Below are 72,089 nucleotides of genomic sequence, written 5' to 3'. Positions count from 1 at the left end.
AGCTATTTTTGTTCATTGTGTCTCTACTTCAGAAGTTTAGCTTTAGTAGTCCAGATGGTCCAGATGGCATAGATCCAAGTCCTGAACTCAGCGGTTTCGCCAACATGCCTCGATACTATAAGTTAATTGCCTCCCCCCGCTGACCAACATGAATATCGGAGCCTGTCTAACTATGAATGTATTTTGTGAGAGACTGACCGCAATCAACATGGGACACAAGCTGTGGGATTTGAACCAACAACCTCTGGCTTACAAACAAGTCTCTCTCTCTAGGCCACAATGCTTTGACAACACAAATCTGTGAATCCCGGTCAATGTTACATCCAGTCTGTGTAAGCTTTATTTATAGGATTCTTGATGCCATGTCTTGACATTTTATAAGGTATATAGGCACAATTGTTGTGTAGTCACACCATGAACTCACCTTTTGAATTCACAATGAACTTGCATATTACTCACAGTATGAGAATGGTGTGATGTCACATTTATGATCTCAGTGTTTACTGGGTTTTGCACCTTTCTGTTAGGGTTAAGTTTGGTTGGGTTAGGTGATAGTAAATATCATTAAAATAAAAAATATCCTAAATGTATGACATTTATTACATATTTAGTCTTAAGTGACCCTATACACTTTCAAAAATAGATTAATATTATTAAACAGATATATTAAAATTTTTAAATTTCTAGTATGTTCATTCAATATAATGAATTACACATTTAATTAAATGTAATTACAGATTTTTCTGTACATTTTGATAAATTTGTATATATTTAAAAAAAAAACAGAAAAATATGTATGTATAAAAATATTGTGTATAAAAACATAGATTTTCTGTATTTTGTCAATGGCATAATACTTTAAATAACAGTCGAGCTTTTAATTGACACATAATGTCTGTAATTTTACAGTTTTAATTATCATTTTAAATAATGGTAAACCACTGTAAAAATGTAGAGTAATTGGTCGCAATAGGATCTTTTTAAAGAGCACCAATTATCTGATTCACGATTTTACATTTCCTTTGGTGTGTAAGTGTGTGTTAGTACATGTAAGGATATGCAAAAGGTACAAACCCCAAAGTAAACAATGAGTTATCGTCTCCAAAGTAAATCTTTTTTCTTGGACTACAACAAACACATGGATTGTAGGCAACAGTTTACTTTCTGGGATTGGTGATGTAGAAAAGATCGCCATTATTATAATTCCTCCCACTTTGGACTTAGCCTGTAAGTTAACTCCTGTCAGCATTGCATTGTGAGCGAATTACATTTCCGGCTGATGTCTGAGGTATTCCAACTAATCACAAAGTACAGATTAGCTGGCCAATCACAGACACAGCACTTTTCACATCCATGAGTTTTTTACATGAATCAGTGCATTTTAAAAAGAAAAGGAAATCTGGAGTTACAAAAATATACAGTATGTGGAAAATAATGTGGTTTTTAAAAATAAATCATGCAAACACATTGTATTATACCAAATACACAAAATGTTGTTTTTTAGCAATGAAATAGGTGCTCTTTAACAGTGCTACTCACTGAGCACACCCTTGTATGCGTGTAGTACATATGACATATTTACACATTTAAGTTCAAGTTGCAGACAAACAAGACAAATGTAGCCAGGAGTTTTCATGCTCAAAGGTCAGAAATGGTTTATGTGTCAAAGACACACATGCGCTCACGCATTCTGGTTTCCATGTTTTGTGGGGACATTCCATAGACGTAATGCATTTTTATACTGTACAAACTGTATATTCTATTCCCCTTACCTACCCCATTCCCTAACCCCAACCATCACAAAAACCCTTCTACTACTTCACATTTTCAAGAAACATCATTTTGTTTGATTTATAAGCTTGTTTCCTCATGGGGACATCAAAATTGGTCCCCACAATGTGATAATTCCCAGGTAGACACACACACGCGCACACACACACACACACACACACACACACACACACACACACACACACACACACACACACACACATGAAAATGGGTCAAAAGACTGTACAAAGATTTATGAAAGATCTATTGGTTACAAGGTATAAAGTGGGGCGGCACAGTTGCCTCACACCAAGAAGGTCCCTGGTTTGAGCCCGGCTAGGTTAGGTGGCCTTTCTGTGTGAAGTCTGCATGTGGGGTGAGTTTACTCCAGGTATGCGGGTTATCCTCCCACCAGCTTAAAACATGCAAGCAAGTTAGGTGAATTGGAGATACCAAATGGCCCCTCCCCCAATTTGTGTATGGATTAAAGATGCAATTAGTATAATCTCCGCCGCTAGAGGGCACACAATCAAAACAATAACAGATTAATGACGCTCTGAAGCAGCGTGAAATAATGGGATTTGTTGTCTTTAACGCAACCGCTGATGGCCATCAATCAGACAGGAACGGGAAATCATGTTAGCACATGAGGTAAAGTAATCAAGTTTTATAAATGTTGCGTTTGATGACATTGTTTTATTTCATTATGTAAGGTTTCATGTAATGTTCAAAACGCAATTGTTAGTCAAAGATGTTACAGTTTTAGTCCAATACGATGGTGTGTTAACACAGCACAGAATTAAGTGTTCAGATTAACAAATTTGCCATAAACAAGTGAGTGGCCCTTTAGACGCTATTACTTCTGAATTTGTCCACAACACTGTTGTCATGTGGCTTCAATGTCAGTAAAGGCGGTAACAAAGGATAACGTGGATATTAACGTAATTGACAGGCGACTGCACTGCCCCGTGTCACTGTTTAGAATGGCAATTTTCTCATGATTTACAAGTAGTTGAAAACATTAGAGATATTGTTAATAATCAGCTGGACAAAATAACACTGGACTAGTGCTTTTTTGGATATTTACTGCAAATATCTTACAAATTGTACCCTTAACCAGTTCTCACCTTGAATATAGTTATAGATGCTTATATGGTGTGAAGAAAACATACATAAATAAATTAATTAATAAAGACGAGGTATAGAGTACAGTTAATATAGAGTGCATATCTGTATCCTAACCACAGGGTTGCCAAGTCCATTATTTTCCTATGGAATTGAGCTACTGTTGCCATGGATTGTTTTTTTCTGCACGGTTGAATTTTTTTTATCAACTGTCCATTTAAAGGCATGATGATTATATTTTTTGAAAACAAACAACATGGTTACCTTTATACAGTGAAAATGTGTGCATAACAGTGATTGTAATATATGTATTTAGGTATAGAGGTGACATAGTTTAAATTTTGTTGTAGGGGCTTAGGGTCATTGGGCTAGTTCTGGCCTAAAGCCACAGGGCTGGTTTTGTTACACAGACCTGCCAACCGAGGCTATACAGGCAAAGTTTAAATTTCCAGAGTTTCCATAAGAGCTTGTTTTATTATAATATACTTACGTTTTTCCGAAATTTAAAACGGGGCACATTGAAAAAACATCAGGCATCAGTATGTTTATCTGCCTAAAGCAACAATTATATTATGGAAATAGTTTATCACAAATCTAAAAATTACAGTTGGAGTGTATCAGTCCTAAAATGTTTCTGTCCGAACACAAAGTGGATAATGCTGCATACACACTATAGTTTGTAGTAAATATTTATTTCTAGGCCCCATAAACAATGAAGCTTAATTCGGTCACTTTACTTTTCAGTGCTAAATCCTGTGTACAGAACCAAAATGAACAACTTCATAATGATGATGCATTTAAAAGTGCATCAGCAGGTACGTGTCTCTCTTCTGTATGCACTGTGCAAGAAATCAATGGGACAAAGGTACCGGTATTAAGGGCATTTGTTGCCAGATGTTACAAGATAAAAAGCAGCTAATAAGAAGAAATGCAAATTAAAAGGTTTTAAATCCAAATGCATTACATTGAAAATAAGACCAAAATACTGTTATGCTTAACAGCCGACTTTATTAATTTAAAAAATAAATCGCCTTATGAGCTAAGCCTAAAAGTATATTATGGACATGGCAACACAGAAAGAGCCCACTCTGTAAGGCAGCTTAACAGACAAACAACACTATGTAGATGGAAGTTTAGTTCAAATATAACTAATCTTTGTCACGAATATTAAATGAGTCATATTATCTGATTTCATGTTGTCAAAGTTAGAGTACCACGCTGAATTATGTGTTTATTAGACTGTGTTTACAGCATTATACTTAACTGTGCCATCTTGCAGACATTTGCCGCATTTATATCTTTTTTCTCTTTTCTTATTAGGTTTTTTTTTTTTGCATGATTCTCTAGCTTTTGTCATTTCCTCTTGAAATGTAATGGTTGCTCATGATTTAGGATTATTTTACATAGGGTTTTCCTTGCTAACAATATAAAGTTTAGGTGCATCACCTAAGTGTTTTTAGGAAGCACATAAACCTAATAAGTGTAACACATTTGAGAAAATAAATGTAAAAATCAGAAAGTAGCTTAGTCTCAAATGGAAAGGTATCCTGATACCAGTGGATTCAACCTAACAAACTGGATGAGCGATCATGTTGATGTTGGAGATTAAACTTATTTTCTGGTCATGAGTTTAACATTTTATTTATCTGAGTTTAATGGAGTTTCTATGCCCTCTGAAATCTTAAGGGAAACCCTGAATTTAAACCATCATAACCAAATGTTATTGTTGTCTTTAAAGAGGTTAAAGTGGATCAATATATCAATATAATTCTAACTTATTCCCTTTGTAACATGTTTTATTTTTTAGGGGATGACATTATACCACAGTTTAAGGCTCTCCTGACTTTTGATTGTAAGATCAATGAAGAGGAAAAACGTCTGGACACCTTCTTGTGTGGCTGGTTAAGCCATACCTATCCAGTGGCTTGGGCATTTTGCCAGAAGCTGCTCCTCTTTCTCATGGACAAGCTTTAGTTTAAAGGGGGTTCTCTGTGAATAAGGAGATTGAGACTGAAAATATGTAGGAAGAGACAATGGTTGCACATAGACTTGTTGCACATGTGTGTGATTATGTAGATTTGCACGGTGGGGTGATCAAAGTTCCCCTCACAAAATAACTGCTGGTATTGGTGGGTGCAGCCAGGTCGAGGTACCGCATTTCCTTGATCAGCAGCGTGCAAGATAGGAGAGTGAAGCACGGATACAGAAAAGAAAGCTGGCAGAGGAGTATTTGACCGACCTTAAGAAAAAGAAAAACACTGTTCAAGAGATTTCGACCTTTCTCGCCAGAGAGGCCGACACGCTGGCAGAGCAAAATCAAAATAAGTGGTAAAGTTGATCAATCAGTTTGGTAATCTGCATTTTCTGGATCAGATATGGTAAGGTGGTAAAGACAATATTAACTCCTGGTTTGTCTTCAATAAAACAATCATTAGACTGGCTCACAACATAATTTCAGACCCTACACGTGTCCTTAACCATGAGTACTAGCTCCTTCTCTCTAGTCCTAAAGTGCAGGCTTAATCGTTTTAAGAACTCCTTTGTCCCTCTGTCCATTAAAGCCTTAAATTACAAGTTAGTTAGATGTGTACACCTATAAAGCTGTCTTTTAACTTTATAAAGCTATAAACTGTAAATTTTATGCTTTTGTATTATGATTTATGTCATTTTAATTAAGAGCAGTTACTGTATTTATTCAATGTTGTTGTTTATTTGTTACTATAAATTTGAATACTCTGTGATTTTTGTTATTTTATGATTTATGTCATTTAAATAAACAGCAGTTACTGTATATGTCTAATTTCCTTTAGGATAATAAAAGTCTACCTACCTGCCTAACTTAATTTCAGCTGCGTTTGCCAGATCCGCTGCCTTTAGTCGGAGTTCTGAATTGGGCTACTTTAGTTGTTTAGTTGTTGGTATTTGGGCTGTGAATCGTCATTGGGCTGTTTGCACAAATTTTGAATGGCGGATACTAAATTTTATACGCGAATCTGGCAACCCTGCCTTTCAATATTGCTTGGGAGCCTGATCTTTCAAACATGGTAAGGAGCGTCACATTTCCATTTATGCACTGGTATTCAACCAATCACAACGTACTGGATAGCCGGCCAATCGAAGCATGACGCGCTTTCTCAGAACTATGAGCTTTGTACAAACCACCGCGTTTCAGAGCGTATAGTATGTTGAAAAGAATGCATTTTTTGAACCATAAACCACGCAAAGCATTAAACCAAATACACAAAATAATGTGCTTTAAGCAACACAATATTGTCCCCGAGATGGCAGGACATTGACTAAAAGCCATAGGTGGATTTGGTCAACCTGTATTCAAATGCATGTGCTCTCACGAAAGTGAAATTGTTATATTAAATGATAGTCCATCTTATAATGCTGTTGTTTGGTTTTGTGTGTTAAAAGATTAAAATAATGTCAGAGTGCACTTTGGTTAATGTGTAAAGGTGTTTTTGGACACACAATTCACCTCTGTCCCATTCACGCTGGAACCACCCCCTTATTGCACTGCACCCTCCTTACAAATATAAACACTAAAGGCAACACAGAACAGACAGTTTTGAGAAGAGACTTTAGATAGACAGAAAGAAACAAATTGTACTGAGAGATGGAAATCTCTAGCTCATTGCTGTTGGTCATAGTCTTGGCCGTATTGATGTTGGTGATGTGGTGGAGGAGGACGAGTGGACTTTCTTTACCCCCGGGGCCGATGGCACTGCCACTGATTGGTAACATACTTATGATGGACAACAGTGCACCCTTCAAAAGCTTTACAAAGGTAAGAGAGAAGACTATGTCCCAGCAAGCAATTGTATGTTTGATAGAAGTCTAATAGCCATCCAAACACTGGCTAGGCTAAACCAGGCTAAAATAATTAAATATTTGTGCTGTCAGTGAAATTTAAAAGATGGCCTAAAAATCTATGAAACAAATTAACAAAACCAAACATCTTGCAATCAATGCTTACATGATGGAATATCGTACATCTCACTAGTTGGGCTTGTAATTTGAGAGTTGGTGGTTTAAGTGTGTGTAATTTTATTAAACTGAAGAGCAGTTCATTTGTCTGATGTTAAAATATTAACAGTGAATTCAGTCTGATGATGCCATAGAGATATGGTTGTTGTTTGTGAAACATCGTTTTACAGTAGAAACATTTACCCACCTGTTGTGTGTGTTGGTAAATTCTGTTTTTTCAAACAGTGGAGTAAAACTTATGGTCCTGTGATGACGGTGTACCTCGGGCCACAGAGAACCGTGGTTCTGGTCGGTTATGACACTGTGAAAGAGGCTCTAGTGGATCACGCAGACGACTTTGCAGACAGAGCTCCTATTCCTTTTCAGTACAGAGTATTAAAAGGCTATGGTATGAGAGAGGTTCAGGTTTGCCTGACTTCAAATCAACTACTACCAGTTAAAGTTTAGTGTAAATGTTTACCATCATATATGTTTGTAGGTCTGATTATTAGTAATGGTGAACGTTGGCGTCAACTGAGGCGTTTCACTCTCACCACACTAAGAGATTTTGGGATGGGGCGAAAGAGAATGGAACAATGGATTCTACAGGAGAGCAGACACTTGGTGAAGAGCTTTGAAGAAACCAAATGTGAGAACATAACTTTCCATGAGTTAGTTATTAGTTCAATAATTCAGTAATTTGAGTGTGTTGAATTCAAATCTGTTAGAAACAAATAGTATAAGTTGTTTTGGTTTTCTCACAGCTGAACCAGTCGACCCAGCCTTCTTTGTGAGCCGGGCCGTGTCCAATGTGATTTGTTCCCTGGTGTTTGGACAGCGCTTTGAATATAAAGACAAAAACTTTCTGCACTTGCTCCAGATCATATCCAGAATTGTGCGCTTTGTTAGCAGCTCTTGGGGTCAGGTGAGCAGGTGAAACACAGTGGGTTATAGGGCCCTATCTTGCACCCAGCGCAATTGACTTTGTCAGTGACGCATGTATCATTCGTATTTTGCACCGGCGCACAGCGGGTTTTTCCCTACACAGACGCACGTCGGCAAACTAGGGAATGAACTTGCTCTCCCTGGGCGTTCAGCGCAAAAAAAGAGGCGTGTTCCGGCGCAAACCATCCCTGATGCTATTTTGCAGTTTCAAAAAACAATTGCGCCACTGACCAGAAAAAAAAAGTTTAAAGTCAGTGGCGCGTTGCGCGTTGTTCATTATGCTATTTTAAGGGCGCATGCTTGACCATAATGTATAGCGTGCACAACGCGCATACACGTTGCTTATCTAATCTACACAGATGCAACAGTTATTTTTGCAAATAATAAATTGTTACACTAAAAAATATTAATACACGAGATAAGGGGAATCATAGTGGTGAGCATTGTGGTGATAGTTTTTATTTATTGTGTTGCTGCGTTACAAAATTCTCATGCAAATAACGATTAAAATATTTTCATAAGTTTGTTGTGTGGCTGTATTACGTTTATTTTATGTAAATAATAATTAAAATGTTTTCATAAGAAACCTTAATGTATATGAACTTGATTTGTAAGAGTACTTTGGGGTTGGACCTTGCTTACGTTTCTTGGGTCCGATTTCAAAGCCCCCAAGCCCTTTCAGCGGTGAGGGTGGACGCAGCGATGTCCTCGGCTGGCGTCTGTGTAGAGGCAGATCCACCTCCCGTTACACGGCGTGCCCGATTTATGCTGGCAAGCTTGGGATTCCTCCGTCTCCTGACATCAATGTAGCGCTTGGCGCAACAATGGGGATGCCAGCTGATGAGACTGTGGCTATTTCCTCTCACGCCTGTTTAACATACGCTGATTTGGGCGGGTTTCTCCCATCCCCATACAAAACAACTTCTCTGTCTTTGACTGCTCTTACAAGAACGTGGGTCTCCTGGGCTGTAAACCGCTCCTGGCGTAAGCCTGGTAAATCCGTCATAATAATAGCACCCCACCATGGAAATTGCGCCCTTGCGTTTAAAGGGAATGTTGGATAGCGCCCATAGCGCCCATAGACCTTATTGATTTGCGCCCGGCGCAAGAGTTATTTCTCACGCCGGGAAAATAGCAACAGCGCCCAAGATCCGCCCATAAACTCACTTGCACGTTGCGCTTCGCACTTGCATTTCAGATCGTTAAAATAGGGCCCAGAGTGTGTGGTAAGCAAGAAAAGATCAGAAAAGTCCAAATTTACATTTCACTTGATAGCTTGATTCCACTTGGTGTTGGAGCAGCCATTTTTAACCAAACAATAATGTTCTAGGAATGTTCTCTCTAAGTTTTATTTTTGCAACCATAAAATATCATTCCCAGAACATTGCAGTGATTTTTTTTATACTATAAACATAGCTTTAACAGATTGTTCCCTATATTTTTAGAATTTTTTAAAACCATAAATAACATTCCTGGAAAACTGTAGAGTGTTTTTAAAAATGTTAAGTTTCACAATATTTAGCTTTGCAATATTTATCTTCTGCTGGCCAAAATCTGGTGAAAGAGGAGTTTCGGCTAACTTTGGGTTCCCTGGGGTTGTGGGTGTGATAGATTGCACGCATGTGCAACTTTGCACTCCGTCTGAGAATGCTCTGAAATACCTTATTCGTAAGGAAACCCATTTCATCAATATCCTGGTGATTTGCGATGCAACATGTAAGGTTACCCACGTATTCGCAAATTATCCTGCCTGGATCAACTCCTTTATTCTGGCCAACTCTGTCATTCCTGCAGTCTTCCAGGGTGAACCACCCCTGGACGGGTGGGTGTTAGGAGACAATGGCTATCCATTAAAGACATGGCTGATTACACCGTATATCATGCCAACAACAGTGAGTGAGGTGTTTTTTAATCGAAAACACGTAAAAGCACGAACTGTCATTGAGAGAATGTTTGGCATACTGAAAATGTGTTTCAGGTGTTTGGACAAGACAGGGGGAACATTACAATACAGTCCTCAAAAGATTGGAGCATTCTTTGTGGCATGTTGTGTGTTGCATAACATTGCCATACGACATGGATTTCTCTCGGCCTTAAATGAGAATAGATTACAGGACTTTTTAAGGCGTGAAGCTGAAATGCATGTGCCGATGGCAATTAACCCAGTAGATGGCCCTCCTCCTGTGGCCACTTGCTGCTTTTTATTAGCAGCAAGCTTTTGTTTTCCCGTCTTCTAACATCATTGTACCTTTTTCAGCATTGTACAGCCGTTCTTGTGATGCCAGAAGACGAGGACACAATAACTGCTACCTCCTCCCATGCATTCTTTACCACGAAGAAGCCTAGATGGAATTCTGCTTGTCCTGTAGATGGTCTGCTTACGCATTTTAACCTTGCACACAATCAGTTTCCTTGCTATAGAAGCATTCCGATTTTTCGCTTGCAAACCCCGCCATGTAAATAGGGAATTGGCATGGCACCAGTGCAACTGAGCTGAGATTCTCATTGGTTTATTGCACGTTACACCCCAAACACACCCATACTCATTACGGAAATAGGAACAACCCTTTTTTACTCTGTGCCAGGGGTGCACAAACCATTTTCCACATCGTTTAATTAGCAAAAGTGGATTGGGACTTATTTTTATTTATTCATTTAGCTGACTCTTTTATCCAAGGCGCCTTACAATTGCTATATATGTCAGAGGTCGCACAACTTTGGCGCAACTAGGGGTTAAGTGTCTTGCTCAGGGACACAATGGTGTGTCGCAGTGGAGTCGAACCCGGGTCTCTCACACCAAAGGCGTGTGTCTTATCCACTGCACCACACTTTTGGCAAAACTACATAATAATGATTCAGTACTGCCTGTCAGAAGTGTAGGATTGAATTGTTAATATTTAAAAGCTCACAAGATACCATCATCTCAACTTCTACAGATGTACAATGTCTTCCCTCGACTAATGGACCTCTTACCTGGCCGTCATCATGCCATGTTTAAAGAGGTGGAAGAAATCCAAAACTTTGTTCTGGGTAAGATCAGTGAGCATGAACTCAACTTAGACGTCCAAGACCCACAAGACTACATTGACTGCTTTCTTATCAAACTTAAACAGGTAAGGAGGATTATCTCTCTGCTTTATCTACATATTGTTCATTATGTAGGTATACTAATTCTGGTATCCTGTGCCTTTCTGTGTTATGATAGGAGAAGGGCAATCTTGACACAGAATTCCACAAAAATAACTTGTGGACGACTGTTGCTAATCTGTTTCTAGCCGGTACAGAGACCACCAGCACAACGATCAGATACGCACTAATGCTGCTTATCAAGCACCCACACATACAAGGTAAGATATATACACTTATAATGTGAATGCCAAATATGCCTTCTTATGAAAAAAGTTCTTTCTGGTTCTCAAAAACGACTTAGTGTTGGCGACTATCAACGAAATGAGCGAAAGTGACAAATGACCACCGTGTAAGTGTGTCCAGTGACACGAGAAATTTAAGAAAAGTTCAACTTTATGCAAATGATGAGAGATTTTCAGAAGTAACTATCAATTATAGCGAAGCAGTGGAGTTCATGTGATTCTTTTCTCGTCAGTTACTAGAGTGGACTGTACTCATTTGTTTATGACAATCAGATTTAGAAACGCCTCATTGAAAGAGACGGGCAACACAGTGCAAGAAAGTCGCTGTTTTTCTGGGCTTCAAATCCGTGGCGAAAAAAGAAGTTCCTCACAAAAGAGGCTTCTAAAATCTGTTTTTTTACTAGTTTTCTTTTATAAACTTGTGCCATCAAACTGTTGTATAAAAGCAATATTACTCTTGGAGTCATTCAGGACAGTGGCCCTCCAGGACCAGGAATGCCCACCCTTGATCACCCTATCGACTGTAGTAACAAAAAATGACATTTAAAAAAGAAATATAAACTTTTGTGTATGTGCCTAAAGTGTACTCATTATATGTATTTGTAATCTTGACCTTTTGTGGTCCCAAACAGAATATTATTTAGTAAAGTTTTGACGTATTTGATTCAGAGGAAATGCAGATGGAGATTGATCGAGTTATCGGACGGAACAGGACCCCTTCAATGGAGGACAGGAAGTCCCTCCCCTTCACAGATGCTGTGATTCATGAAGTTCAGCGGTATCTGGATATTGTTCCCCTCAGTGTTCCCCATTATGCCACACGTGACATCACATTCAGGGGTTATGTGATTCCAAAGGTAAAAAAATCAACAACTCATACGAATAACTTTTTGGGGTGGTTTCCTGTACAGGGACTAGCTTAAGCCAGGACTAGGCACTAATTAAATTAGGATATTTACGTAATTTTTAAAGGCATAATTTATAAATAAACAATACTGGTGTGCATCTTGAGACACAACACTTGCACTAATATATTTTAAGATATGTCAGAGCAAGTTGCTTTCGATTAAAACAACACTAGCATTTAAATTAGTCTAGGACTTGGCTTAAGCCCTGTCTGGAAAATCACTCCGTAAACTTTAAAATGAATTAATCTTGGGTATTTTAAATGAAATTATTTGTATTGTATTTGGAATCTGTATAATTTTAAAGTACATCACTGTCATTTTTAAAGTATTTGTATTCTTCCAGGACACAGTGATACTTCCCATGTTGCACTCTGTCCTAAGGGATGAGGGACAGTGGGAAACACCTTGGACATTTAACCCTGAGCACTTCCTGGATGCCAATGGCAACTTTAAAAAGAGTCCAGCATTTCTGCCATTTTCTGCAGGTAAATGTTTGAAGGAACAACAGTTTCTCTCTTTCTAGATTTTTAAAAAGGACAAACATTTTCCAACTGGACATTGTTGGACTGAAAGTGCTTCTTTTGCATACATCAGGACAAATATTATCTTTGAGCAGCTTAATCTGTCAATAACATAACTCATATTATTTTTGATCTAATGAAATAAATGGTTACTCTAACAAGTATCTAGCACCAAAAAATCTAACCAATAATGGTAATGATATTAAAGGAATTGTTCAGAGGGAAATGAATTTAAATGATTATTGTATCAGGCTGCAACATAACAAAATTGAAAAAAGTGAGTCGGGTCCAATACTTTCTGAATGCACTGTGCATTAACCCAATGGAGTCATTTGGATTCCTTTTTTGATGATGGATGGGCATCAGCTTATAAATGCCATTGCAAAGCTAAGATAATTTTTAATATAATGTTTGGCCTAAGAAAGGAATATACACCTAGGATGGTTTTAAGTGAAATAATTGCATAAATTATGGTTTACTATTCTGTGAACTATTACATTTAATGATCAGTCATGTGTGTTATATCTACACAGGTAAACGCGCATGTGTGGGAGAGTCTCTGGCTCGTATGGAGCTATTTCTGTTCATTGTGTCTTTGCTTCAGAAGTTCAGCTTTAGTAGTCCAGATGGTCCAGATGGTGTAGATCCCAGTCCTGAAGTCAGTGGCTTTGCCAACATGCCTCGATACTATAAGTTAATTGCCTCCCCCCGCTGACCAACATCGGAAGCTGGGATCGGAACAATAAATGTATTTTGTGGAAAAAGAACCTGGCCACAATCAACATGGGACACAACTTGTTTATATTATATTTTAAAGCTTCAGTGTTTCAGTCAAAATTCACAGCCCATTTTTATCAATGTTTTTTTAATTCCTATTTTAAGCTGATGTAAACAGTCTGGCCAGTCTTATATTCAATCAAAACAATTCCTCTTTCCATGTTTTGTGGCTGCTGTTAATAAATACGTAGAGGCAAATTATTATTTTTATTATGTACTGTTATGTGTTGTACATTACATCAAACGGTCTTAAAGGGTACATATAATGAAAATCTGACTTTTAATTGCTATTATTGGGTCCCCAGTGCTATTATTGGGTTACTACTTCCACCTGCTGCATGACTGCAACACAAGGTAAACAAAGTTTTAGGGTTTTAAAACTATTGTTTAAATAAAAGACACCAGAATACAAGAAAATGGCATCTACTTCAGGAAATGTTTTGGCCCCACCCACTTTTTTTGCTTCCGACGCCCATGGACCACACTAGTAACACACCTGAGTGCTAGTTTTAGAAGCTGGTGGGTTTTCTCCCTTGGATCAGGTCGTTTTGCATATGTGAAGACAAAACAATCATGAACGAGGTGTTTGATTCCAAACAAACTCTGGAGCGGTTTGCTTCTGATAAGAAAGCAGTCTGACCTAATAAACCAGGCTGTATCACAAACATACACCTGTGAAATTATTATATCAGTAATACTGCACTTCCTGTGTCGTGTTGCTTGGCAACTATCATGGTGACTCATTTTTGAACTGCTTTGAACTACATTTCTTGAGTTATTATTTGTCATCAGTAAACTACCAATAACCAATTACTTTTTTGTTCCTGTGTCTAATTGCTTTATTAACCATGAACATATCTAAGCTATTTGGTGATGAATTCTTATGAGCACATAAGCGCCTTTGGAAACCAAAGCGTGCCTTTTCATATGAAATGGTGCATGGAAAGAATGTTATTCTGACAAAGCTTTGATTTCTGCTCAAAACAATGAAATAATAAAACAGCAAAATAAAAACTGCATTCTGAGCAATGAAAAAAAATAGTTTTTGTATAAAGTTTGGTCTGTTTGTGTAATGATGAGGAAACAGGCAGTCAAAGGCAATGCATCCAAACACAGTGTAGTTTTAATAAAAGAAACAAGATAATGAACAGGAACAACAGGAACAATGGACAGAAAGTGAAGGTCAGCATTATTGTCAATTCTGCTATATGTACAGGACATACAGAGGACTGAAATTGCATTTCTCTTGGGCCGGTGGTGTAAGACACAATATAACAAGACAAGTATTGAAAGCTAAAAATAAGATAATAATAATAATAAAAGTAATCAAATAAAAATACAAAAATACGATGTGTGCAATTTTTTACATTAAACACATGGTAGTGTGGACAACGTACATTATTTACAATATAGTGCAAACAGAAGAGAGCAGCAGTTGTATTTACTATTTACATTGTGGTGCAGATAGAAAGAGTGGCTGGTGATTGGTGTGTTTTGTCTAGTGTATCTGGGACAGAGGGTAGAGAGGGAAGAGAGTTCAGACAGGTGGTTGAAGATGTTCTTTAGTCTAGTTGTTCATGCCTGCCCTTATGAAATAATCATGGTTCCCTTTCAATACGGTTCACTTCGCATTGCGTCAGTTAGCTGACGCTATGGGGGGGAAACTCCTGTTTACTCCGTGACTGAAGCCTATTGGTTAACGTCTGTACAAAGTACAGACCAATGACGTTTGAACCCGCGCGCGGGAGGAACGCGTCCTTATATAAGCGCGGTTCAATCGTCAGGAGCTCATTATTTTCTCCTTCAGCGCGAACCTCTCGCTGCTCCGAAGAAAAAGAACAAGCCTTACCTCGCCGTTGACAAAAGCCCTGCAGCGGAGTCCAGGCCTAGCGTCTTCCCCTGCCGTTTTCCGGCTGAGAACCGAAGATAGCAGAGTCCAGGTCTAGCGTCTTCCCCTGCCGCTTTCCGGCCGAGAACCGAAGATAGCCTTCGCTTGCCGTGGTACGAGCCCTGTGCAGCGGACACACGCCTGACGAGGTCTCCCCTGCGGCCGCCCGGTAAGATCAATATCTTTAATATAAAGTTATACGCTAAAAGAGCAGGCGCTGTTGTAATAGCGTCCAGCACAGCGGCTCGGTGAGCCTCTCTGCTATGAATTTCCTCCGAGCGCGTTACCGGTCTGGCACCTCCCACGCCGGGACCGCGCTTATGCTTTGGTTGTCTTATCCATGTTTCGTGCTCCCCCTGCTGTTCCTCTCTCGCCGGGATGAACACACGGCGAGCTATGAGACAAGATGGATGCATAGACAAGCACACACGGACTAACCCCCCCTGTGTTCTGTCACACCGCAACCGTTGATGCTTACAGAGTCCCTTCGCTCCTCTCACATTCAGTGGCGAGATCTCTGGCACATATATTAATCCCCCGAGTGCATCGGGTGATACCGTCACGACGCATGGCTGTTCTGTCTGTGTTGCTGCTCCCCTCTGCCGTTCCTCTCTTGTTGAGATGAACAAGCGGGGAACCGTAGACCTGGATAGATGCATACGACAAGCAAACACGGGCGGTCTGCCCCTGTCTCTGTCATAGCACAGCCACTCGTGCTCCACGCTCGCGGAGTCCCTCGCTCCTTTCCCCACAGTGGTGAGGTCTCTTAACGGCTTAGCTAGCACGCGGTATTACGGCTCGCTGCCTCTAAATGCAGCTGTCCAGTGTTCAACGATTACAGAGCTTCATGCCCCTCCCCTCTGGAGCGGCGCGATCTCATTCGTCTGCTCGATAGGGCCGATTCGCCGCTATTGGAGCACCAAGAACACTCATTATGAGAGAGCTTCATGCCCCTCCCCTCCTGGAGCGGCACGATCTCATTCGTCTGCTCGATAAGGCGGACACGCCTCTATTGGAGCGCTAAAACACTTATTATAGAGCTTTACTGGCCTGAGCCGATCTCACTTCAGATAGCTCATTTTTCGTCTGCCTGGTAATTTCTCTCTGGTTTAGACGGAATCAGAGGCAGAACGAATTTGTTTATAATATTCTGAGGCCCGAATACCTCCCTTTATTCAGTCCCGTCCTATATCAGTGCGCTGAATATTGGTACATTCTTATATATATATACCCGGTTTTTCTGCCCTTTTAATAAACGGCAAAACCGCGGGCCTCACGGCAGACTTCCTCTCTGCGATGGGTTCAGTCTGACATTAAACCACCTAGACATACTACCCTGCTCCGTGAGCCGTTCGGTCACCGTCACTACTGAGGCTTGTGCACCTGAACGGCTGAGCTCTGGTCTCCGCAGCACAGCTGCATCAACAGAGAACAAAACTGTCTGGGAAAAAGGGGTTATGTCGCGCCTCGGCTGGACTGCCCTGAAATGTTTTCTGTGTGCTGTTTATCCAAACATACTGTGTAATACTGTCGGCTATGCGACCTCACTATAGTGGCGAACGGTATTTAATTCCTCTAAAAAGAGTAATTTCCGTGCTTACTATACTGTGTATTGACACCTACGGTTGTACGGTGTCTCTAAACACTTTATCGCCTTACTGACAAGCATTCAGTAATACGCACACACGGCCCACTGTCCATAATTCTATCGACGCTAGCCGAAAAAACCCCGGTTTGGCCATATACTGTGTATTGACACCCCACGACTGTACGGTGTCTCTAACACCTTTCTGCCAAATTCGCTCGCAGCCCACCTCAGTTTCTCCGCTACGATGCTGATGGCGCAAACGAGCACGGTCTTACGGCTGTTATTCTCTCTTCCTAGAGGAAGGACAGCCTCAGACTTTCGCATGGCTCCAAGCGTTTGAATCGCGCCCTCTCCGGACGGCCACTCAAAGGCTTACAGCCAAGCGGTTTATGACGTTTTTCGGCCATATAGCTGATTTATATTAGCGGATCCGAAGACGCTCACACCTCCGCTCCAATACTCGGAGATATTAAGGGTAATATCAACCTCAAGTGAGCTTGCTACCCGCCACAATAAGTTTCAAAGCTTAAAGCGCGCGCACAGTCAGACGCGCGCGGCATCTCGTTTAAGACGGGCACACGTACCCCTCTAACGAGCCTCAGAAAGCTGAATATCGTGGCATTCTGTTCATAAGTCCACTTCAGTTTGACTAAGCAAAGGTCCCGCCCCGAGCTGACGGCCGGGAAGCTTGCTTAAGTTACACACGGCTGCATGAAGTGCTGTCATTACGAGCTAGCCCAGCATTTGCTGTGGGTTGAACACGCTTTACGACGGCAATCAGCCTTTGGTGCGTGGAACGCCGTTTGTCTCATATAAATCACCTTGTACTGTGAATACGGTACATTAAGAGGATGATTTAGCACTGCAGCACTCTCGACCGTGTTATTGTGATAATGCGGTCGGGCAATCTACGGTGGTTTCATTATTTACCGAACCAGACTGAGAATTCGCCCCCTGAACAAGCTGACGAGTCATCTCCTTTATAAACTCATTGCATCGCTTTATAAGCTATGTTCAATCAGAGTGATACGCATCTCATGCTTAAACTACCAATATTAACCCATTACGATGGGCGTGCGGAGATGGCATCCGTGGGACACGACCTACATTACGTGCCTTATGACACATTGACACAAGCTGCTAGGACCCCTTTCACGAGGCGTCCTTATGCAAAGTCTGATCCATTCTGTCTAGTGACATTTGAAAGTCTAAAACCCCCGCGAATCGCCGGTGGAACACTTTTCTCCTCACTACAGAGGCACGGCGGCTCTCTCCCCTACCTATATCTATGTGGCCGTGATAACAGCGAACCACGCTTTTACGACCGACCATTCATTTAATTCACAAGCCTGTCATCTCTCAGATGCGGACGGCGGCGGTAACAGCGAACCATGCTTTTACGGCTGGCCATTCACTTTATTCATAAGCCTGTCATTTCTCAGATGCGGACGGTGCCCGAGGCACAGCGCTCTGGAACTGTCCAAGGTCCTGTATGACACATACGTCTGACGTACATCAGACGATCAGCTGTTCATCTGCGTCACAGATCACTCACTAGAGCACCTGTCAATACAGGCTATTTATGGATCGTTGACGTTATCACCTCCCGTGACAATTATGCTCACTTGTCTTAGAGCATGGGCATGGTCTTAGAGGTTTCTCATTTGACAATTGTGACACGGCCGGCTGGTCCCCGCCGTCCACGTTGTCAGTTTACAGCTTCGACATCCCTGCTTCGCGCACTACTGAGGTTTGTTGCATTAAAGGTGCGCCCATTAGCTCACCTGTATGCACGATATGGTTTTTAATTATATGCGTCCACCGTGCGCTTAGAGAAGCTCACATGTACACGCTATAACATTTTGGTATACAATAAGATGCGCTTGGGAAAGCTCACCTGTATACACAGCTGTGTTATGCTTTGTGACACATACATTGTTGTTCATCTGTGTACGTTCACGGTGCGTTGGGTGCCCACCGTTACGTTCATCAATCATATCTGTACACATTCACGGCGCGTTCTGTGCACTGATTTATCTATACGCATTCACGGTGCACTGAAGAGTTCACCCGTGTGCGCACAATTTATTATCAGAACACATGACGGCGCGCTCGAGAATCTTGCCGGCCTGTGCATTATAACACTCTGATTCATCTATATGCATTCACGATGTATTCAAGTGTTCACCTGTGCCCGTGCAATTTATAGTCAATACACATTTACGGCGCGCTTGGAAAGCTCACCGATCTGTGCACTATAATACTACCTATATGCATCCCGATGCGCTCGAGGGTGCACCTGGGTTCACACTATTGTGGTATCTGTATAATCCCACGCTACGAACCGTTCTGCCGCATATTATAGTCAGATCGACCGTTCGTGAGCTTCGCAGATCACTCACTACGTATGTCTGTTGCTAACAGTGGTTATTTAGATGGATCGTTGAAACCATCGCACTGGCTCACGCCCCTCTATGAGCTATGTCCTATATAGAGCCCACTCTGTGCGAGTTTGGCTTCTTCATGAACTTGGTCTACAGGGGTATCTATATCTATATTTGATATCTGCTACGCGGCCGGCTGGTCTTCGCCGTCTACGTTGTCAGATTGTACAGCTTAGACGTCCCTGCCCTACGAGCGCAGGTTCTCTCGGCTCAATCGTGCACGCTCATGCGTTTTATGTGTACACCACGGTGCGCTCAGCGAGCTCACCAACGTGACTCTGAATTTACTTATCTCGCACAGCCGCGGCGCGCTCGGTACCTCGCCGTCTTGTGCTATGTTATGTGCCCCCGGTGCGTTTAAAACCCCACCGTGTGCGCGTCAACAATTTATATGGTGCTTACACATTTGCTTTTAAAGCTGTGAATATGCCGGGTATAGGGCCACACGCAGTGTCTCTCCGGTAAGGCACTTCAGTACGTTGTGTATGCACGGCGTGATGGGATTACGTTCCCCCATAGCGTCAGCTAACTGACGCAATGCGAAGTGAACCGTATTGAAAGGGAACGCTTAGGTTACTCACGTAACCCCGGTTCCCTGAAATAACGGGAACGAAGCATTGCGTCTCTTGCCGTGCTACAAACGTCTACGCAGCGAGTGTTATTCGGCTGCGCGCTTCAGTCGAATATAATGAGCTCCTGACGATTGAACCGCGCTTATATAAGGACGCGTTCCTCCCGCGCGCGGGTTCAAACGTCATTGGTCTGTACTTTGTACAGACGTTAACCAATAGGCTTCAGTCACGGAGTAAACAGGAGTTTCCCCCCCATAGCGTCAGCTAACTGACGCAATGCTTCGTTCCCGTTATTTCAGGGAACCGGGGTTACGTGAGTAACCTAAGCGTTTTACGTACGTTAAAACCAACAAAAAAGCATGGTTATTGTATTAAAACCATGGTTTTGCTAATAGTAATCAATACACCAAAGAAACATGGTTACTACACTTTTACCACAAAAAAAACCATGGTTAATGTCTGTAAGGGTGGAGGTTACGGAACCTCTTCTCCAATGGCAGAAGACTAAAGAACCTTTGCTAGACTAAAGAAGAAACATGAATACACTAACAAACAATGACTACTAAAGGAAAGTGAGACACTGTTTATGCACAAGAACAAGTGCACAAGGTAAGTGTGGTGACAATGAGTGTTGATGGAGAAAACAAGAGGGTGGAACAAAATAAGAACAACAGGGAGAACCAGGCACATTAAAAAGAGGGAAGAGCACATCACCAACATAAAACGGCCAAGACTATGACCAACAGGAATGAACTAGAGATTCCAAAGCACAGGGAACTGGGGAATGGCCATCTTGGCCAGGGCAGAAAGTCCAGGGGGCTCTAGAGCTGCCATCTTGGGTGAGTTGTAGAGCACAGGGAAATGGGCAACACCATATTGGCTAGGGCAGATAGTCCAGAGGCTCTGGCCTTTGGGACAACCAGGAGATTCCCGCTGGGCTAGGGCCTCGTGGGCCGGTGGCCATGTTAAAAGTTATTAAATGTAATTACAGTCAGCTCCATAAATATTAGGAAAGAAGCACATTTTTTTGTTATTTTAGCTGTTTACCAACATTTATTCCAGTTACAGTCATATAATGAATATTGGCTTATAGTGCACATCAAAGTATTCACATCCAAATTGTCTAAATGGTTTAGGAATAAAAGCCGTTTAACTGTTATGTAACTCCCCCTTTTTATAGAGGCCAAAAGTAATGGAACAGTTGACTCAAAAGCTGTTTTATGGACACATATTTTCTAGTTGTTAAATATTTTGTCATAAACAAAGCATGTTAAAAGAGGGTAGGAGACCTAAAGAAACTCTTGAGTTTAAACCTGCTCCCGACCAGGATATGTTCAATAGAGTAAGTTACCCTGGAAACAGATTTGAGTATGTTACCTCTCCTACTGAAACGGGGTTGACTTTACCTGCTTTCTCGTGTTTAACATACCTCCACATTTTAAAACGGAAAACTAAGTATGTTTAATCTAAAATTGGGAATATTTAAATTTCTTTGAAAATAAACTTTTTTTAACTAAACCACCTTTCTGAAACAGGTCCCTGGATTTTTCATGCTCAAAGGTTAGTAATGTTTGTGTGTCAAAGGCATGCACATTAATATGGGTCAAAAGACTGTGCAAAGAATTATTAAAGATCTTTTGATTACAAGGTATAAAGTACAGTAAATATACAGGGCATGCTAACCACAGGGTTGCCAAGTCCATTGTTTTTCCATGGACTTGGGCTACTTTTAACCTATGCCATAGATTGTTATTTCTGTTTATCAGTATGTGTGTTCCTTGGGTTTGAACCTTTTGCGCTGTTAATGCTATGCTCTACCACTGTGCTATAGAGGAACGCACATTTTAATTACAGTTTTATTTCATTTTACTAAAGTGATTTTTCAAGGAAAATGTCCAGAGTTTTCATAATACCTTAGCTTAATCACAGTGGGCTACACTGCAAAAAAATGACTTTCTTAGTATTTTTGTCCTGTTTTCAGTAGAAATATCTAAAAATTCTTAAATCAAGATGTATTTTCTTGATGAGCAAAATGACCTAAGAAAATGATACTAGTTTTTAGACAAAAAAATATACAATTTAAGTGAATTTGTGCTTAAAACAAGCAAAAAAATCTGCCAATGGGGTGAGAAAATTTTACTTGAATTAAGTGTTTAAGAAAAATTAAATATTATTTCACAATTTTTTTTCTCACCACATTGGCAGATAATTTAGCTTGTTTTAAGGACAATTTCACTCACTTACACACCTGCACCACTTTAGTTAGATTCTTTAAAAGCTACTCTATTTATGCCTTACTAAACTGCACGTATTTCATGTTGCTAAATATATGATATGATCTGTAGTGTTATACCAGGTATACCAGGTATATGTAGTCTTAATTTGGGTGGTCAATCTGCACAGTTCTAAAATGTAACATTTCAATTAAAGATAACATATTAAATTATACAAAGTAGTGTTGTTGGTTAGTAGGCTTATTTTTTAGTTTAATTACACAGAATTCATGATAAATTAATGTATTTTATAAAATGTCATAAAACTAGCGCCCCCCTGGCACCATCTCATGCCCCCCCTGAGGGCCCCGGCCCCCAGTTTGAGAACTACTGCAAAAAACAATACTGGTGTGCATCTTGAGACAAAAATTGCACTGCTTTATGTTAAGATATCACTGCAAGATGTTTTTAAACAAACGCAGCTCATGCATTTTTGTCGGAGACTACGATAAGCCATGTCTGGGAAACCCCTGCTATGGGATATCTATGTCAGTGGTGTACAAGTGAGTACCAGAACTTTCAACCACTTCAAGCACTGCCAAAACTCAAACAGGGCACATAAAAAAACATATATCATCAGTCTGTTTATGTTCCTCAAGCAACGATCTTATTATACAAAACGTTTATCATGAATCTGAAAAATACAGTTGCATTGTATCAGTCCTGAAATATCTCTGTCTGAAACAAAAAAAGTGGATAATGCTGCAGAAAGTACTCAATAGCTTTAAGTAAATATTTGTTAACATTGAAGCTAAATTCAATTGTCACTTCTTTTTTGTTTTGTACAAACACAATTAAGTAATGTAGCGTTTGACAACCACATTTAACAAAAATTCAATGCATTGTGTACAGAGCTGAAAAAAACAACTACATAATGATGATGTATTTAAAAGTGCATCAGCAGGTACGTGTCTCTCTTCTGTATGCACCAGTGGGGAACCTTCAGGGCCTTCTACGCCTTCAGAGAAGGCCTAAAAAAATTAATAAAAAGATTTTTTATTATAATAATACAAATAAATAATATTCAATAAAAATATGTTTTTACATTTTTAAATTTCTATTTAATTCAATTTAATACAATACATGTAATATATTTTCTCTCATTTATGTTCTAACATTAAGCTTACTGTCAGGTTCATGTCATGAAAACATCTAATCCAATCAGAATCGTCTGTCTCTATTAAGGCCCGGTTATCTAGCTCATTCATTGGTTAGGACTTCATGAATCCCAAGCTATGTGTTTTGGTGTGGAGAGTGACGGGCAAATCGACCAATCACGTTTTGATTTCAAGTGGGCGGGCAAAAAACAAAACATTGTAAGCCTTCATGAAGTCCTAAGCATGCAACAAACTGGATGCGAGCTGCCGTAAAACACCAAAGACGAAGATCATAGACCGTTAATATTAATACAGTCTAGTGGCCCGAATCTCTGCGGTGAGAGTGGTTGAGGTAAATGGCGGAAAACGTGATTGACGTTGTGGCTAGCTTGATAGGGCTGAGGTAAAAACGAAATTACTTAAGCGCGTACTCGTGAAGAGCACAGATGGGAGAGGAGAGGAGCCTGTGCATATCAGACGTGAACACGAGAAAAATAATGGGTTTAATTATACTTTTACTTCCTGACAGTTTCACTTGTTACGTGAGGATAGTAATGACTGACAGACGACTTCGAATTACATACAATATAATTTCCTAAAATCTGAGAGAATGCAAAAACATTCAAATATGTTTTACCTCGCTATACCCGATGGGCAGGGCGGAGATACATTTTGGTAGCCCGACAAGAATTCCCAATAGCCTCGGGGCTCGGGCTAGAGATTTTGCGAGCCCTGGATATCTTATAACAACAGTTATAAGCCACAAGGAGGTGCACTGAGAACGCAGGGTGCTATATTTACCCTTATGAAAAAGATTAACAAGGTATCCGACAGCTAAATATATATTTCCAAAAAATAAATTAAAGAACATAATTTAAGCTTGTTAAATGCAAATTTACAGAGCCCCTGTCATTACAGAGCAGCAGAATCTGTATTTGTGTTTATCAGTTAGATTAAAGTAATTTTAAACTTTAAAACTGCATTTAAAGGCAGACAATGCCCATTCTGTAATTTAACTTTGCGTGCTCAGAATTTTTACACGTTCACTGTATGATTTAACGAAATACGAATAGCCTAGTATTATAGATGGAGAGGCATTTGCACTTCATTGCATATTTTGAAGGCCCAGCTGAAGTACCCACGGTTCGCCACTGGTATGCACTGTACTGTACAAGAAACAAATAGGACAAAGTTACTGGGATAAACAGCCTGCTCTTGTTGCCAGATCTTACAAGAGATAAAGCAGGTCACGAGAAGTGCAAATGGAAATGTTTTAAATCCTAATGCATTACATTGAAAATAAGATCAAAATACTGTGATGCTTACCGGTCGACTTCATTAATTAAAAAAATTAATCACCTTATAAGCCAAGCCCAAGAAACGTTACTAACAATATATTATGGCAACACAGCAAGAGCACACTCTGTGAAGCAGTTTTACAGACAAACATCACACAACACTACTAGACAGTAGTTTAGTTCAAATTCAAAACATATTTTTTGTCACGAACATAGGATATTGACTTAGTTGGCCATAGTTGAAATTGGTCTGTAAAATTAAAATGATGTTAATCAGCCAAGTCATCTATCAATGCTGCAAGGTTTTATGTGTTAAATGATAAGAAGAATGTCAGAGTGCACTTCAGTTAATGTGTAAAAGCAGGTATTTGGACACATAATTCACCTCTGTCCCATTCACATGGGAACCACCCCCTTATTGCACTGCACCCTCCTTACAAATATAAACACTAAAGGCAACACAAAACAGACAGTTTTGAGAAGAGACTTTAGATAGACAGAAAGAAACAAATTGTACTGAGAGATGGAAATCTCTAGTTCATTGCTGTTGGTCATAGTTTTGGCCGTTTTGATGTTGGTGATGTGGTGGAGGAAGACGAGCGGACTTTCTTTACCACCGGGGCCGATGGCACTGCCACTGATTGGTAACTTACATTTGATGGACAACAGTGCACCCTTTAAAAGCTTTACAAAGGTAAGAGAGAAGACTACATGTGTCATGTTACATTTATTGTATATTTTAAATGCACATCAACATCAAAAATAACATGAACTACAGAGTTAACTGTGAAGTCATTGTGATGTTTATCTGTGATACCCGCAGTCATCTGCACTGCTGAATTAAGTAAACAGACAGCTCTAATTTTCTTATACCGACTTTACGCATCTCAGAATGTTCAGTGTGTAATTTTATTACACTTGGTACAGTCAGACTTATTGGCTGAGTTACAAAAGTTTAAATAGGGTCATATTTTACTGAGTGAGATTAAACAATGTTAAAAGGATAAGACAAACAAGTGCATTCAATAAAATAAGTGTATTCCACAATCCGTAACTGGAAAGGTAAGTCTAATATAGCAGCTTTTGAGCTACAGCATATGCTTACAATGGGTGCATCCCAATTCAGGGTCTGGATCCTTCCAAGGCCGCAGACTTTGAAGGCAAGACTTAGTATTTGAAGGCTGAGCCTCTAAAGTCCACAAAGCTTTTAGATTTTGATTTTAGAAAATATGACACTTTGATGCAGATTAAACTATCCAACATTATATAAAATTTACCAACCTTAGAAATATATAAAAGTAAAACGCAACATGCACAATATTGCAGCAATAATATTAAGTCACATCACTAAAACATCATTTATAATAATAAAACCCTGAAAATAACCTTTAAGTGGAAAAACATACACTTTTATTTAGCTACATTCCTGAATGTTTATTTCAAAATACCCAGACGTCACAGGGGCATTGAATCCTGGAAAAGCCATGGCTTGGAAATGGAAAAAATGGCTAAGACTACATGTAAAACCTATAAATACTTAATCGTGTTTTGTGTGGCAGTGTCACATAGTCCCCTCCATTAGCTTACTGCCTCAGGGAAGAAACTAGTCCTTTCAAGGTGTCAGTCATTTTCCATCTTGTGGGTCTCCTCTCGTACGTGTACAATAAAATGCCTTTGTAAAAAAATTGTCCATGCTGGGCCCTCCCACGTCGGCACTAGCTTGCCAGAGGAATCAGTGGAAATACAGAAGAGAGGTGGGATCCAATTACAGGCTGGGCATCCCTGGGTAGGTGGCGCCGCTCCTCTCAGGGTCCTGGAGCACCCAGCTCTCCTGGCGCCACCTACCCAGGGATGCTTAGCCTTAAGAACACACTGAAGAACAGTTAGCTTCTCCAAGCTAATGTTAACATTGACTTTTTGAACAGTCCGATGATGCCACAGAGATTTGATTGTCGTTTGTGAAACATCGATTTACATACAAACTGAAATGAGTGAATGTTGCTGTAAGTACAAACATTTACACATCTGCTGTGTGTGTAAGTAAAATCTGTTCTCTCAAACAGTGGAGTAAAACCTATGGTCCTGTGATGACGGTGTACCTCGGGCCACAGAGAACCGTGGTTCTGGTTGGTTATGACACTGTGAAAGAGGCTCTAGTGGATCATGCAGATGACTTTGCAGACAGAGCTCCCATTCCTTTCCAATACAAAGTTTTGAATGGCTATGGTACGATACATTTTCAGGTTTGCTTGACTTTACAATCATATACTATCAGTTCAAGTTTAGTGTAAATGTGTTTACCATCCTACCTGTTTGTAGGTCTGTTTATTAGTAATGGTGAACGTTGGCGTCAACTGAGGCGTTTCACTCTCACTACATTGAGAGATTTTGGGATGGGGCGAAAAAGAATGTAACAATGGATTCAAGAAGAGAGCAGACACTTTGTGAAGAGTTTTGAAGAAACCAAATGTGAGTACATAACAATAATGTGCAATAATGTAAAAGAGTGTGCTGCAGTCAAATCTGTCAGAAATAAAAGAATATAATAAGGTTTGTTTTCTCACAGCTGAACCAGTTGACCCAGCATTCTTTGTGAGCCGGGCAGTGTCCAATGTGATCTGTTCCTTGGTGTTTGGACAGCGCTTTGAATATGAAGACAACAACCTACTGCACTTGCTCCAGATCATCTCTAGAGTTCTGCGCTTTGTTAGCAGCTCTAGGGGACAGGTGGGTTAACAGGGAATGAACAAAAAAATGTGCATCCCACTTGATAGCTGCTGGTGTTGGTGCAGCCTTTTGGTTACTTTGCCTTTTGGGAACCAAATAATAATGTTCTAGGAACGTTCTTTCTAAGTTTTAAAAATAACATTCCTGGAACATTGTAGAGTGTTTTTAAAAAAAATTACATTTCCAAAAAATATATCTTCTGTATTTATTTTTAAACAAAAAAGTTGTGTGAGTATTTTAGTAATTTCTTAATGATTTTATGTAACTGAAAAGGTTTGGATTGTTGCACCAAAATTTGGACAGCTGGTTAACTGCAGTTGTAAGACAATAATCTGTTAGCCTAACTAAATGTTTGGCATTGAATGGGGCATTAAATAGGTGAAGAACTAAACAGAGTAATGAGAGCAAGCAGGTGAGGGGCATAAAGTAATAATGGAATGATTAACAAGGGGCAAAGTCAAGACGTGATACTAGAGAGCACATGGCACACAGAACACAAACAAAGACCATGTTCTTCCCCACATGACCACAATTTCCAGAGCATGAGTTTGACTCTTGACAAAAACTAAGACTAGAACTAGAGGTCAGGATCCAAACATCACCTCTGACACAAAGACAGAATGGTTAAGATCCTGTTTCAAGAAGCTAGACAAAATCACTGCAGGGATGACAGGACTTTGATAGGCCCCTGACCCTCAAGGCCTTAAGAGACGCTAGGGGCAACAACACAATCAGGCATGATGAAAGACAACACCAACACAAACAACACAGATTAAAGGGGAAAACCAATGTGCAAGAAGCCAGGCTGGGTGGTGCCGGCTCTGCTACTTCGTGCACATGAATGCCAAGTATGAGACCTGGAGAACAGACAATGTGGCTCCGGCCTAACATGGACAGATAAAGGGAACCAGGCTAGTGTGGTGTAGGAAGAAGTTCATTGGAATTTGTGAAAGGATGGAGCATAAGTGACAGGACAGAGCAGGTCAGAACATTCAGGGTAAAGATCAGAATGCACTCTCGAGGCTTTTGGTCCGGAAAGCACTACCGAGGCTCTCGGACCGGAACGCACCATCGAGGCCACCTTGCTCTAACACAAAAGACATTGCTGTCATGACCCGGTCAAAAAGACTAGAGATAGAATCCCTAAAGACTATCACAAAAGTTACATCTGTGGTTTAGAAAAAATATAAACAGATGCCTTAATATATTGGTAGTAAACACATTATCTGAGAAATTATCCTTTAGGCTTTGATTCAAATGTCCTATCCATAATGCTGAAGTTAGTCATGTTTATCTTGTTTGAACTTTGCATCTTGGCTCAAAGCTGCTAGAAAGCGATTCTTATAATTGATTTACTTCTATATGTTGTGTGTGATGTGTCTGACTTGTTTTTGATTTATTTGATTCCTTTCATTCATGGTAAAACTACATAATACTTATTCAGCCTGTCCAAAGGGTTGGATAAACTGTTATTATATAAAAACTCACCAGATGCCCTCATCTCAACCCCAACAGTTGTACAATGTCTTCCCTCGACTAATGGACCTCTTACCTGGCCGTCATCAAGCCATGTTTAAAGAGGTTGAAGACATCAAAAACCTTGTTCTGGGTAAGATCAGTGAGCATGAACTCAACTTAGACGTCCAAGACCCCCAAGACTTTATCGACTGCTTTCTTATCAAACTTAAACAGGTAAGCAGGATTCTCTCTCTGCTTTATCTACATATTGTTCATTTTGTAGGGATACAGATTCTAGTATTCTGTTTCTTTGTGTGTTATGATAGGAGAAGGGCAATCTTGACACAGAATTCCACAAAAATAACTTGTGGACGACTGTTGCTAATCTGTTTCTAGCCGGTACAGAGACCACCAGCACAACGCTTAGATACGCACTAATGCTGCTTATTAAGTACCCAAACATACAGGGTAAGATACTAATGATGTGAATGCCTAATATGTCTCTTTATAACCCCTGATGGGTTTTGAACCACAAGTATGTCTCTTATGGTAGATATCCAATAAAGACATGCCCATGGTCATCTGGCATGCGTTGCTTTGCTGTCCCAGAAATCAGTACTAAACTTTTAAGAAGGCAAATGTGCCTGTGGTCATCAAAGTGAATGACATTTAAAAAGAGAAATGTGAACTCTTGTGTCTTTACAACAGAATAATATTTTGTATATTTTGGTATACTTTAATAGAGGAAATGCAGAAGGAGATTGACAGAGTTATTGGACAGAACAGAATGCCTACAATGGAGGACAGGAAGTCCCTCCCCTTCACCGATGCTGTAATTCATGAAGTTCAGCGGTATCTGGATATTGCTCCACTCAATGTTCCCCATTATGCTACACATGACATCACATTCAGAGGTTATGTGATTCCGAAGGTAACAATCAACAGCTCATACTGTGACCTTTTTAACTTTAAAATGAATACATTTAGAGTATTTTAAATTATTTGTATTGTGTTGGACTTTGAATTTGTGTAACTTTAAAGGAACATCACTATAATTCAATTGTTTTGTATTCTTCCAGGACACAGTGATACTTCCCACGTTGCACTCTGTCCTTAGGGATGAGGGACAGTGGGAAACACCTTGGGAATTTAACCCTGAGCACTTCCTGGATGCCAATGGCAATTTTAAAAAGAATCCAGCATTTTTGCCCTTTTCTGCAGGTAATATTTCATGGAGAAACAATTCTCTCTTTCTAGTTTTGTAAAAGGACAAATATCTTCCAGTAACTAGGTTGTTTGGCATTGTTGCACTGAAAGTGCTTCTTTTGCATATATTTGGCCAAAGTTACAAATAAATATCTTTGAGCAGCTTAATCTGTCGATAATATAACCCATCAGCTGATTTCGCATTTTGAAAATGATCTGAAATGTTAAACCAAGCATCTAGCACCACAAAATCTAACTTATATTTGTAATGGTATTAAAGGATTAGTTTATGGGGAAATTACCTCATCATTTATTCACCTTAATGCAGTGCCGCTGCTAGCCATTTTGGTGCCCTAAGCATAATTCCTTTAAAATGCCCCCCGACCTTGAGAATTTATTTTTTTTGCCAGTTTAACTTTTTATTACAAACATATAAATTAATAGCAGAAAGTAAAATCTTCACAGCTTTAGTCAACAAACACTACACATTTGAAAGTGCAAACTTTTATAGAATAGCAAAATAGAAAAAAATTACCAAACTTAAATAGAATAGCAAAATAAAAAATAATAATAATCCAGACATGTTTTTCCCAAGTACAATGTCACTAAATTACATTAAATAAACACCAATAAGTAAACAAGAATGCTCAATATTCTTAAATAAAACAAAGATTTAGAGAACTAAGAGGCTGTTTACACTTGGCATTAACATGCGTTTTCGTCGATCGGATCACAAGTGGACAACGTTAATGCCAGGTGTAAACGGTGTTCAAAAAGTTTTGAACGCGTCCACTTTCGACCACTTTCAACCACATTCAGAGGTAGTCGAAACCACTTTCGATCGGATCGCTTTGGAGTTGCGGAACGCAATGTGGTTGAATGCGTTCAAACAGCCACACGCGACCGCCTTCTCTCCGCCCATTTATCTAATCTGAGGTATTAAACACTAATTTTACGTCTTTTTTGACTTCTGCCGTGAACATACGGTGAACAGCGCTATTTTTAGCCTTTCATTGATAAAACTACTGCGGGGTGTTCTCCGTAGTTTCGTTTTGAAAGCGTGAAAGTTGCGCGATCCTATTTCATCAATTGCGCTGAAAATTCAGAGAAAGCTCCAACAAATAAACGTACAAAACACTGTGCAGCATGTATACTTGCTAAACAAGCAGCGGGCTCTGACATAATATAAGTTTGCGTCCATATAAACTCATAATTACTCCCGCTCGCGTTTGAATGACAGCAGAGAGACTCGCCCACCGTCTCGACAGACCACCCCCTCACAGTATTCAGGACAGATGCGGTCGAAAGTGGACAAAAGAGACGGATTTAAATACCAGGTGTAAACGCAATGTGTCTCTCTCGTCCACTTGTGATCCGATCGATGAAAACACATCTTAATACCAAGTGTAAACAGCCCCTAAGTGTCACAGTAATGTTTGCTTCATATCATACATGGTGACATTTTATATTTTTATATATTTAACAGTCAGGAATTGTTAGCCTACCATGTGCACTGACTGCTAACATTAACTTATACTGAGAAAGTATTAACCAGCATCACATCAAAATAAACCACAAAATAAACTACTGCTCAATATCTAAAGAAACGTAGTAAAGAAAGTAACAGCTGCCGTCAGTTATTTGTAAAATGCATATGCATACCGTATGTAATGTTTTACAGTAATGTTTCTCAATTTAGCTTGCACTGAAGTTATAAATTATAACAACATAGTTTCCTAAACATTAATGTCAGCACAGCAAGTTCGAGGCGCATTACGATTAGCAGCAGCTGCAGCACATGCGCATTTTATTCTATTCTATGTCTATTTCATATTTTAGGAGTGAATGATAAAACATGATGGATTTACCTGCAAGTGATGCACGGGCGTCATCCCGCAGTTTCTTCTTTTTTTCCGATCATGACTCCTGCTGTCTTTTCGAGGCCATTTCCGATAGTTTAGTGTCTGGCCGTTTCTCAATCCGAAGGCTGCAGCCTACGCGAGGTCGCATATGCAGGCTGCATACGTCATCAAGCCTGGTTTATTTCAGTTAACTGAACATTACATTAGCAAGACATAAGCATATTACAACAATTTACGATGAACTAAGAATAATAGTCAATTTTATAATTGTTAATATTACGAAATAAAAACGTTTTGATGACGTATGCAGCCTGGAAATGCGACCTCTGGAGGCTGCAGCCTTCAGATTGAGAAACGGTCTCTGTCAAACTTCGTCAGGCGCCCGCGCGATCAACCTGCACGGACCATCAAAGGCTGGGGGGGATGCTTTCTATACTAGAGCAATTAAATTATCTCGTGCCCCCTTTTTTGTAACATATACATGGATAAAAAGTGCCAAATAATATTGCTACAGGCTAATGAAATTCTATCAGCATTATAATTTTTTTTCATTAGGCTATTATTTTGGTGCCCTCTCAGGACCTGGTGCCCTACGCACAGCGCGTGATGCGCGTTATGGGAGCGGCGGGGCTGCCTTAATGCCATGCTAGATGAAAAAAAACATTTCACATTTACATAAATATTTAATGTTTTTAACCCCTTTGCTACAATACACTTGAAATTTAGCTCAGGTGTCTCCTATTTCTCTTAAAGGAACAGTATGTAAGAAATGTATATCAATTAATCATAAAATGACCCTGATATGTCACTAGACATTAAGAAATCATTTTCATTTCAAATACTTATATCACTGACAACAGTGATCTGGCCAGGATATTGTCATTTAAAAAGTGAAGTTGCAGCCATCAACTGATGTTTATGTTGTCATTTTGTGTATTGGGCACCAGTTGTGTGATTGCAGTACCAGTTTTAGCCACAAGTTTTGTGATGGCAATACCAGTTTTGGCCACAATCCTACATACTGTTCCTTTAAGCATTGCTAAAATGTTTCTACAACTTGATTGGAGTCCACCTCTGCTAAATTAAATCCAGACCAGAAAGTAGAGGCAGGGAGAACTTCTGCTATGACTTCCTCTTCCTCACCTACCGTAATGTCCAAAAGCTCTATAATTCTGCCTTCTGAGGCAGAATTCAAAGGCAGGAAGGGATCAAGGCACATCCGAACCCAATGCTTGGTTTACTTCCTGATTCCTGAGATACGTCCATCGTCTTGTCCCACAATTCTATGCGTGGGCATGTGCAGGGAATGTGATTGGTTGAGCCTGGTCGGGTTCGAAAAAACTTCTAGTGAGAAATTAGTATTGTGGTTTTCAAATATTGGATTCACTATCACAAAGGCATCCAAAAGCGTTTCTCGGAGCTGCCTTCATGCCTCCAAAGTCATTGCCTTATGAGGAAGGAAGGAATATATACCTAGGATGGTTTTAAGTGAAATAATTGCTTAAATTTTGGTTTATTATTCTGTGAACTATTCTGTTTAATAATCAGTCATGTATGTTATATCTACACAGGTAAACGGGTTTGTGTGGGAGAGTCTCTGGCTCGTATGGAGCTATTTCTGTTCATTGTGTCTCTACTTCAGAAGTTCAGCTTTAGTAGTCCAGATGGTCCAGATGGCGTAGATCCCAGTCCTGAAGTCAGCGGCTTCGGCAACATGCCTCGAAACTATAAGTTAATTGCCTCCCCACGCTGATCAACATGGATAAAATAAACCTGTCTAACTATGAATGTAATTGTGAGACAGAGCCTTACCACAATCAACACAAGTTTATTGTACCTTGTAAAGTCTTTCAGTCAAAATTCGCAGCCTGTTTTTACTAATATTTGTTTAAACGTCTGGCCAGTCTTACATTCGGTCAAAACAATTTATCTTTGTATTTGTTGTGGCTGCTGTAAATAAATATGTACATGACATGAAATGATTATTATTGATAATGTACTGTATAATGTGTTGTACATCAAGTGGTTTTAAGAAAACCTACTATGATATTAGAAATTTTTTTAGAGGGGTTTCAGACCTTTTCTCCCTTGGTTCAGTTCGTTTTGGCATATCTGAACATAAAACAATCACGGTGTAAACCGAGCCCATTTTTCCAAGTGGGACATTTTCTCCCTTGGTGTTGTTAAGTTAGAGAGATATGTGAACAGTCAGTCCGAGAGGTGGTCTCGGCCCGATTGCAAACAAACTCTAAAAAGCACCATCAAACCAGACTGTATCATAAATATAGACCTATAAAATTATTATATCAGAATTACTTAATTCTAAAGAAATACATTGCTTGAATTATTATTTGTTAACAGTTAGCTATTAATAAACATTTGCTCTTTTGTTCTTGGGTCTTATTGCTTTATTAACCATGAACAAATTTGTCGACAAATTCTTGTGAGCACCAAAGTGAGCCTTTTTATCTTAAAATGTCTTCTAATTGCTCTTCTCTGCAATAGGTACAGGGTAACTGTGCAATCACACCAGCCGCGGTAGAGATGGCAAAAACGTTCTATTCACGCGTAGTTGGACACTTGAACATTTTGGGAAAGTTTCCCGGAGAGGGATTAGACTAGTCCTCGACTAAAATAAATGTAAGAGCTATCCAAACTGAAAACAACTTGCATTGACATATCTTAAAATACATCAGTGCCCATTGTTTTGCCTCAGAATGCACACCAGTAATGTTTTTAGTAAGGCATGTTTGTTAAAACTAGTTATATCTCTTAATTAAACTAAGGCCTAGTCCTGACTTAAGCTCAGCCTTGTTCGGAAAACCACCCCTTACTCGCTTTATTTGTGAAATTCTAGTCATTCGAGACATTCAGGCGAAAATTCACGTCATGGGAGGCAGGGCTGGGCGATAGGAGCAAAAATTCATATCCCAGTATTACAGGGTACAGGGTTTTTCTCCTTCTTAACACTGTATACAGGTTTAGTGTGCTGATGTGCAAAAACAAAATAAACAGAACCATAAATAAACAAAACATAACTACTGTCACGGTTGTCAAACCGTGTTCTGTGTGTGTTTGCATGTTTTCTGATTGTTGTCACCTGGACTCTCATTTGTTGATTACCTGCCTCATTATCACCAGCTGTGCCTCATCTTCACTTGTGTATATATGCTATGTCTTTTGTACGTATTACCTGTTGCTGGATCATTGTCATTACTTCCCTGTCTGTTCCTGTTTCTTGTATTGGATGTTCCTGTGTTACCTGCCCGTTGTTTTATTCTCGTGTTTTGTTTCTCGTTCTGTTAATAAATGTTATTTATTTAATTGTGAACTCTGCACTTGCGTTCTAAGTTCCTCACTCCTGCATCCCAGCCGTGACAACTACTTTGTCAGAACAAAAAAAGAACAAAACTTATCAATTTAAACAAACTAATTTAATAGTAACACTATTTATTTTATTTATAGATCACTCAAAATATAACCAAGTATTTTAAACAAAACATGTTGTAGAATTTACCTCATACTGGTTTAGCATATCAACAGTTTCAGGCTTAAGGAAAGCCCTATGTTGCCACTGCAACTAAAAACCCTTGCAGAAGGTGAACTGGTGGCTGGTACAAAAGATATTTCTTTGCCAGGTGGCTCAGTGCTGGAAAGAGTGTCTCATGCTCCATCCACCATTTAAGAGGATCAGTGTCACTCTCTTCATTAACTGACTGCAAGTAGCTGTAAAGTTCTTTTTCAATTAACTTTCTCCTTGTTGTGCCTGTACTCTGCTTGAAGAAGCTTGCCAGTGACTTCTTCTTCTTTGCTGTTGGTGGCATTATTACTTGGTCTGTAGGCAGTGGCACATGCACCGTGTGCTCAGCTGTGTACTTGGTATGTTTTGATAGCTGCCCTGATCAGCCTGGAGAGATTCTGCCTCTAAGACAGCTTGGTTTTTCACTGCATTGATCTTTTCACTTGGTACGTATTTGTCTCTGAACTGTGGGTCCACAAGTGAGGCCATGTCCAACAGGTCACACGTTGCTGGGTCAGCATCCTTGGCATTGAGGTACTCAACCATGCAGGTTTTGATTGATTTGCACAGCTCACTATCATCACCTTTATGTCCCAGGAGACTTGCGTTAAAAAGGTGCAGTACAGGTCTGATATATGAGATGGTGACGCATCCCTCACCGGAGAGCACGTCTGTTAAGTCCTGAAGGGGTTTCAGAGCCTTCTGTATTGCCTCTAGGACCTCAATGTCCTGCCATGTAGGAACGAGATGCCTAGACTTTTTATCAGCAAACAGAACTTTTGCGATCACTCCCTCCTGCTCCAAGAAACGCTCAATAATTTGCTGTCGGGATCCCCAGCGTGAGACTGACTCTGTGATGAGGTGGTGAGCTGGCAGACCCAGCTAAATCTGGACTTCTCTCTTCTCTTCCTCCAGTTACAGGAGAAGCTGCTGAAAACTTTCTTACAAAGAGAAATGGCCCGAGTGATGCGGCTGTCATCCATGCCATGCCCTGTCAGAAGTAAAATTAAGTTTCTTATAATAAATACATCAAAGAAAATTAACTTTGGTTATCTCTAAAAAATAAGATAAAGTCGGTGACCAAAGCACTGCATCCTCTGCCATTTCTTTAGTTCCACCGCTTTGATAAGTTGCTGTCCGTTGTTATAACAACCAATCTCTTTTCATCGAGCTTCCAGTTCATAAGCGCACCTTGCAGAGCTTCAGCTATATGCTCCCCATGATGGTCTTTGGAAAAATAGCTGGTTTGAAGACACACAGTTTTCATTTCCCAATCTTCCATAAAATGAACAGTCAGGCTCATATAAGGTTTGCATGTTCTGCTTGACCATAAATCGGTTGTAAGCGTGAAATGAGCCACTTTTGCGAGCCGGACGGAAAGCTTCTGTCTGACCTCAAGCTTCTGTTGCAAAGTACTTGCGACTGGGTAACTCATATCTCCAGTGGTTTTTAGCAGCGTTTTAAAACCTTCTTGTTCCACTGTTGCAATAGGAACCATGTCTTTAGCAATATGATATGTAACTGCCTTAGTTATATCGCACCACCTGGGACTTTTCTTTTCGTAAGGCACACTCAGGGTTAAATAAGCTTGCAGAGAGCTTTGTTTCAGGACAGATGTTTTGGGCTGCTTGGTCTTCGTGGCCGAAGTTGTAGCACGAAGTTGTAAACACTCATCATACTGCACTTTATGGTAATGTTGTAAATAGTGGAAGAGATTTGATGTGCTTCCACATTTCCACATAAACTGGTTTATTACATTCCCAACAGATGGGCTATTTTTGCTGTTCATCTGAAATTTAAAATCCAAACCATCTCCAAATGAATGAACCATTGTTTTTTTACTAACCAGTAGGTTTTCTGTAGTGTTGACTGGCACAGTGTACTCCTCCATGTTGAGTGCTAATTGTGTGCTGGAGTGAGCGGGCAGGCGAGCGGGGTCTGGTTTGCGTGCAGAGCGAGTGCGTGCGCAGCATTATACATATCGAAATGAACACCCTCCATGCCTGTCAGCGGGACACAACAGCAGAGATGTTTTCAGACATTTAAAAATAAATATGGAGCCAGTTAATATATATATATATAAACATAGACGGTTTCAGCAGTAACAACATAAACAAACGGCTGTCTAGGTCTGCTCGTAACTTCCGGTAAACTCCGCTAAGAATAAACAACAAAGTTATTTAAACGTAGTTTATTTATATAACAAGCAAAAAACAACACATAGATTACCTAGGACAGTGGTTCCCAATCCTGATCCTCGAGGCCCCCCCAGAAAGTTTTAGATGTCTCCTTATTTAACACACCTGATTTAACTCATCAGCTTGTTAGGAACACCATTAGCTGTGTCCCAATTCAAAGGTTGCAACCTTCTAAAGACGTATTTTAAGACCGATTGCGTCACAGCAGCGCGACTTGAGGCTAGTAAGGCCGTCCCAATTCGAAGGATGCTTAGAATGAAGCCTCAAAATGCGTCCTCATTTCTCCGCGCTGTTAACTCTTTCCCCGCCATTGACGAGATATCTTGTCAATTAAGAGAAAACGCTTCCCCACCAATGACGAGATTTTCCGTCTTTCCGCAATACCGCAACTTTTTAAAACCGGAAGTATTGCCCCATGGCAAGCTGCTGGATGTCCGTGTCTTTTTTAAAGATCGCTCTGAATGGGATCTCTATGAAAAATCCGTCATAAAAATGGAATTATCTCTGCTTTTTGCTCAAAATATGGTGTTTTGGTGTGTTGTATGTTTATATATTTAAAGAAGAACATTTTCTGGAAGGCATTAAACTTTAGTGAAAATCATGAAAAACGCTGGCGCTGGCTGGCAACTTTTTTTAAAAACGCTGGCGGTGAAAGAGTTAAGGATAGAATGAATGGATCCTTAACAGCCGAGGATATCCCAAGATTCATTGCGCGTCTTCAACGGCTGCATATAATGGATGGATATTCTAAAATAAACAATTCAAACCTTTATTAAATAAAAGTGTGTATTTATCAGAAAACATTTTTCTTGTCACTGTTAAAGTATTATAAGTTATGTTTTGTGTTAATATTATTCTTTTTATGTTGCGTATATTTCTAAGGTTGATTAAGTTGATATACTGTTGAATAGTTTAATCTACATCAACGTGTCATATTTTCTAAAATAAATTAATATTTTTCTGATTTCATATTTATGTTAATAAGTCAGAAACATTTCCGCTGTGTCCTGCTGACAGGCGCCTGCAGCAGGTGACGCCAATTATGGGTCCTCGAAAGTTAGACCGTCTCATTTTAGTTCTCTTCGCAAAATTCTGAGGCTTCCACCTTGAAAGACCGAGTGCTCACCTTTTAAGATCGCATGCTTATAAGGTTGCAGCCCTTGAAATGGGACACAGCTTGTGTTTACTATTTTTGAAGTCGTCTGATAAGTGGAATCAGGTGTTTTAAATAAGGAGACATCTCAGGGGCTGTCCACACGGAGACGCGTATCACTGCATACGTATAAATTTGTTATCGTATTGGCGTATCATCCACACGGATCCGGCGTTTTGGGAGACTGAATCCGCTATTTTTTGAAACCGTGTCCTAAAGTGGATAAATCTGAAACCGACACCCTTGCGGTTTCGTCTGTACAGCCAATCCGTATATTTTGTGAAGCGAAAACGTTATCACATCACGTGTCGGAAGCGTCACACGTAACAGCAACAACAATAACGGCGGATTACGTGATTGTGTTCGTGCTACAGAAGCTACTAAAGCCTATTAGTTTTATTACAGCAAAATCTATTGCTTCTATGCAATTGTGGTGACCAACAAGCGATAATGGACAACACCATACGTTGGCTATGCGCATGCTCAAAGTCTTCTTCTCCGTGTATAGTGTATATCTGTGGCAGAATTACAGCGCCCCATACTGGTCCGGCATATATACTACACCGCTTTCAGTCGGTTTCAGTGGTTTCGTGTTTACGGATTATTTTTTTAGAGCAAGGAAAAAAAATGATCGGATAGGCAATGCACCGGCTTCGTGTGGATATAGCCTAAAACTTTTTGTCAGGGGAGCCTCGAGGACCAGGATTGGGAAGCACTGACCTAGGAAACCAAAACATTTGTTATTTTCGATGAGGCATTTGTCCAAGAGATCAGTTTAGCAACTAGTCAGACCATAAAAAAACGAAACCGGAAGTAAAGTTGGGATCCAGATGTGTATCGCGTCAGCGCATGTGCGTCCAATGAAACCGTCTATATATGAGAATATGATGCGTTGATCCAGATTAAACTAACCAACAGTATATTACATTTAAAAACCTTAGAAATATTTCTGCAATATTAATTCACATCATTAAAACAACATTTATAATAAGTGAAGGACCGTAAATTTGCTAAATATATACTTTTTTGTGTATAAATGTTTATTTTAAAATACTTAGCCTTTACAGCCGCGCCCATTGAATCTTGGGATAGCTGAAACCATGAAGGAATCGGAGGACGCAGCCACTGAATTGGGATGCACCCACTCTCTCCAATATTTTGAATTTAGACTGCAGTATCAAGTTTAACCTGTAGATGTCAATAATACATACTATCCCTTTAATTTCTCACCCTGATTTTGTTTCACACCCATAAGACCTTCCTTTATCTTTAGAACACATATGAAGATATTTTTAATGAAATCAGGGTGCTTTTATAATTTTCTAAAATGAGTAGGCTAAATTTCTGTTATCATACTGTATCAAGGACAGTATGATTAAAATACTGTATTGTTTATCTTTTTTTTTTTTACTTTGTGAGTTTGTGTCTTATAAAATGCAGTGAAAATAGAACAAGCATGCTTAGATCTCGGTTTGTGTTGACATGTTGTAGGCTTGTTTTTTGGTCACATGTCTCACCCCTGTCCCATATCTGCTGGACCCGCCCTCTTCCTGGTATGCTCCTGCTGCAAATAAAAAACAGACAGAAGGAAAGGAAGAAAACAGACATATAAGGAGGATTAAAACAAGACTGAATGTAACATATTTAAAACATGGAAATCTTCAGTTCATTGGTGTTGGTCTTAGTTTTAGCTGTGTTGATATTGGTTACATGGCAGAAGGCAGCGAGTGGACTGTCTTTACCCCCAGGACCACAGGCACTGCCGTTAATTGGTAACTTACTGATGATAGACAAGCATGCACCCTTCAAAAGCTTTATGAAGGTAAGAGAGAAAGCAGGACTTTGTGTATATATCTCAGAAAATATAAAAGCAGTACATGTGCTAGTTTAACTACTAGAATAATAAAGTATGCATGAAAACATGGCCAGTGTTTTTACTATTTGAATGCTGAATATGGTGAGTGGTGCTAGGAAATGTTGTGTAACAAAGCACTTATGTATTAGTATTGCAATGTTTTACAGATAATAATCTAATTACCAAGATCTTTAGCAGTATGGGCTTGTCAGGTAATATTTTTTCACTGTTACACATAAGCAGAAATTTTATAAACTCAGTGTAGTCTCAGTAGTCTCCAGCAGTGGTGGCCGGTACCTCCTTGGAAATGTGTTTAGGGTGTTATGTGTGACTCATGTGAACCTATGTGCATTGCGTGTCAGGTGTAAATATGTGCCTGCTGCATAGGCGTCAAAAGGGTTTATGATAAAAAAGACGCTTATGTCTCACAAGACACTAACTTAATCCTAAACTCTGATTACACATGAGATTAAGTATCTGGCAAACGTGTGTCTCTTTTATCATAGACTCCTTCGAAGCGTCTGCAGGAGGCATATATTTTGACATGACGTGTAATGCACAAGGTAAATTAGTATCAAAACTTGAGATCTTGTAGGCTACATTTTTATTTTAGAACTTGCAAAATAAATATTTGTACATGTTTCTATACTCACAGTCCCAATGTGAAAACTTGCACAATCAAAATCTGAAGATAAATGTTGAGATTTGCACTCGTGAACAGTAGCCTAATCCCAAACTTGTGTTGTGGTTTTGAAGTTGCAGACACAAAAGTCACAAATGTGTAAACTAGCACTCACAAAAAAAGATTTGCTCTACAAACACAAATAGGCACATTTAACCTCTTAAATCTGTCACTGTACTTTCAAATCTTTGCTTTTTAACTTTTGATACTCTTTTTGCGATATATTCATTTCAAAACGAGTTCACTTGTTAACTCAGTGGTGAGAGAGAGTGTTTGATGATGTCACTCAGCAAAGAGCCACATCGCCCTCTTGTGGTGGGTAAAATTACAATAAAGGAAACTGATGAGTTTATAGCCTATTAATACTCATTTATGAATGTCGGATTATGTTATGGAAATAAAAATGAGGTTTGTGTGTTTTTCAGAAGAGCCCATTATAAATAAAAGTATAATACTGGATAATTCATAGATAAACTAATGTGTCTAAGGAAATTTCCAACCAAATTGTTCAGAAACATCTGGGTGATCAAAAAATAAATGTTCTTTAAGTTACAAACATGTTAACATATGGAGATCCAACCTGTCCAAGTTTGTTTTGTTTAACAGTGGAGTAAAACCTATGGTCCTGTGATGACGGTGTACCTCGGGCCTCAGAGATTCGTGGTTCTGGTCGGTTATGACACTGTGAAAGAGGCTCTAGTGGATCATGCAGAAGACTTTGCAGACAGAGCTCCTTTTCCTTTTCTAGAAAGAGCTGTGAAAGGATATGGTGAGACCTTTACGTTAACTGCTACTGTATTTTATAGAAATATGTTGGCAGTTTAATATAGTTCAGCTGTAGTTTTGTCCCTCGTATGCATCTGTAGGTTTGGCCATCAGTAATGGAGAACGTTGGCGTCAGCTGAGGCGTTTCACTCTCACCACACTGAGAAATTTTGGGATGGGGCGCAAAAGAATGGAACAGTGGACTCTACAGGAGAGCAGACACATGTTGAAAAGTTTTGAAGAAACCAAATGTGAGAGCATTTAACATTACCTGGCACAAGGAAATACATTTAGGCCGAATTTACACTGCCTGTTTGAAGTGACCCAATTCCGATATTTTTGTCCCTCTAGTGGCACAGATCGGATATAACCCATGGACGTTTAAGCAGGAAAAAGTGCATAAAATCCTATATTCTCCGATCGGTTTCAGGCCTCATTCATATGTGGAAATAAATCCGATATAAATCAGATACATGCATTCGTGTCCATAATGTGGGCAGACAGATCAGTTAAAGCGGTTCTAGGCCAGTATGTCTACCTTGATTTGTTTTGCAAAGTGTTTAGTGTAAATGCGGATATCGAATACAAGTTGCTTTTAAAAGATGATGCGGGTTGTCAAAACCAAAATTGGATACAGGCAACAAATTGGAATTGGGCTTCTAGATTTGCAGTGTAAATCCAGCCATAGTGTTCTAAATTAAAAGATTTAGAAGTTTACATTAAATCTTTTTGTCCCTTAGCTGCACCTGTCAACCCAGCTCCCTTTTTAATTCGGACTGTGTCCAATGTGATCTGTTCTCTGGTGTTTGGGCAGCGCTTTGAATACGAAGATAAAATGTTCTTACATTTGCTCCAGATCATCTCAAATATCCAGCGTTACGCCAGCAGTCCCAGTGCTCAGGTAACAAGGTGGGACAGAGCAACGTAGATTCGAGTCTTGGAAAAGTCTTGATTAAAATGACATTTGACACAAATAATAATAGTAATAATAATCAAAAGGGTTCATACATATTTTTTAAAAGTGACCCAACAAAAAGGGTTTCCACTCTTAAGTCAAATATCAAATTCTCTGACTAAAAAGCTGAGTTTCCATGTCCGGGATGCCGTGAGCCTCGATAATGTAGTGTACACAGTTTAAATTGTAGTCAGTGGAGGCTTGGACCTGGATATGGTATTCCTTACGTCACAAGTTAACAAGCGAATTACATTTTGATAAATGGAAACTAAAATTTAAAGAAACAAACAAAAATAACTGATATTCCATGACTTTGTCAAAAATAAAAATTTAATTCCATGACTTTCAATGTCTGGAAAAGACCTTGTAAAATTCCATGATGTTCCATGACCCATTGAAATCTGCTCAAAAGACAGAGGGAAGAACACAAATTTGAGTACACCTGATTATTTTAAATCTAGATATGGAATTGGTGAACACTGACATAACTTAAAATACATCAGTGCCCTTTATTTTGCCTTAAAATTCACACAAATAATATTTTTAGTAAGGCATATTTATTAAAATGGGTTATATTACCCAGTTTAACTAAGGCCTAGTCCTGGCTTAAGATAATCCCTGTCCAGGAAACACCCCTAGATGTCTAACTCTTTCCCCGCCAACATTTTTTTTTTTAAGTTGCCAGCCAGCGCCGGCATTTTTACTGATTTTAACAAAAGTTTAAAGGCGCAAAAGAGGATGTTTTTGCCGAATGAGAATCCAAAGACTGTTACTGAGTTATTGAAATGAGCGCATGCGTAAGAACAGCCCCCCTCCTTCACAGCTCTTTTCTAGGGAACGCCTCCCAAAACTTGTGCACGAGTATTGGAACACGAGTGTTTTTGTTTACCACCGGCATATGCTGGATTCATTATGTGAAATGATATGATAATAAACACATAAGACGTAACGTTAGCTCAGTCGACGCTACTCCCATTTCAACTAGCATGTAGCAGGCTGGGCACTGCCTTACAACTACAGTACAAGAACAACGTGGAGGAAAGCAGGAGCGACAATAAAAAAACAAACTGAAACTTACGGCGGAGTTTCATGCGTTTACGTCGCCTAAAGTTACTGGAGCACGCACGTCTCTCATAAGAAACGTAATGGCAGTGATTGACAAGCCAGACGGCCAATCGTTGACGCAATGAACGACTGGCTGATGTTTTTAAGGCACAGATGATGTATATTAATATTATTACTTTCAGTGCACCTAATAAATAGTCTATTATCAGTAAAGACAGTTTCAAGTAATATTGCAAAAATATATAAATCAAAACATCAACTTTTCCACCTTTAATGCATTTCAGAGAAAGTTCTTCTTTAAATAAATAAACATACAATATATCAAATGAAAGAACACACTCTCTGCTTTACACTGTCATGTGTTGCTTGTGTTTTCAAAAAATGTGTTTGTTGCGTCCTGTGAACCATGTGCATCACGTGTTTTGTCAAAATAAGTGCCTGCTGCACATGCATCAAAACCGTTTATGATAAAAGAGACGCTCACGTTCACAAAATACATGCTAGACACTCTCTTAACAGTAAACTCTGATTACGCATGAGATTGTGAGAGTATCTGGCAAACGCGAGCGTCTCATTATCATAAACCCTTTAGACGCATTGGCAGCAGGCACTTATTTTGACAAGACTCGTGACGCACATAGAATCACTCCACGCACAGAACACATATTTTAAAATACGAACCACACACATGACGAACTTCACTGGCCACCACTGACTACCTTTATTTGTTTTATTTTATCACCTATCAAATATAAGTAGGTTTATTCAAAAATACAACAGTTTGAGCAAAAAGATTCAGAGCGATGGTCAAAACATACATGGAGTTCTTACTGTTTGCCCTAAGGTGTTGCTTCCAGATTTTATAAGTTGGCCACCTGGTGGATAATAGTGGATATACTGATTGCCGGAAAAACTCGTAATTTGGCAGGGAAGCATTTTCTTTTAATTGACAAGTGAAAGAGTTAATTGTGACCATCCAACTTTTTTGCCAAGTGACAGATGTCCTCAGGGCAACATATTGTGTTGACAAAAGGGCAACATTTTTGTAAAGAAAAACTAAACCCACCCCAATCCTAACTGAACCCTAAAATCAGAAGGAAATGATAAGTGAAAAACAATGGTCTAGAAGCAGCTAATCCTGGTTGTAAGCTTAAACTTGAAACAAACTGTAAAATTATTTCTGAAATTTGATTGCTTGATTGAAATGTTGTCCCAGGGTCGACAACATAATGTTAAAACATTAAGAAAATAGAAAAAATGAGGCACTCCTGATAAATATATAAAAGCCTTTAATCAAAAATGGCTACCATTTTTGATTAAAGGCTTTTATATATTTTTTTAAGAGCACCCTGGATTGTTTATACATTATTTATATATATTTTTCACCCAGAGAAGCACTTTCTTTGTTCTATAAAACACTTGGCAAAATCTGAAGGGTCCGTTCAAAAAAAGAGATGTGGTATTAACTCAATAGTCAAAACAAGCCCAATGCCCTTAGCCTAAATACCAAAACTTAAAGGGGCGATTTCCCGGACAGGGATTAGACTAGTCCTAGACTAAAATAAATGTAAGAGCCGTCCAAACTGAAAACAACTTGCACTGACATATCTTAAAATACATATTTGTCCTTTGTTTTGCCTCAAAATCCACACAAGTAATGTTTTTAGGAAGGCATGTTTGTTAAAACTAGTTATATTTCCTAATTAAACCAAGGCCTAGTCCTGGCTTAAGCTAATCCCTGTCTGGGAAACCACCTCAAAATCATCTTAATTTAAGATTTATATGGTAAACAAAATACTTCCACCTTTAACCAATGGAAAAAACAACCAGCGGCAATGGTTTAAAAGCAGTCCATTTGGCAGGTAGCACTGCGAAGACTGCCTTTGCAAGCAGGATGCACAGATGTATGCAAATATCTATACATCTATAGTTTAACAGGCAACCCTAATTAAACACACCGGAAAAATAAAATTAAAGTCTTCAGGATCACTTGCGAATGAAATTCAGGTGTGTTTGATTACGGTTGGAACTAAACTGCAGGACAGTGGCCCTCCAGGACTCAGGGTTCTCCACTCCTGTTTTAGGATGTAAAGTGACTTTTAACTAGCACAACATACATTTTTCTAGAATAAACCCTACTTTAAAAAAAATTCCATTGGATTTTACAGTGCTTTATGTTTTATAATGGGTTGTAATTATAAACACAACTCCTCCTCAACAGCTGTTCAACTTCTTCCCCTGGCTAATGGAGCTCTTACCTGGCAGTCAGCATACATTGGTCCTTAGTGAGATGGATGAGATAAGAGATTTCATCATGAGTAAGATCAAGGAGCATGAGCAGGATTTGGACTTTACTGATCCAAAGGATTTTATTGACTGCTTCCTCATCAAACTCAAACAGGTTTAAAGCATTCATGATTTTGTGTTTCTCGGGTCATTTTAAGCATTATGTATATCATTTCTTCTCTTTGGTATAAAAGGAGAAAGACGATCCTGATACAGAATTTCACAAAAATAACTTGATGGGGACTGTTGTAAATCTGTTCTTTGCTGGTACAGAGACCACCAGTACAACTATCAACTACTCCCTTATGCTGCTCATCAAATACCCACACATACAAGGTGAGTCATATACATGAAGAGTCTTCCTGTCCATTCATTTAGTTATCTATTAATGTCATGTCTTGTCTTGCAAAATGCATGTAGAAGAATGTTTAGAATAAAATTTGAATAAGTATATTTGAATAAAATTCATCACTTTATGTTTTGTGTTAGAGCAAATGCAGAAGGAGATTGATCGAGTTATTGGACGAGACAGAATCCCTACAATGGAGGACAGGAAGTCCCTCCCCTTCACAGATGCTGTGATTCATGAAGTTCAGCGATATCTAGACATTGTTCCCCTCAACATTCCCCATTATGCCACACATGACATCTCATTCAGAGGTTATGTGATTCCAAAGGTTAAAATCAATTTTTTTTATTGTTAATGTAAAAAACAATATCAACAATCAAATATGGTATATCACGGTAATTTTAAATGGGTTTTTATAACTACAGGGCACAGGGATAATTCCCCTGTTGCACTCTGTCCTAAGGGATGAGGAACAGTGGGAAAAACCTTGGACATTTAACCCTGAGCACTTCTTGGATGCCAGTGGTAACTTCAAAAAGAGTCCAGCATTTCTGCCCTTCTCTGCAGGTAAATTTTGGGCTAAAATCTGTAATCTTCTCACATCAATTCAAAGTGAACTATTTTGTTCTTATGTTTTTCAGCTATTGCGTAGTTTAGTGCTGTGGGACTTAAAGCCACACTATGAAGTTTCCATGTAAAAATGACTTACAGCTCCCCCATGTGGTTGAAAAGCGCAACAGTGCCTGGTATCAGACACTCTTCTGCAGGCAGGGGGAGGGGCGGGGCTGTGTTTCCTACCCTCCACCGCCACTTTCAGAGTGTGCTTGTAGCAGCTAGGAGGCTGCTCAGGTTGCAGCAACAGTACAATTTGTCCAGTTAAAAGTTGTTCTATCACTGAAATAATTTTAGAGACATTATTTAAAGGTTAAAAAAACTACATAGTGTTGCTTTAACGTAGGCCTAATTAATGTCATCACAAAAGATATGGGAATAAGAGTTAGACTCGTTTCGCACAATTTTGCACACATTAGCTGTGTCCCAATTCAAAGGCCGGATCCTTTGAAGGATGCGTCCTCGAAAGCGAATACTTGTTCTTTTGTGGTCGCAGCCACCGAGGTCCACGAAGAGAACTGAAATGAGATGATCAAGCCTTCGGAGGATCCATAAGTTGCGTCACCTGCTGTACTCCCTGCCTTTTTTCTGCTAAAAACACACTTTTATTATATAAAGGTTTTAAATGTTTATTTTAAATTATCCAGCCATTATATTCAGCCATTACAGGCACGCAATGGATCTCGGGATAGCCTTGGCTGTGAAGGATCCAGTAGCAGCATGGAGAAATAAGGATGCATTTTGAGGCTTTTAATGTTAAGCAGCCTTGGAATTGAGACGGCCTTACTAGCCTTCAGCGCTGTGATGCAATCAGTGTTGGAATACTTTCTTCGAACGTCGCAGCCTTCAAATTGGGACACAGCTATTGTGTTTCACACTTGATTAACAAAATGGTGGCACGTCTTGTTTGCTTTTCTCAAAGTACTAAAATAATTTCCAGGTTTTAAATCATTTAAAAATTGACATCAAATCAGCAGGATCATTTATGTGTCTTAGAGTTGTAGCGTGTAAATATATTTAGGGCCATCATCTCATGTGTTATATCTACACAGGTAAACGCTCATGTGTGGGAGAGTCTCTGGCTCGTATGGAGTTATTTCTGTTCATTGTGTCTCTACTTCAGAAGTTCAGCTTCAGCTGTCCGAATGGTCCAGAGGACATAGACCTCAGTCCTGAGCTCAGCAGCTTTGCCATATTGCTTCGACCCTATCAGCTCATTGCCTCCCCCCGCTGACTAACATCAACATCTCATCATGCCTCATTTTACAAATCTATGGACATAACTGGTCATGTTTAATCCAAACCATTCAGATGTTGGCAGAACCTATTTTAATTACATGTAGGGTATAGGAGAGACAGGGTATGGTTGTAACATGGGAAGAATTCCGCCAATCAGGGATAAGATAGGAGTCATATGATCATTTCAGTGTGTATTCATCTCCTTCCAGATCCAAATGAATGGTTATCAAGGCTGAAATTGTCTAGACAAAAACTGATTTTGAAGTAAGAATTTTTTTTACCCAAACTATATTTTATGTAGTACTTAAACTGTTGCTGATCAAATAATTCAACTTGAATTATGAAACTGTATGAAACTGTATTCTCTTAGGCAAAATATGTGCAATGAATCTCTGGAATACAATTGAGGTCGATTGGATGCAAAGGGGTGGTGTAGTCCGATCTGTGTTCTGATCATCAGGAGAAAAGTATGCATGTAACCGGGTGAATCTTAGTATTTGCAAAAATACATTGTGCACATGTGCAGAAGAATTGTGCTTTAGTTAAAATCTTATATTTACCTCATATTTACGTATTACATGATTCTATTCACAGAAACATGCAATAGCAAGGGGATGGCAACATGTATTATTAAGGTAACTGCCTTTAAAAAATTTCATTTTCATATAAGAAGTTTAATGGCTTACTTTAGTGCAGGCCTATGTCATGAAATACAAATAAACTGTAATATTAGCTAACATTTTACTTCCTCCATAATATGTTCATTGTGAAAAAATGTTAACAACTCAAAGACGCTCTGAGCGGGAGTCTAAACAGCAATTGGTCCTTATGCGAATTGAGAGCTCCAAAAGGCGGGGCAAGAGAGCACTCAACCCACATGATGGACCGATTGGGAGATTAGGTAATGATGTTTACCCACCACCTTCATACTGGCCTCTTACAGCAGCAACTCATGAGTTGAATCGGGTGTTTTAAATATGAGTTTAAATAGTGTTTTAAATCAAAAACTTTTGAGCTTAAAGAGTGGGTACTCGAGGACCAGGATTGGGAAACACTGCCTAAGGGCATGGTAGTGGCTGGGACTCAACCTCCCATTGCGTAAGTTGGTCCCTCTGGACTGTGATTGTCCACTGAGGGACTTGTTAGGACTGTGTTGCAGGCCACCAAGCCAAAGCCCTCTCACATCATGGATGACATGCCAGAATTCCTTTTACATCATGGCTGCCACTCCAGAGCCCTCTCTGGTCACATCTTGGCCACCTTTCCAATGTTACCATCCCACAACAAGGCTGTCACCAGCCTTCATGTCTGCCACTGTGGAACACAAGAAAGCGGGTTTAAGGCACAGGAGCCTGGTCTGGCAGATCCTCTGATGGTTTCTGCTTTGGCAGCTGGAGTTCGGGTGGTCCCAAGTCCTGTGGTCCCTGAGGTTTATGTCTTTCTTTCTGTTGTGGCTATTGCTGTCTGATGTGTTTGGGCCACAAACTGCTCTACAGTTGGCCCACTCCATGGCCCATGTCTGAGCTAGCTGCTCTGCCCAGATCTAAGCGCATGTCAATGTTCCACGACCCAGGTCCTCCAAAGCTCTATGGCCCTGGTCCACCACTACATCATGGCTCTTTGCTCACCTCTACAATAGTCAAGAAAGAGGTCAAATGCTGGTTTATTACACATTTTATTAAATGTTTTAGAGCTGCCAAACTGGAGTTTCTTTGTTACACTTAAAACCATGGTTTAAATCTGAAGTTTCAGTTAGGACAATGCAATTGAATATGTGTTTGTCCTAATACATGTCAGTTATTATGTGGGTAAGAAAAAGCAGCAGTCATTTTAGGAGCATTTATTAGGTTGCAACTAACTGTGAGTGTATGAATGTAATCATATTCAGATTTGTGGAGTTAGCGTTACTATTCCATACTTGTTCAAATAAATAATATAAGAGCTGATGCATATTTGTTACATAATTTAAATTACTTTTGGGTGAATCTCACAAAATCGTGTCCAGATGTCATTTCTTAAAATTAAAAGAAAGACATTTATTACAGTGGTTTGTATTCACTGTATTACATTTGTACTTTTTTGGACAGTAAAAAAAGTAATAATACAAAAATATAAGGTAAAACACCATTAAAATTACCATAAAATTTTTACAATGTAAATAATATATAATTATTATTATTGTTGTGGGAAAAATGCTTACTTTTAATGGTGTAAGAAATAGGCTTTAAGCTTTAAATATAATTAAGGCTTTAAATATAATTATTTTGGTTCATGACAGGTTTCTTGAGATTCACCCACTGCCAGTCATTTCTATAGATCATAATGATTTCACATAGTCTATTTACTGTAAGCTTTTAATTATACAAGATCATGTCATAGTAATTCACTGTAATATGAGTTCCTCAGAAGACTGATATTGTATGACTGTTATGTTATGTTAAGTCATATAGGAGTCAAATATGTGTTCTCAACATTATACGTCATATTTGATGATGCCCAATTATTAGAATAGTATATGACATCTTAGTAGTGCACAAACTCTGTCTCGCTCTCAATAACAGACGTACACACATTAACGTATACTTTACAGTACTTGACTTAAGCAGTCCCAGGACAGCTATGCACACTTAAAACTTTGTAAATAAGGGGTCGTTCACATATTACATATACTCAAACAGGAACAGAGGGTACAAAATCCTTTTAAGCCCATTAGGATTAAGGGTGTGTGCACATATAACATACATAGTTATAATTGTTGTGGTCTCGCCAGTGTTTCCACGCTCTGTGAGGCGTTTTCATTGATGCAAACAGTGTAATCGCCCTATGTTTAGATATGGCTCACTTCAGTAGGGATATGTCGTCAGAAAAGTCTCCAGCACCCAGTGGGTGAAGGCAGCGGGTAAAACGCCACTGACAGACCATGAGGCACAAGGGCAGCATAAATAGGGCACATATGCCCGCCATAATGTAGGCGATGGTCATAAGCGTTGACTCATCAGTTTGAGGGACGTTGTAGCCGCAGTCTTCCAGGTCAACGCCGTGAAACGGACCCTCCACTGACGCCGTACGAAACTCATCGTGGACTGGAAGAAAAATCAACACATACACATCAACGACTATTGAATGAAATCAAATCAAGAACAAAAGCTGGATTTTAAATGCTATAATAATTGTAATTAAAACAATACAGTAGTACATAGTAACAAATTGTGAAGACAAATGATAACAGAAAAGTAGACATGCAGAAGACGTAAGGGTCCAGTTTCAACCTCTGCCAGTCTTACATTGTTTTGAGGGTCTTAAACCAACCCAGTCTCACCCCATGTCGTCAATATTTGACGACACTTGACCATTCGTCAATATGTGACGCGGAGGATATACCTTTCGCGTCATTTTTTGACGAACTGGGGACTTCAATACTATTACGTCCGTTGCATTCTCTTCTCCTATTTTCTTACCAATTTCGCGTCGGTTTAGGGTTAGATTTACATAATGACATCCCTACCCAAACCTAACTCTAACCCCAACGCCAGGTGACAACTGTTGTACCTAACTCTAACCCCAACGCCAGGTGACAACTGTTTCTAACCCCAAAGCCAGGTGACAACTGTTTAATTTCGCGTACACTGTTTAATTTTGCGTACACTGTTTAATTTTGCGTAATCTAACCCTAAACCGACGCGAAAATGGTAAGAAAATAGGAGAAGAGAATGCAACGGACGTAATTGTATTCAAGTCCCCAGTTCGTCAAAAAATGACGCGAAAGGTATACCCTCCGCGTCACATATTGACGAATGGTCAAGTGTCGTCAAATATTGACGACATGGGGTGAGACTGTGTTACTTAAACATGTTCTAAAAATGTAGGGCAGGACTTGATTTCATCTATCAGGAATTGATTGGATCACTAGAAGTTGGGTCATGTTGAAGAGTTCTGATACAAAACAAATCTCTGAACAAATCCGCCCTCATGCCATTTCTTGTGACAGGAAGTGAAGAGATGTGGTGTCGAGGAGGGGAGGAGGTTAGGGTTTTTTGATTAAAAGATTATGGGAGAAGCTGGATTTTAAAAAATGATAAAAAAACAATGAATGAAAACACTACGATATTTCATTAAACAAAAATAAAATTTTTCATTTCAATTTCGTGGTGACTTTAACACTTAAAGTAAAAAGAAAGCAAAAGATGTGATTTTTACCCTTTTGTCCCCTAATAATTTTTAACATAATTTTTATTCAAAACAATCACAAGGAAAATGTGCTCAATTACCAGAAAAAGAATGTTGTCTTTTGATTTTGGGGTAAAATATGTTTTGAGTAGATTTGTGTAGCATTGCTATTCACGCGTTGCTATTAAATGCCACAATTAACCAATCAAAATCACTTATTACAAAGAGACACGCCATAAACGTCATATAATTGTTAATTTAACTTCCATTTTTATTTTAAAGATTAGAAAAGAATTAGAAATTATTTACAGATCTATTATTCCCCTATTCATTTATATTTTAACTCTTTCACCGCCATTGACGAGATATCTCGTCAATTAAGAGAAAACGCTTCCCCGCCAATGACGAGATTTTCCGTCTTTCCGCAATACCGCTATTATCCACCAGGTGGTGCCCTTCCGCAACTTTTTAAACCCGGAAGTATTGCCCTATGGCAAGCGGCTGCATGTCCGTGTCTGTTTTAAAGATCGCTCTGAATGGGATCTCTATGAAAAGTCCGTCACAAAAATGGAATTATCTCTGCTTTTTGCTCAAAATATGGTGTTTTTGCAGAAACCTACCCATATTCAAAAGCTGATTGCAAAAGAACCACTGAAGGTAGGATGAAACGTTTTTTTTTTTGAAAGCAGAGGGTCTGTTCTTTCATTTGGTATATTGTATGTTTATATATTTAAAGAAGAACATTTTCTGGAAGGCATTAAACTTTGGTGAAAATCATGAAAAACGCTGGCGCTGGCTGGCAACTTTTTTTTTAAACGCTGGCGGTGAAAGAGTTAAGTGTTCTGTCATGAAATGCAAAACTTATTTGCATACTCTGCGGTTTAAAAATCATCTAAATATAAATCATAATATATTTGTAGATTAATTTAAATGTTAATTTAGTTACTTAAATGCTCAAGTTACTTTTTAATAAAAATATTTTAGTTAATTTAATGTTTAAAAATATTATTTGTATTTAAAAAGTAACTAACATTATTAAGACCATTTATCTTCAAATGTAATCCAGATGTTTCCCACAATAAAAGTTCTAGCAACTGTAACATGAAAAGTTATCACAGTCAAATGCCTATTTTTTACAGGTTTTGTGAAATTTACCCTTGTAAAACACAACCTAGGGTCAGATTTACTAACAGCCTGCACCAGTGCAAACCCCTCTTTTGCCAATAAAAACTACTGTCAGGATTTAATAAAGGCACACTGTGAAGAATTATTGCTAAAAAGGTGTGGACACTTTTTAGTAAATCTGACCCATAGTATAAGGATCGAGTCTGACTTTGTTTTACAAAGGTATTTTACAGCTGATTCAGTAACAGGTTTAGTAATAACCAGTGGCAGATGGTCAATAGGGTGCCTTAAAGTTGGCCAGAGAGGAAAGCTACTTTAATATGTAACCAAAAAGTTAAATATATAATGCAAATGATTACAAAATAAAATCATTTAGTTGTACTATTTCACTGTTTGTTATGTTATCATTTATAAAAAAAATAAAAAGTTTGTTCGCTAGACCTATAGTTTATTGTGTGTGTCTGGGGCACCACCTAAACGAGTGTGTATGTACTGTAGGTCAGTAAACTTGTTAAAAGCATGTGACTTGAGGCTGAGCTCTAATTGGATTGTTTCAGATCATCCTTGCAAAGTCGCTTATATTTGCCTGTTCAGCACAAAGGTTTCGTGATTTATCAACTCAATATTTCATCTGCTTCATGTGATGTTAAACATGTAAAGTGATGCACGGTCTCTGTTTATCTGTTCTCTTCTTCGCAAATAAATAAACACATTTAAACTTGTATGCTCGTCAAGTAAGCTCATGATTAGAAATGAACATGTGAACGAAAACAATTATTATCATTAAAACATGAAATGTCGGATAATAACTGACTTAATTTTTTTGCACCAGCCCCCATTGGTAATCACATAACTCAAAGTGAATGTAAATGCATTTAACATCCTGAAAGTGTCTAAATACTTTTTAAATTCCACTTCCTCACCGTGACACGTGCTAACAGCAAAGCCGATGCGTTTGTGTTCCCGATCAAACACCACGTAAAAGCCCTCCATGATGACAGCACCCATTACTGTCCCAGTACTGGACTGAGACACAGCAAATTTATAACAGTCCTCTTGTGCTGAGGCCACGTCCTCCACCGGCCTCAGGTACTGCTGCAGAGATCCAAGAGAAAGACACACGTATCAGACATTCACATCATATATCTTATCTATCCGTCCATCTATCTATCTATCTATGCCATCGCCAACCCGTTCTCATGAAGTCCGCATATACACTGTAAAATGTGAAAAGTTGGTAACTTAAAAAGTAACTTTAATAGGAAACACCTTAAAAATGTAAGTATTCAACTCTTTTTTTACAACTTTTTATAGAATAAATAGCACGCGTGCAATACATACGGCAAATTCCAATTTTGATGTAAGTTCATAGTATTTAAAGACGCCTTACATAAAGACGCCAAAGAAATGTTTTTGAAATGGCCATTAATCAGAGATGACAACATGAGGTCAAATACTTCTAGAACTTCATGGAAAACTACTGGACTAACTACTACTAACATTTAGGCATTTAGTAGATGCTTTTAAGTTACTAAACAAAAAAGGTGGTGTACATTAACCCAAATAAAGTACAGTATACAGTATGCCATTATAAGCACTTCATTGCATATTACCAAACATAAGGACGAACCTGTGGCAGAATGGAGATGCGGAAAGATTGGTTTCTGTTCTCACTCATCAGATAGAGAGAGATGACGGGGAAGATGTGCCAGGGTGTTGTGCCAGTCTGCCAACATACCAGCTGCTCCCCCAGCCAAAAACCTGAGGGAAACTGTTCGGTCTGCAATGATAAAGGACAGTGTTGAGCGAGTAAGTGTCCATATTTTAACCAAACCCATTTAAGATCTGTATTTTATCAGCATGTATGTTCCCTGAAGTCAGATTTGTTATAATCTACAGAAACTCCAACAAACGTGACGTGATGGTGTATAATATGAACTGACCGATGAGGCAGCTTCGATGGCCTTCACAGCAGCCTGAAACACCTTGCGTGGGAGACGCAGGTTTGTAGTGCCACTGTCCACGATACTTTTATCATAGTTATACTGGGAGAGAGAGAGTATGTTTGTTATTAACAACGACTCATTTGACATTAGGAACAACAGAAAAGTGATGGAGACATCCATGCTTTCCTATGACATAATAAGTTTAAAGCCAATATATCAATGGGTCTATGCATGAATTAGTTTTAAAAATGTATCAGTGTTTTTTTCCCAGTAAATATAAATGCTATATGGAAAACAACAAGAGAAATCACACTTACTTCTTTGCAGTCCATATTGAGGTCCTGTCCATTAACTTCAATGCGCACTATGATGACTTCATAATACCATTCCCGTCTGATGGGTGTGTACCACAGCTCACCGACATGTAATGATGGATCTATTCCCCCTATGATCTATGAAAAATAAAGACATCTGAATAACAATCTGCTCACTTTCAACATGAATAGAATAGAGTGTCATATCCATTCTGCTTTTTATTTAGTTAAGGTGAAGATTTTATTTGATTATTTCTCACCATACTGCCCCCTACAGTTGAACTGCCTGAAGTGTAGTTCTGAGTGAATCCTGCTCCACAGAGCTGTAGTGAGAAGACGTCTGGAACGCTGGTCTGTCTCAACAGAGAGTCGAAGAACGGCTCCAGCATCTCATCCGGCTGAAAGACAGAGACTCGTCTTTTTACCTTGCCTTACAAACAATCATAAATGATGCTAATAGTAGTTTGAATTTCTATACATTATGCACTAAAACTGCACAAAAACGTATTTAGTTTTATAAAAATGAATTACAAATATTTTTCAAGTACTTAAGAGAATATATTTGTAAATATTTGCACAATAAATGTTAACTGAGTTTCACGTATGTTCTGTTATACTGTAATAACATTTGTTCCCCACATTGCACAGCATTGGCCATATTTGTCAAATCACATTGGTCTTACATCATACTTTTAACATGCTGTTACTTGAATGGTTTAAGGCTGATACCCAGTACATACGCAGTTACAAAGTAAGTACATAGTACATAAAATAAAGTGTGTTAAATAAATAGGTGAGCACAATGAAGTTGGGAAGAAGCGGGAGCTTTAAATCAAGGAATATACAGTACTCCTGTGATAATCATAAGGGTATACAAAAAACTAAAAATATACACACAAACTGTTTTTTGTTTGTTCCCCACATGTACTCCCTGAGCTCACGCCACAGAAACAGTGTAAACCAACCCTGGCGATCTCCGCATAGGCCAATCCTAGTATGCCTTCCCAGTTGGATCCATTGATGAAGAAGCGGTCAGACTGGGTGATGGCAGCAATGTTGGCCCTTAGAGAAACGTTGGGTCCATGAGGAACCGACACCAGATCTGTGCCCAGCTCCCCTTCCCAGCGGCCCTGTGTGTATGGCACATAAACACTGCGGCCCAGGTCTCTGTATGATGTAGACCTACAAGCAAAAATAAAGCGGGACCCCTGTTAGAGACATCTCAAGAGTCATGTCTCACCCCAAAATCCAAATGAATATGAAAAAAAAAAATATATATATATATATATTTTTTTTTTTTTCAAGAAAATTATTCTAGCTTTTTTGGACAATTACAATTTTTGCACTGTGACATTATTTTTATGAATTAGGCAGACTGTACTGGACAAATTAATAATCTTTTTTAATAGAAACATCAACAGTGCATTCAACCTTTACAACATGTATATTAACAAAAGTGTTTAGTACTTACAGAGAGCGATGATAATATCTGTGCAGAAACGGGTGAGCAGCAGCACCCACTGCAAAATTACTACTGCCTGTATCCACCAAGATGTTCAACTGAAACACAGAGATCACATTTATTTTTGTAATAAAAGTCCATTTTTACCATCAATTTAATGTGTTAATTCACTGTGATGAATTAAACGAATTGAGACTGCTGAACTCTACATATATTTTGTACATATTCAATCCCGCATTACTGTATGTGGGCCATTCCACCGAATCGGTGCCATTTGCATGTTGTAACTCGTCAAATTAAACTTTATTTTTTGTCTTTTATAGACATATTTTACTTTTTAAAATGAGTATTAGTCTCAGGTAACTAGATTATTTTTTTAACATGGCTTCTTAATAGAGGCTTTTTGGTAACAGGACTGAAAGTAAGTCGGTTTTTAGTTAGATTTAGCAAATACATGAAATATAGCTGCATTAAATATGTGCTGATAGCATAAAGACACTGAGCAAGTTGTTGTGATTTACCAATTTTTTATATATATAAAAAACAATCACATCAAAATTATTGGACACACATTCTCCAATATATGAAGAAAAATCCTGGAAAATTTACCTTAAAAAACTTGATTTCTTCTTGACTGAACAAAGAAAGACATCAACATCTTAGATGACATATGGGGGTGAGTAAATTATCAAGATTTTTAAAAAAGTGTAATATTTCTTTAACAACCTTGACTTGACTTACAGTCAAAACTTTGCAGTGTATCAGTCATAGACATTATTACTTTAGACCAGGGCTAGTCAACCGGTGGCCTGCCGGTCATCTTTGGATGATCTAAAATCAGTGTGCGTAATTTTCTGATCAGTTTGAGCTTTGGATCCATTAAATAAAATAAACTTGTTCAACCACAACGCATAATAACCTTTGCATGTGACACACCGACCGGAAGTGATGTATTTCAGTTTGTTCCAGTCAAAACACTGTGTGCAAGGTTAAAATGATTTATCTTTATTTGTTTGTTTGTTTAACTTTATCAGTAACACTTTAAAAACAATTGATTACTGATTAGTAAATTATTAAGTATATATATTCATAGATTGTTGTTTGCAAATTTATGATTAAACTAAAATTTAATTATGACTGCCACTAGGGGGCGAACTTCGACTGTAATGTCCAATGGAAAGGTGGTTTAGCTTATACAGTATATCTTTAAAATATTAAAAAAGAAAACGATTTTAGTCATTAGGAGAAGACTGTCTGTATGTTGTGAATACTTGGAATGTTTTTCATATATGACCTATAACAAAAAGTAACAAAAACAACATAAGTTATAACATATATAATAATAATAATAATAAAATGTAAAGGTAAAAAATATATAAAAGGTAAAAATAGGGGTAAAAGTGTGGCCCGCATAATATTTAAAAATGTTTTAATCTGGCCCTTGAAGAAGAGTAGTTGAAGACCCCTGCTTTAACCGTTACCTGCAATGTTTTTAGAAATCGTCAAAGTGAGTTTGTCTACTGGTTCATTTTAAAATCTTTACTGTTACTCTTAAATATAAGTAATAGTACTGAATAGTACCTGACTATTCTTTATTCTCAATGTAGGCATATTGACCTTGTGGTTGTGGTGTACTTGTGAAAGGGTATTTAAGAATAAGATTTATTATTGATCACCCTTCTGCACATCAACAACAACTGACTGCCTGTCTCTTAGCATTACACATCATCACTGACTGAGCAAAATCTGATACACAGACAGAGAGATGACTTAGAGAAAGTGTAAAACAGAGAACAACTGAGAACAAAAAACAAAAACAAATATTAGGACTTTTGAGATCTTTGTACTTTATAGTAGTAATAGATTTAATATATATATATGGTCCACACTTGTTTTTTACCAGGGTGATATGGTTTAAAAGAAACAATGCCAAAATAGATAGAGCCTTATTCACAAGTACAAATAATTATAAATCCATGTTTGCATATAAAGGTGATGCAAAATTATTTCATGGGTAAGGCGTTTTCTGCCTCTAAAGGCTTATTTATGAACTTTAATCTGTGCCTTAGTGAGCATGCTTATGCCAACATGTAGTAAGAATCGCGCTTGTGTCATTGATCTGTCCTGTGGACTTCCTGTTCTTTCTGCCCTTTGAATCCGGCTCATAATGCCTGCATCCGGTCTACAGGTGACCCACGTTAACCCCATCCCCCTGTACACTTTTCCTCCACCAATCCTTATTCTTCTTTATTCCAGCACATAAATGTGACCCTGGCATATGTTGTGGTAATAAAACATTGTAAAAACATTCATTTCCTTCCACATTGTTTAATAAGGAGTTTTTCGAAGCACTACAAAAAATCACAAATAAGTTGGATTGATGACACAAGATTTAAAGGGATAGTTCACCCAAAACTGAAAATTCTGTCATCATTTACTCACTCTCGTGTTGTTACAAACCTGTAAAAATTACTTTGTTCTGATGAACACAAAGGAAGATAGTTTTAAGGAATCTTTGTAACCAAACCGTTCATGAGCCCCATTCATATTATTCTTTTTTCCTACTATGCAAGTCAATGTGGCTTCTGATTGGTTTGGTCTCAAACATTCCTCAAAATATCTTCATTCGTGTTTATCAGAACAAAGAAAAGTATACTTGCTGAGGACATTAAAGTACTGCGAGAGTGATTCGAGAAATTATACTGAGGAGTTTGATTTCAAATCACTCTTGCGGTACTTTGATGTCACCTGCCTGTTGGTTCTTGCAGCGCCGCGTGAAGTCGAACACAGATATTGTAGGTAACTTATGGGATTTTAGTGTTTTAATAATGTGACACTTCTGGAAATGTACTAATATCTGGCAACACAGGGTGACCACCCCCTTTACTGACAGCAAATAAAGCACATCATTCAGCGTGGGCCGGTTATTGGTGACAGGTCAGTTAGACAAATGCAGTAATCAACATTATGTTTATAAGAAATGGTGTCAACACTATCAAATAACAGTGGAAAATAACATGGGTACAAAGTTGTAGAACAATGAGGGTTTGAATGAAATGTGACAAATATGCAAACATTGTCCATAAAGAAGGCCATGCTATTGCCATGTAATTCAATTTTGGAGTTCAGGAGTACATATGTGAAGTTTCAGCTCAAAATAACATATAGATAATTAATTATACACTTTATTTTCGAACGCGGAAGTAAGTGATGTGACGTTATTCCCTTTCTTTGTGCGAGACGTCAGTTTCAAAAACCAGCCGGTAGAAAACAGTGTAGTGGGTGCACGCATAAAACATGATTTAAACAGTTATGGTAAATATTTACTACACCTGCCATGTACCTGTATGAACCAGTATGGGGATAAAATGAAGAAATGACCTAATATATCATATATTCAGTCATTTTGTATTGTTGCTCATGGGTGACGGGTTTTCAATGTGCAAATATAAAAACATAGGGGCTGTTTACACTTGGTTTTAAGATGTGTTTTCATCGATCAGATCACAAGTGGACGAGAGAGATACATTACGTTTACACCTGGTATTTAAATCCGTCTCTTTTGTCCACTTTTGTCCTGAATACTGTAAGGGGACGATCTGTGAGACGGTGGGCGAGTCTCTCTGCTGTCATTCAAACGCGAGCCGGAGTAATGATGAGTTTATATGGACGCGAACTAATATTATATCGGAGTCCGCTGCTTGTTTAGCAAGTATACATGCTGCACAGAGTTTTGTACGTGCATGTTAGAGCTTTCTCTGAATTTTCAGGGCAATTGATGAAATAAGATCGCGCAACTTTCACGCTTTCAAAACGAAACTACGGAGAACACCCGCAGTAGTTTTATCAATGAAAGGCTAAAAATAGCGCTGTTCACCGTATGTTCACGCCAGAAGTCAAAAAAAGACGTAAAATTTGTGTTTAATACCTCAGATTAGATAAATGGGTGGAGAGAAGGTGGTCGCGTGTGGCTGTTCGAACACATTCAACCACATTGCGTTCCGCAGCTCCAAAGCGATCCGATCGAAAGTGGTTTCGACTACCTCTGGATGTGGTTGAAAGTGGTCGAAAGTGAACGCGTTGAAAACGTTTTGAACACCGTTTACACCTGGCATTAACGTCGTCCACTTGTGATCCGATCGACGAAAACGCATGTTAATGCCAAGTGTAAACAGCCTCATAGAGACATAGTATCTTTACAATAGAAAAGTCAGTCGAGTGTTTGAACATGGAATAGGCCAAGACTTTGTGTTTTTAACCTTTTCAGGCATATGTTTAAAATATCAGAATGGTCCATCCAATTTTTTTCCAACTTGTTTTGAGTTTCTACGGCAACATATCAAGCTTCACGCGATTCGACAGTCAGCAGCATACACTATACACACCATAATACACATATTAAACTACTATTACATATATGTAGTAGACATTAGCCTATGAAAGTATTTGCTTATTTAAATAATTTTTTAAAAATTTAAAACATAACAAAAGTGCACGCAAACATATTAAGAACTGTTATAAACATTAACTAATAAGCAGTTTACGTCGTATATATTCTGTACTGTAATCTCATTTTTGTAATATAGTAGCAGGATAAATAAACCAGCTAAATCAGCAGATTTTTATCAGCATAATATTAGTTGTTTTTGAACAATTACTGTATTTATTGTTCACTGGCAGTGTCTATGAAAGTTTTTACTAGATGGATGTGTGGACCAAAATGTGACATTTGGGGTGTGTCCCTTTAAATGTAAATGAGCTGATGAAATGCAAACATTGATCACCATAATGGTGGTTTGTTGAAACTGAAACTCATTTGTGCTTTCAATATTTTTTTCTCTGCACTAAATGGCAGTGCAGTGATTGGATAGTGCTGATTAAAGGGCGGTATTATTATAATAATATTCCTTCTGACATCACAAGGGGAGTCAAATTTTTATGATCTTTTATTTACATTCTTGGAGAGAATGTTTACCAAAACTAAGTTACTGGGTTGTTCTTTTTCACATTTTCTAGGTAAGTAGAAGCACTAGGAAGCCATTGCACTTAAACATGGAAAAGTCAGATTTTCATGATATGTCATTAAGCAAATTACTTGTTTAGTATCTTGCAAAGTTCTTGTTATAATATTACTTATTATAAAGTTAAAAATTATTAAAATAATAACAATTGTTGAATGAAAAAATCCTTGCCTTAAGAGCTTATAAACAATGAACGTGTCTCACCTTTTGCGACGGTGTGCCCACAGCCATTTCGATGTAATAGCCTTGTCCTGACTTTCCTCTGAGATTGTCGATCATGTTTATAAAATTAATTCCACTTGCACCTCTCCGTCTCCGGACAGGTGGAGAGGGGACCCTGGGGGCCGCAGGCTGTGAGAGCGGCCCCTGCCGCAGGGGGACGCGCAGTAGCACTGCGCCAGAACTGCCACCAGAGAAGGTGACCGGCAGAAGAGCCAATAATGCCCATGAATACACAACGACTTGATGCACTTTCATATTTCAATGCTTTGAGATATGTTTCTTTATTCCTGCGTCCGACTGATCTACTGTGACGTCATAACGCAAACTATGCCAATGAAAAACGAAGCACTAAAGGACATTCGCTCTGCTGTTTATTATCATCCGTTTTCTCCATCACCCGCATTAACCATCAGCATAAACCATCCGTTTCCACATCCCTCTATCCCTTAATGCTTACAGCATTTGACGACCCATTGTGAAACCTTCCTGCTTCTCTTCAAGTCGAGTAACGTTATCTATTAAAATTACAATTTTGGAAAAAATACAACTGGACGGTGAATTGTAATCGAATGATACTGTGCTGCTGGAGTCCTGTCGATAAATGTCTGCCATTGATGTCCATTTAGGGTTTAATATTCCTGTTTGACAATCATACGGCGCAAACCTCCATAATCCGCATCTTTATCTCCTCAGACCGCGGCTGCCTCCTCCATCTTCGTCGCAACATCCGTACCAACTGATTCGGTGTCCGATTCACACAGGTTCCTTATCATGATTCGGTCACAGTGATTCGCGATAGGTTAATGAACATTTCTATTAAAAAAATAGTTGTTTGGTTAATTGACATTTTAAAATAGGTCACAATAAACGCAACAATTCACGAAATAGGCCTATTTGAAAAAGTGTCAGCGCATCATCTGTTCTTTTAATGGATGACACGGTGAATCTGTTTTATGAACCGATTCTCTAAAAGAACCGTCTAAACGAGCCGGTTCGCTATAACGAATCTGATTTTAGACGTACCTTGCGAACAACTGAAGCTTATGCTGCGTTCCAGGCAACCTGTAACCCGTAACTCACGACTTCAAAACCACGACTCACGACTTTGAACTGGGAGTACATCGATCTAGTACGAGTTCACGGGTGGGAAGTCACGGGTTTGACTGCCGTTCCAGTGCACTTTCACCGGTAGAAGGTTGTAAAAACACGAGTTACAGGCTGCCTGGAACGCATAGGGTCGTGAGTCGTGGTTTTGAAGTCGTAACTCACGGGTTTAAAAACCTGCCTGGAACGCACCATTAATGCTGGAGTGATGCATTGTGGGACTTGAAGTTCATGCAATAACTGCTATATATTTTCCAGGCAAATAAATAACGTACTATTTATTTTTGTGCTATGAAAATGTTTTTTTTTTATATAAAACATTTTATGAGGAAGGTGTTGGTGGTAACACAATTAATGATGTGTCAGATGCTTATACATATTACATACACTATGAGATTTATTACTAAAGACTGCAATGCATGCCTATGGTACTCAGTGTCTAAAGAAAAATAATAATTTTTTAAGTAAAACAATTTTAAGAAATACATCATAATGATATCAGGTACATTATTATCATCATAAGCACAATCTTATTATATAAAACAGTCCCGTTTGACATCTTGTAAAAGTGCTCAGAAAAGATAGGTCTTTATTTCAAACAGCCAAAAAATGAAACAAAACATTTGCAATATTATCTGTGTATTTTACCCTTTCTTTTCCCTCATTTCTATGCTGTTTATTCTTACGTCTTTTTTGTTTGTTCTACAATGTAGTTTCTGTTAAAGCTGCTTTGCAACAATGCAAAATGGTGAAAAGCACTTTAGAAATATACTTGAATATTAAATATAGGGTTCCACATGAAAAGGCTAATTCACATTGATTTAGCAAACACCAATAAACCCATTCAACAAATCCATTCATTTGAAGTTAGTGTTTGTCTGCGTAAGCAAAACAACTACAATGTAAGGGTTTTTTCAGACCTGAGCCTTTGTTTCGGAACCTGGTGCGTTTTTCCCTTGGTTCGGTTTGTTTAGGCATCTGTGAACTCGATTGCAGTGTTCTAGGGGGGCTAGGGTGGTCCTAGACCTTCTATAAGTATTGAGGGACCCCCTTATAAAGCACAAAAATATAAATTAGGGCAGTTTATTCAAATCAAAATACTTCATGAATTTTAAATTAAATTCTACAACAGCATCTGCTAAATGACTAAATGTAAATGTAGTTAAGGGTTATTAAGGGTGTCTTTGATTAAAACGTTGATCCAGGACAAACAAAAAAGTTGAACCAGGATCCCATCCTACTTTTTGAAATCACGGCAATCCTCAAAGTATAGGGGACTTGGCCGGGAGGGGGGGATAGCAGGCGTTGGTGCTTAGATAGGGAACCCCCATAATCTTTGACATAAATTCGAACACTAACCAATGAAGCGGTGTGAAGAGCAAAGTGTGAGAAGCCATTTACCCCCCGGTTTCAGAACCCCGAACCCGATCTACAGGTCTGAAAACACCCTAAATGTACTTTAAAGGAAAACACACAGTTTTTCAATATTTTACTATGTTCTTACCTCAACTTAGATGAATTAATACATACCTATCTTTTTTAAATGCGTGCACTTTTAATCTTTGTACAGCGCTTCATAAATGTGTTAGCATTTAGCCTAGCCCCATTCATTCCTATGGCTCCAAACAAAAGTTTTCTTTTGTGCCACCATACTTACTCGTGTAACTACTCATGTAACAGTCTTTAAATAGGGAAAATACAGAAATGTTTGGTGGCTTCTAAATTCATCCCCTGTTTGGAGCCATAGGAATGAATGGGGCTAGGCTAAATGCTAACACATTCACGAGGCCCTGCAGATTAAAAGAGCACGCATTGAAAAAAAATAGGTATGTATTAAGCAGAGGTAAAACAAAGTAAAATATAGAAATACGGTGGTGTTTTCCTGTAAGTGAACAAAAGTTTTTCTGTTAGCCAGTCAGACTTCTCTCAGATCTGCTCAAACTGTCCCACTGACAGGGCAATGTGAAGAACATAGGGCCAGTGTAGAAATAATCATGTGATTCTCTATCCTTCCTGTCTGCACTGCAGTTCATCCCCTCATCATATGACAGCTGTGATTCAGGAAATGCTGTCTGTAGGCCTGGATCATGAAGATTTGAATAACCTGTAGAAAAGAGGAAAAGATGACATGCACCAGTGTGAAGAGAAAACTGACCTATGTCCAACCTAAACTTCTGTTTACATCAGGTTTTTTGTAGCTGTATATTTGTTTAATCTGCAAACACTTTTGGAGCGATGATATGTGTGCGGAAGAACTCACGATTAAGATGTTGTTCATCTCGTATCATCTGATCATCACAAGCAGCGCCTCTAATGGTGGCTTCCTCACGCAGGTTCCACGGCAAAGACAGCTGAGCAGAGTCAAGTCTGGAGTTATTAGTGGACCTGCTTAAAAAAAACATTTGCCAATCACTTCAGCTTACCAGCAGTTATTAGCAAATAAGATAGTCATGAAATTCAAGCAGTAAGGGACCATGGTGTACATTAAAGTTATTATCTTACAGTAAAGGATAGTTTAGGTAGTCTGGTAAGTGGGTATGTTACGTCTCTTTACAGGATCTTTATGGGATACCAGATACCAGAAAATCATTGTCAGTGTGAATGAACTAAAATTAAATGATCCCGGACAAATCCCAGACACATTTCCAAAGTATTTTCCATAATCTGTGTCTGAAAAGGTGTTATGTCATCCATGAACATGATTAAGTCCCGTTGGATTGATTTTCATGTGCAGATCAGTCTGCATAGCACTGCATCAGCCAAACGCACCCATGATTTTAACAGCAGTAAAAGCAGAAATAAATTGATACCATTGACATGTACGAAGGAGGATTAGGGCCAAACTAGAATAAAAAAATTAAATCATCTCGAGATTTAAGTCATTATGATGCGGGATTTAACTAATATGTTTTAGAGAAAAAGTCAAAATAAATAAAATTACTTTTTAAGTCGTAAAATTTTTATGAATAAAGTCAACAATATGAGAATAAAGTTATGAGGTTTCGGGAATAAAGTCGTAATATTTTCAGAATAATGTCATATTTTTACATTCATGTGTTTCTGTGGTGTTGATTGTATTCTCTAAATATTAGCTTGTACCCAATTCTCCTTGGTAGACATGCAATGAAGGAGGGATGCTACACTGGTTAAAATTGCAAAGCTTTTCCAGATTCAAACATTGTTTAAAACAAGTAAACAAAATATACACTGTGCTAGTGATTTTTGGAAATTTTTAGAAAAAAATCTTACATATTGTGACTTTAATAAGTCAATAAAAATGAATTAATAAATAAAATACTAGAAACATATGAATTTTACTAATGTTAAAAGCTACAATTCATGTTGGTCTCATGTAGTATGTCTGTATTGTAAAGCCATATGGGACACACCAAACCTACTGCCACCTACTGGTGTGTGAGAGTTATTATGCCATCACACTGATACGCACAAGTGCATATTGGCTGTGGTCTTCTTTGAGGTGTGTTCGAGCACAACTATTGTGGCCTGGGCAAAACCCACAGTCAGAATAGTTATTTGGCATCAGTTTGGTGAGTCCTGGGCTTTATATGACCACTGTTTACCTGCTTTCAGGCTCTGCTGTACGAAAGCCTTTCGCAAAAGGATTGCAGGCTATCTTCAGCTGGGTAATCTATGGCAGAAAAGACATTAGTGTAATGGTTTAACTTACAGCAAACTAACTTTAATAGGGAAGTTTTTTTACCTGAGGTGTACCGTTTTAACTTTAGTAAATCTGCAGTTAATTTGCATCAGATCAGACTAAATATGGAGCTTAAAGGAGTAGTTCACCCAAAAATGGTCTCCATTGACTTGACCATAGTATTTTTTTCCTACTATATAAAGTCAGTGTGTCCCATTTTTTGGGTGGACTACTCCTTTAAAATGTTTAACAAAATCAAGATTGTTGCATGCTAACAGCTAAGCAAAAGCTTAAGGCTAAGAAATAACAAGCACTTGGATGTATATTTGACTGTTTGTTACCCTGTGGTTCTGGTAGGCAGTGACTGCGATGAAGCGGGTTTCTGGAAAGGTGAACGTGCAGAAGTTGCGGTGAGCGGATTGCTGGCTGTTTCGGCTCTTGTCAACCAAGACCACGTGGAGCCGTGGCTGGTACCGGTGCATGGAGTTCAGGATCATCTGGATACAAGCGCATGTGTTTGACTCTCTGCAGGAACTCTCACATTTTTGCTAGTATTTGTTTGTGTTTCTTCTTACGTGGCCATTATCATCCAACAAGTTGTTGGTGAGTTTAAGGCGGTCGAATGAGACGGTCTGCTTCACCCACTGTGCTCCCCGTGCCGGTGAGTCCGGGTGAAAGTGGACTCGACCAGGTGCCGCTACATCTCCACGTCCAGCTACCAACCAGGAGGAGCTGTGGAAAGCATACCTGTACAAATAAACTCAATAAGATCAATGGCCTAGTCTTTAAAGTATTTATTGAAACTGGAAAATCATATATTCAATATATTTTTGGTTTATAATATTTTCACAAGAATCTCAAATTGTATCTTTGATAGATTTAGCTCTGTAGAGGCTAAGTGTAAGAGATAAATTTACATCATAACTTTCAAATTCAATTTATCATTATCCGTCGCAGTCTCTCTCATAGTTAGGATTTGAAAAGATGATGTTGTGAAGCTCTTTTACTCTTTTAATCCAAACAGTAAAGAAGACGACGAGAAAACAGCTTCACACATCAATGTGAAGAAAAAAAGTGACAAACAGGAAATAGGTGAATACTCAAAAAGTGAACTAGCTGCATGGGGTAAAAAACAATTATCTGGCCAAAAATATGTTTAAAATATATTTTCAAATTCAAAAAATATTTTTAGCATATATGTTAATATAAAGGTTATAACTAAATATATATTTTTTATTAATATTTCAAGGGCAAGCAAATACATTTCTAATTTTACAACCTATATGGCAAAACATGTATTCTTGGCCAAAATATATTTTAAATATAGCCTATACTAAATGCAAGTTAATTTTATAAAGTATATTTTTGAAGTTGAAAATATATTTAATTTTAATATTTTCAAACCTGTTATGTTTACAGGTTTTTAACATAAATGTAAAGTTTTTTTCCCCAATGCGATTTTATGTTTATTTTTAATAATATACAAAAATAGCCCAAAAATATATTAGTAGAAAATATATATATTTTTAGATATAATCCAAAATGTATTTCAGCAAATATATTATTTTGGCCATTTTTTGTATATTTAAAATGTTATATTCATATTTTTGCTGTATGGGACATGCAGGATGATTAATAAACATGGAAACAATTAATACACACTAAAATAACTTACAGTCACTATTTATGGAAAAATACATTTCCTGATAATTGTATATATAGATTGTGTTCTGGGTGTTGATAGACTCATGAATTACAGTCGGACTGTTAACTTAATCTCTCATGATCTCAGAAGTTTGTACTGAGAGAGGTACAAGACTTTGAATAAATTTCGATGCCTGTCGGTTTCATAAATTGATTTAATTTTGATGTAGTTGTCTTCAATTCCGTCATCTTTCTATTTAGTAATTTTATAAAATTGACACAACAAACAATAATCGAGACAGTAAATAGACCCAATATAGTTCAGCTATAAGTAACCCGCTTCTACCCTAAATAACCTTAAAATTGGCTAAATGACTTGCGAGATGTACGATATTCCATCATGTAAGCAAAGTCAACAGGGGTTCAAGGTGTACTAAGCATTTACGCTCCTTCTACTCTTGGGCTTTGTTTAGACGTCTATTTGACTTTCACATACAGACCAAAATTTACCTTGTTTTAACCAAAATTGCTTGCTATATATCATAATTTTGTATTTTTTATGTCTCTCCTTTCTGTACTATAAGTAGTTAATGTAAAGTTGCATGCAATGCAATGCAAGATTGTGAGAAGCGCTATAGAGATAAAATCTTACATTTGAGCATTACATGTATTTAGAAATGGTATTATTTATTTGCTACCTGTATCGTTTGTCATCCACAGGAATAAAGTCCATTAGGAGAACATATTCTGCTGCTGGGTCCATGCCTGAGATGTGGACTTGAAATGTAGGAAACATCCTTCTGGAAAAACAAAAGACATCATGAGTCAGTATATCCCATAGAGATAAATGTGCTTAATAACAACAACAGCAGAATTGAGTTAAGGTAGTTTCACTACTGTTTGTCAAAACCTAGTAGATATTCAGCTAAAGTGATTTACCTTGATGAACAGACCTAAGCTTAAAGCGCAGGTAGGTGTTTTTGATCACCTAGTTATTTTCTATAATACCTTAACAGCTGGATAGCATATAGGGTTAACCGTAACCTAACCTTCACCCAGAGCACCCACAGCGAGTTTTGCATGGACAAGCATTTACTCATGGTTACTTTGAAAAAAGTAAGCATAGTTCCTGATGTAATCCTACAAAACAACCAAGTTAAGAGATGCAATAATTGATGAAACCTTCCAGCCTTTGTCACGATCATTTCGGTGCCCAGTTGGTCAAATTGCTGCCACAAGTTCTGCATTTCCAGCTGAACTCGGACACTGGCGATTTCAGGGGCTTTGGCACATGACCGCTCATTGTCTGTAGTACACGGCAGGGCCATAGTACAGGACTGTGATAAGTTAGACGCTATGGACAAAGAGCAAATAAATATTACATTAGAGAAACATCACACTCACAACTATAACTATAAAGTTCATAATTACCATTCATAATACTGCTACACATAGAAAACCCGGTCCAGAAGTGTCTTCCGAAGAGATCTGAACGTTTCTGAGTCGGGACAGTGCCGTCCTGGCTTTATATCATCTCTGAGACCCTACGATTCAGTTTTTCAACACCTCATCCATTTCACTCACTCACAACCCCTGACCCACAAACTTACTCTGTATTAAACTCAAGTATTTGTTAATTACATACACATCACCCAACATTATTGACCGTGGCAATAATTGATCTAACGCTCCAGTACCGCATCTGCAACACTCAACACAGAGCTAATTGGACTTTTACCACCATTGTTCTGATGCACGACCTGCTGTGAAGTCTTAGTGATGACCTTTGATCCTCGTGTGTACTACTGTATCAACTCTGACTTCTGCCTTAAGGTCCTGCCAAACAGTCAAGATGGATCTGTTTATTACATTTCTGGAGCAGTTTTACTTGGATCTGTTTTTTTCAGTCTGGTCTCACTGTTAATACGTATTATTAATATATAACTTTCAAAAACACAAAACTTTTGATGCTGAAGCATTCAATGTAGAAATATTTGCAACATTTAATTGTAGCATTATTAAGTTTTTACGGCTACAAAAAACATAAAATATTTCATATCATAAAGATTGCTGTATAATTTCCCTATGTGTTACAACCCTAACCCTACCCCAAACCTAACCCTAAACTCAAAACCCTTTAAATACAAAATAAAAATAAATAAATGTGTAGGAACATTTTAGAATCAATATAGGATTGAAAAGATATTTTAAGCTGCTAATACAGTTCTAAACCTACCCAAAACAGTTTATTTAAATCATGGACTGTTAGAAATAAAAAGACAAGCTGCTGTCCTCTCTGGAGTTTATGAAGTACAGAGAAATATTAAAGTTATTAATACACAAGAACGTTAATCTAGCTTCTCATTTCAAATTTCAAAAGTACATCGATGTAGCATTTAAGAGCCAATGAGCTTTGATATCACTGCGGTAAAGCAATGTGTTGTTAAGCTTCTTGAGGTGCAATATTTACATTCAAATTCATAACAAACATGAGATTTGACGTTTACAGTCACTGATGGGAACTGGGATCAAGATCGCTGGATAAAGGACTGAATTTGGATCTGTTCCTCACAATCGTATGATTTTTAAAGATGTGGATTACTGCAAATGAATAAAATTAACATCTTTTGTGAATTTATGTTGTGTTTTGGTGTGATTACTGTTGCATAGAAAAAGTCAGAGCAAACAAACTACATATAACAAAATGGTTAAATGATTAATGTTATTCATATTAATCTTTTTAAAGTGTAGTCTTGTTTAATATTGTGTAATTCTCTGAAAGCCATGAACATTTCATTAGAAAAATGAATAAATCATGTAGTGCTGCCTCACGATTAGTCGCGACTAATCGTTTGCAGAATAAAAGTTTGTGTGTGTGTGTGTACTGTGTATAATAATGATGCATATTTGAAAAATACACACACACACACACACACACACACACA

The 72,089-nt window shown here is 38.5% G+C and overlaps 4 protein-coding genes and 1 pseudogene across 11 annotated transcripts in view; 3 read left to right on the top strand and 2 right to left on the bottom strand.

The window, feature by feature from the left end:
* Positions 1–13,327, top strand: part of LOC135771492 (uncharacterized) — a 20,486-nt gene extending 7,159 nt beyond the window's left edge. Inside the window, exons 9-18 of the mRNA XM_065281770.2 lie at positions 1–128; positions 6,518–6,688; positions 7,114–7,276; positions 7,367–7,516; positions 7,632–7,792; positions 10,749–10,925; positions 11,018–11,159; positions 11,853–12,040; positions 12,435–12,576; positions 13,146–13,327. The exon at positions 1–128 is cut by the window's left edge and continues 39 nt beyond it. Coding sequence (XP_065137842.2) covers positions 1–128; positions 6,518–6,688; positions 7,114–7,276; positions 7,367–7,516; positions 7,632–7,792; positions 10,749–10,925; positions 11,018–11,159; positions 11,853–12,040; positions 12,435–12,576; positions 13,146–13,327 — 1,604 coding nt within the window. The remainder of the gene's footprint in view (positions 129–6,517; positions 6,689–7,113; positions 7,277–7,366; positions 7,517–7,631; positions 7,793–10,748; positions 10,926–11,017; positions 11,160–11,852; positions 12,041–12,434; positions 12,577–13,145) is intronic.
* An 11,669-nt stretch (positions 13,328–24,996) lies between these two features.
* LOC135771491 (cytochrome P450 2F3-like) lies at positions 24,997–34,191 on the top strand (annotated as a pseudogene).
* A 6,015-nt stretch (positions 34,192–40,206) lies between these two features.
* Positions 40,207–50,016, top strand: LOC135771489 (cytochrome P450 2F3-like). 8 transcript variants are annotated; one of them, XR_010542924.2, is made up of 11 exons: positions 40,207–40,495; positions 41,817–41,979; positions 42,077–42,226; positions 42,716–42,876; positions 46,217–46,396; positions 46,476–46,617; positions 46,771–46,958; positions 47,056–47,197; positions 48,295–48,745; positions 48,852–48,948; positions 49,076–50,016. XR_010542924.2 is itself a non-coding variant. In XM_065281768.2 (10 exons), the coding sequence occupies exons 3-10, from the start codon at positions 41,841–41,843 to the stop codon at positions 48,474–48,476; spliced, it is 1,284 nt and encodes a 427-aa protein (XP_065137840.1). In that variant the 5' UTR covers positions 40,402–40,495; positions 40,696–40,740; positions 41,817–41,840; the 3' UTR covers positions 48,477–50,016. The 8 variants fall into 8 exon arrangements, 4 of the variants coding, with proteins under 4 accessions (XP_065137838.1, XP_065137839.1, XP_065137840.1 ...); XR_010542922.2 differs by having other exon boundaries at positions 48,295–48,948; positions 49,076–49,116; positions 49,273–50,016; XR_010542923.2 differs by having other exon boundaries at positions 48,852–50,016.
* A 123-nt stretch (positions 50,017–50,139) lies between these two features.
* bace1 (beta-secretase 1) lies at positions 50,140–63,553 on the bottom strand. Its single transcript, XM_065281765.2, has 9 exons — positions 62,721–63,553; positions 57,505–57,593; positions 56,999–57,215; positions 56,294–56,431; positions 56,037–56,171; positions 55,717–55,818; positions 55,404–55,553; positions 54,697–54,868; positions 50,140–51,564 (listed from the first exon to the last, which is right to left on the bottom strand). The coding sequence occupies exons 1-9, from the start codon at positions 62,991–62,993 to the stop codon at positions 51,320–51,322; spliced, it is 1,521 nt and encodes a 506-aa protein (XP_065137837.1). The 5' UTR covers positions 62,994–63,553; the 3' UTR covers positions 50,140–51,319.
* Positions 63,554–65,483: 1,930 nt separating this feature from the next.
* Positions 65,484–71,261, bottom strand: LOC135770537 (T-box transcription factor TBX1-A). Its single transcript, XM_065280199.2, has 8 exons — positions 70,576–71,261; positions 70,327–70,498; positions 69,843–69,944; positions 68,076–68,247; positions 67,842–67,997; positions 67,424–67,491; positions 66,103–66,227; positions 65,484–65,946 (listed from the first exon to the last, which is right to left on the bottom strand). Exons 1-8 carry the CDS (start codon positions 70,595–70,597, stop codon positions 65,750–65,752), a joined length of 1,014 nt encoding a protein of 337 aa, XP_065136271.1. The 5' UTR covers positions 70,598–71,261; the 3' UTR covers positions 65,484–65,749.
* Between the last annotated feature and the right edge of the window lie 828 nt (positions 71,262–72,089).

This window comes from Paramisgurnus dabryanus, chromosome 8 (assembly GCF_030506205.2).
Source record: "Paramisgurnus dabryanus chromosome 8, PD_genome_1.1, whole genome shotgun sequence".
In the NCBI taxonomy this organism is placed as follows: Eukaryota; Metazoa; Chordata; class Actinopteri; order Cypriniformes; family Cobitidae; genus Paramisgurnus; species Paramisgurnus dabryanus.
Note: the sequence above shows the minus strand (reverse complement) of the source record. Positions and strands in the feature narration are given on the sequence as shown.

Excerpts from the sequence above, each read along its gene's own strand:
- LOC135771489 (XM_065281766.2), top strand. The coding sequence starts at position 40,325 with ATGGAAATCTTCAGTTCATTGGTGTTGGTCTTAGTTTTAGCTGTGTTG. Across the intron at positions 40,496-41,816 it reads CCTTCAAAAGCTTTATGAAG|TGGAGTAAAACCTATGGTCC; the intron begins GTAAGAGAGAAA and ends TTTGTTTAACAG. Across the intron at positions 46,397-46,475 it reads TCCTCATCAAACTCAAACAG|GAGAAAGACGATCCTGATAC; the intron begins GTTTAAAGCATT and ends TTGGTATAAAAG.
- bace1 (XM_065281765.2), bottom strand. The coding sequence starts at position 62,993 with ATGAAAGTGCATCAAGTCGTTGTGTATTCATGGGCATTATTGGCTCTT. Across the intron at positions 56,432-56,998 it reads CCTATGCGGAGATCGCCAGG|CCGGATGAGATGCTGGAGCC; the intron begins GTTGGTTTACAC and ends TCTGTCTTTCAG. Across the intron at positions 51,565-54,696 it reads TGCTGTTAGCACGTGTCACG|TCCACGATGAGTTTCGTACG; the intron begins GTGAGGAAGTGG and ends TTTTTCTTCCAG.
- LOC135770537 (XM_065280199.2), bottom strand. The coding sequence starts at position 70,597 with ATGTGTAGCAGTATTATGAATG. Across the intron at positions 70,499-70,575 it reads GTGTAGCAGTATTATGAATG|CGTCTAACTTATCACAGTCC; the intron begins GTAATTATGAAC and ends CTTTGTCCATAG. Across the intron at positions 68,248-69,842 it reads GTGGATGACAAACGATACAG|GTATGCTTTCCACAGCTCCT; the intron begins GTAGCAAATAAA and ends TTATTTGTACAG.